The sequence below is a fragment of the Epinephelus moara genome, chromosome 11 (genome assembly GCF_006386435.1).
Source record: "Epinephelus moara isolate mb chromosome 11, YSFRI_EMoa_1.0, whole genome shotgun sequence".
NCBI lineage: Eukaryota > Metazoa > Chordata > Actinopteri > Perciformes > Serranidae > Epinephelus > Epinephelus moara.
Window position 1 is genome coordinate 28,619,421 of NC_065516.1, and position 60,948 is coordinate 28,680,368.

Sequence of the window (60,948 nt, forward strand, 5' to 3'; positions counted from 1 at the left end):
GCCCGGCCACAAAAATATGCTCGATATAGATTTTATGTGAGCACCTGGCCCCAGTATTCCCCGACTGATAAAACTCAGCTATCCCCTTCCACTTGGTGTTGCCTCCCCTCAGAGACCTCTTAGTTGTATATGGTGTTATTTTATTTCACCTATTCTATTTATGCACCTTAGCACTGTCAGCCATGAGCCTCACACGTGCCCACTTAACTATATACAAGGCCCAGAGGATTAGGAAAGCCTCACTCCTTCCGTGGCCTCACTTGTTTGTTCTTTTATTTTATTGTTACCCTGGATCAAGAATAGTTACCCTGAGAGTTGGGAATATTTACAAGGGCTTCATTTTGTCTTGACCTCCAGACACACAGAATTTCCTCACATAACGCATGCCAAGTGTAGGGGACTCTGAGGCCTCCAACAAAACATGATGACCATGAAAACAATGCCTAAACAAATAATTTATTCCTTCATGTCCTCAAAATTTTGCCACAGGAGGGAAAGGTGTATTTGCAGCCGTAATTATTTCCAACTTCCAACAACTGCTGATTTAAAAAAGAGAACTAAAGTGATTACTTCTTGTTTCTCCTGAATGAAAGTCAGCAGGGTGAGGGTCCACTGGAGCAAGGAAAGTTCTAGGAGGTGTTAGCTGCTGGGCAAGTCTCTTCAAATCCCAGTCTATTCAGACAAACCCGGTCTGTTGGACATTACCATCATGACTTTTAGCATAGGTGAAGCATCTAGATTGACAGAATGTTTTCAGACCAAACAGTTCAGGGGACTCTCTGACAGGAACTTCTCACTGAGGAGCTCCCCTGCGAACTACATCAAGCATGTGATTAGTAAAAGACAAAAACAATAGGAAAAGATACAGATTACCCCAAACTACGCACTCATAATTCTGCTGCAAACAGTCCTTGTGTTTAAGCTGTGGTTTGTGTTTGTTTACATAGCTAACAGGTTATTAAAATGCAGATGCCAGTGCTGCAGTGGCCCATGTGTTCAACCAGTCACCTAACACTTAAGTCACTCAAGATACCTCTTGTGCTGGGACTCTGAAACAAGAGCTTTAAAAAGTCCTTAAATGGGGGTTCTTAGAACTATGAAAAGTTCCTCTGGTCCGAAAACACCTAAAAATGACTTGAAGTGCACGGGTCATGAAGCAGGGATCCCACTGGAAAGGTTAGTTCTCATTAAAGTATCAATTAGACAAATGTTGAGTGTACTTACAGATCTTTTTTTCCAACACTTCATGTCTGACTTTATTATGATTCAACAATGTTAAAAACGGCTAAAAGTTACTGCTAGGTCAGGAAGATTGTCAGATACAAGCATGGTAAACGTGAGGAAAGGTCAGACGTGACTACCACTGTAAAAGTAGAGGGAAATGTCACACTGTTCCTCACACACCTATAAATGTCCAATCCAAACTAAATCACCTACACATCAGAAGCTTCAACGTTACTTACACGAAAAATGTTAAAAATGAGAAGCTATGGTATTAATACATTTATGAAGGTAATGGAAAGGTAAGAGTGTTTGTTTCTCTTTTCTATTTGATAGCATACCTGCAAATTGTCCATACATAATGTGAAAGTAGCTGGTCTATCGTGTCCTCTGGATTGTTACTCAACTCAAAAGTGGACTGCCGTCTGTGCCAGATGTCTCGGAAGTGACTATATAAGCAGTTGTAAATCAGAATTGGAAAGGTGAATAAGCTACACTGAAAAAGAATGAGAGCAGTACGGACATAGAACTGTTTATTGTGGTCATTTGACTAGTTTAAAACAAAATGGCGTTTGTTTTTGCTGTGGTGACAACACACATCAGTGGGACAGAGAAGTGTGTCACACTCACTAGTGTGAGGACTCTGTTTTGGCCTACTGTACACACTAGGCTGCCGTTTTCCTTTTGTCTGTCTCATTAATGCTCTAGAGATAAAAGACGTCTCTCTCAGGGGGGGCTGTGGCTCAGAGGGTCGTCCACTACTCAAAAAATCGGCGGTTTGATCCCCGGCTCCTCCTGTGCGCATGTCAAAGTATCCTCAGACAAGATGCTGAACTCCAAATTGCTCCCGATGGCTGTTCCATCAGTGTGTGAGAATGTGTGAATGGTTACTGAGTAGCAGGTGGCAACTTGTATTGTAGCCTTGGCTGTGAAAGTGTGTGTGAATAGGTGAATGTGCCATGTGGCGTAAGGCCCCCAAGAAGTGAGCCAGGCTTTGAAGCCAATTTTCGTAGTGGCCAAACGTAATCACATCCATCACTTGACACCATTGGGCCCAAAAGACTTATAGACATTTAAGAGACATCTGTAAACCAGTGGATATATTTTTTTGTGTGTCACAACCCCCATGAAATGATCATTTTTAACTCATAGGAATGAACAGGGCCTGCCTAGAATTTAAACTGTATTCAGTTCTCTTTATACATCCATGGCTGCAACAGTCACAGTTCTTTGCAATGGCAATGGTACACATAAAAATGGCTGCAGCAGCTCATCTCCTAAACAGCTGGAATAACTAGAAAGCACTATGAGGGCACACAATGCTGCGCAATCTAAATGTTTTAAATGGATGTTAAAGGATAAATTAGGCCAAAATTCAAGTGAGGCAATCTCTCAATATATCTATCATGTTGCTGTAGTACCACATATAAGCAGAACACCATTACATTCGCAGCATCGCTCAAAGCAGATATGTGCACCTGTGGTCTTAATTGCATCATGTTTTTAAGAGTTATAAGTAGTCTGTCAAAAAGGACCATGGCTACAATTTCGCATCCAATGCTGTTAAAAAAACAACATGGTACGCAGCGTCCTAAAGCTCACCTAGTAGAGCAGATGCCCCATGCACATAGGCTTTGTCCTTTCCAACCTACAGCTGCATGTTGTCTTCCCTCTCTCCTCCTTTAATTCTTGATCTGTCCTGTCTTATAAAGGCAAAATGACAAAAGAAATATATATAAGAAAAGCATGGCATTTAAAACCCCCCACAAATGGATTAACATCCTTAGGTCTTGTGTAGTCAAGCACATCTTTCAACACTGAGCGTGTAACTTTTTCCTGTGCTTTCCCAAATGTTGAATGTGCAGAATGAATGAAAGAGTTTTGCCAAATATTCAAGCCTAAGAACATAAGAACGATAAATAAGAACTGTTAAGGAAGGATTATCGTGGACAATACCATCTCTTTTTGAAACAACGAATCAAAAAAAAATAAGACTTTTGCAATTACACCATAAGTTTTAAGTTATCCAACAAAATGAAAGTGCCATAAAAATGTCAGTATAGTGGTGCTATGCATCTGCACTTAAAGCTGATCATTTTTCCTCGACCCATTACCTAACACTCAACTAAATTTCATTGAGAGCAACAAAATGGGCCAAAAGCATTAAATCTTTATTAGCGACAAGATATATACGGTCTCTGCTTTTCCGATCACCCATCACATCGCTGAGAGGCAACAAGACCAGAACATCTAAATGGAAAAACGTGTGAAAAGTTAGACACCTTGTAAAATCAAATCCCTGAAACATTAGGCTGTGCTTGTAAAATGGGGTTACCCCAGGGTACTATAAGTTTTTACTGCTCAAACTGTATGCACTGAGTTCCCTCTCTAAGGAAACTGCTCTTCTATTTAAGTTGTATTATCGGGGTTACAGCTGAAAAGATACTATGGTGGTAAAGAGGATTTTTGCGTGATAAGAATTTATTACATTTTAAAACCATCACACTTTTAGAGTGGGCCATACTGTAACTGTAAACTTACATCATCTCAGCACTTATCAGACCTGACAGTTTAATATACCCGAGCACAAACTACTCATACCATCTGTTTTCATTAAAACAAAGACTTTAAATGTGAGCAAACATACACGTGTATTCAATATATCATTCCATGTTTAATTGGGTGTGAATTAAAAATTTCTGTTAAACATCTCTGCTATAGCATGTGTTACAGTATCTACAGTATTCATTTCAGACCAGATTTCTCAGTGAATTATCCCTTTAAATCCAGCTCATTAATAGAGATACCAAGTGTTATTCATACAAGTCTTTCATAGTGCAACTACAGGTGTATATGTGAACTTCATATTATTCATATCATTATACAAAACCACGTCGGTTCAGTCTATTCCAAGCAACGACATACACATACGAGTGTCATTTAAAACATAATTTCCATCAGAGGAACAAAGTGGAATTGTTTCATGTTCTACACAAATCTATAAAGCTATTTAAACACATCAAAAGCAAAGTTAGGTGAAAGATGTTCAAGGCACTTAGAATTATGTGAAGTGAATATACAGAAAAAAACATTGACAAAACTCCATATATATTAATCCCATATTGACACATTAGATCCAGCTGGGAATCAAGACAGATTCAGTGGTTGAAAAGGCACGTTTCTGTCTCAAACAAAGCAGTAAAAACCAAATCCTAGCAAACATTATGGGTTGCCATTCATCCATAAAGTGCATCACGTGACCCCTTTTCAGGCCTAGTTTGAGATGATTCAACATTAGCTGTTGTTACTTTACACTTCATTAACTCATCATCACAGCGAGAAAACAACAGCTGGTCAGCGCACATGTAAAACCTCTGCCTCTGTAGTTTTATTGACGTTTAAAAATATGGCTTTAGTGGATGATGTGTAGGCCTGGTAACAGTCTGGTGAGTGTTTCAGTCACCTTTGTCACCCAGTTAATCCTGAAATACCAGTATGATGGTTCTGCTTCTTATTTTCAATGGCATTCATATCTTGAAAACAAGGCTGTGTTGTTAAAATTAAACTTTTAGAACTGTGACTCATTAATCTCTCATATCATAACCTTTGGATTTACTTCAGGTTAATTAGCACCACGGTGATATAGCGGGGGGCTTCTTTCTGCATTACTCGACTGAAGCTGAGGTTCATCTTAAAATAAATAACTAAGTTCCTTAAAAGGTCAGTTGATCTTAAGTACAAAATACATCCTCTCCTACTTTCGCGGATAGTTTTGGTTTTATGTGCAGAGATTTTTTAGATGTCTGGCTGTAAAGTGTCTGCTTCCTGTCCCAGTGTGATGGAGGTCAAGGGACGTTACCTCCAGATGGCCCTGTCGAGGGGGATTATTTTTCTGTAGATGGGGGTTCCACTGACAACTGTCGTGTCGCACCAAAAACAAAATCCCATTCACTTATATTGTATCAAGATAAAGGGATAAATCACATGGGTTGATATCTTAAAGTCCTCAGCAGGTAAAACCAAAAGTATCTGCATTGCCACACACCACTAGGGGTGAGTAGAAAAATATGATGTTCTATCAAGTGGGTGAAATGATCTTTTAATTATACCTACATCACACCATCTCTGTAGACCAGTAGTCCAGGCCCAGTCAACACTTTTACATTAACAGGCAATGTGCCAATAGAGGTTAAATGTTGTAAATATTTATGGACTTAAATTGGCATAGTAAATGTGTAAAAGCAAACTGACACATGTGACAGGGGAATGACGTGATAGTGTACATTACATTCCTCAAGTTAGGCCACATTTCCTCGTCTCTCTCTCAGTGGAGTACATTACAGATATTAAGGTCTCTCCGGGGACTTAAACAGAAATCACACATGGCACTAGAACGTGAGGGAATCTAGACTTTTAGATGCAAACCGAAAGTGCAAATACAATGAAGTTTCTCAAGGTCTGCCTGTAGCCTCAATGAGAGTCAATGGCAGTACTAAGCAATGACATGGAAGTGCCTGCAAACACGAAGTTATCAGTCCTCTGTGACACCCACCTAATCACCAATGTGAAATCTGAGACATTTAATTTATCCAGGTTCTTTCCCTTATTTCAGTATCCACATGGGGGTGTTGTTTCTCTGGTTTCAGAAGAGGGCCTGCTGTCACAAGTAGCAAATCATAAGGTGATGCACGTCTGCAGAAACTGATGAGACAATGGTTCGAGTTTTCTGTAGATTGTCACAGTTGTGAATGTCTTCAAGTTATCTTTTTTTTTTGGTCAAGTTGCCAAACTTTGGCTTTGTGTCCAAAGGATCAATCTGGCGGCTGCGGTGCGAGGGTCAAAAGTGAACGAGCAGAGCTGAGAAATCCCCACACAGTTTAAGACAACTTAAACTCTGAGGTTTAAAGGAGTGGAGCCACGTAATGCCAGAAATAATCCTTAGTTGCACAAGGTCTTCAGAATGAAGTCTTCTGTATGGGCTGGATAAAATATCCCATGACCCATTGTAAAGGGGGAATATAAATGAAACAGGCTGCTGCAGGAAAAACTGTTCCCTTTTAACTTATATACAGATCTTGAGATAAAGGCTGCTTCCAATCCAACTCCAAGACTGGAAGGTGAAACAGCGGCTACAATATGGAAGGTGAAAAGGTGAAATGGGAGTTGTGGTGGGAGCAGGGAATGATTAGGGACAGGGCAGAAAAAGCAAACATAGGGTATGGAATAGCACTCAAACACAACAGGAGGGTAGAGTGGTCTGGTAGGGGAGGAGGAGATGAAGGACAAAGGGAAAATGGAGAAGAGGAGGTCCAGTGCTCATTGTTATTGTTCCAGCTTCTGGTGGTAAAGCTGAGTGACCTGGATGACCGGAGGCGAGGTGCTGAGTGAGGGCCCACACCAACAGGCGGAGGATCGCACCGGTTGGACTTCACACCTGCCACTGGAGAGAGGGAGGTCACAGCAGATTAAATGCAATGTGAGAGCTGTACGCCTCAGAAAACATCAAGCCAGCCAGACAGAGAGGATCCAAGAGGAAATGTACAGTACAGGACAGATGCTAGTATAGCTCAACTTGTCAGCCATCCTTACGGGAGGAGAGATACTGCATGTTATTAATGCCACAACACCGGCAAGTTACAGGTACAGGTCCACTGAAAACACAGCAGGAAGACAGGTTTTACCTCTGGCTCTCTCCTATCTCACAGTGCATGACAGATAACGGAAAAGTGGATACAGTAAAAGGAAATCCACATGATTTATGACAGAATCTGGGTTCTAAATCTAGTTTTTATAAGGACAAGCTAGAAGACAAGAAACCATCATGAAACATCAGATGATTCAAATAGCCATTTGTTGAATCAATTACTTCACAGCGTTCTGTTTTGAGATTTAGTGGTTTAGAATATTATGTCAGACAAGTTTTCAAACAGATGGTATCTATTAAATCTGTTTCACACAGGCTGATTTAATAAAGGGATTTTCCCTGTGCGTCAAAACACCAGATGAGGAGAGGGAGGAGGAAGACCTGAAATCCAACAACCTACAAAGCCCACATAGTGAGCCCACATCACCATGTGACAGAGAGTTGCTAACAGCATGTGTTAATCACATACAATGCAGGGGAGCAGTGTGACACAGCCAAAAGGTTTACAGAGCACAGAACACTGCAGTACAGTAAATACACACCATGAGTTGGGGACAGGTCATTTTCAGGACAAAATGTAAATCAATACTCCATACTTTACTTGGGTTCAATCATAGTAAGTAAGTAAGTAAGTAAATTTATTTATATAGCACTTCTCACAGAGAGGACTCACAAAGTGCTTCACAAGATAAAATATAAAAAATACAATAACAGAAACAATGCAAAATACACAAAAACAAATAAAAAGTAAAGTGCAGCATAGACTGTATGTTAATGATAGAAGACATGACAGCTCCTCAAAAGTGAAGCCACAACATCTCAATCGCCCCCTGGTGGCTGGCTACAGTATAGGTCGAAAACCTGGCCCCCTCTATATTAGTGGAGGGGACATGGCCAAACTAAAAAACAAAGTGCACGTCATTTCCGGATAAGTTTGATTTTGATTAATTATCTGATGCTATAAAAAGGTATTTTGACATCATGATTCAAGCTGTGTGTGCTCATCAGTGTGCTCGTGATCAATGGCGCCACTCATGAATGGGCTAACAGGTGTATAGGCGGGAACTCAATATTGCAGAGACTGCAACTGCGAAAAACTCTGGCTCCAAATGGCATCACCAGTGCAAGATGGCAGCAGCCGTATCCAGGATGTTTTTGCTTCATCTTTTGTACAGTCAGAGTAAGTGGAGACACATTGTCCATCTTTATATACAGTCTATGGGTTCCATATGTAACCTTCAATAAACCCAGGTATCAATAAAACCTGTTGGTCAGACTTGCACTCTGTAGGTGCAAGCGACCACCTGGGCATTGGCCAAAACAGTGACGTGACATACACGAGACTGAACATGACTGACCAGCATCGTATTAATAGAATGCTGAAAAATAAACAACAATCATATTTAGAATAATGTTGCCATCTGTAATGTTTCTATATTTCATTTGGACTATTGGCTCCATGACACTAACTAGCGTGCTGCTGAGATACCATTTTGTTGCAAAATCCAGCTGACACTATGAAGCAACCAGCAGCAGGTCCATGCTGCATAGCTGTGTTACAGCTAGCTGGCTAACCTTAGCTTAGGTTACAGTTAGCTAGCTGAAGTTATGGTACAATCCGTTCACCCATTGGCAATACGAAGCAATTAAAACATGTAAAGTTACATATGGAACCTTTAAAAATAATTTTATGCTCAACACTGTTCATATAAATAAGAATCTCAAGCCTTTGGTGTTAAAACACACTTCTTTCAAGTTCACTCCAAGTATCATCACTGTTGATGCGCAACCTCCTTTTTCATCTGGACACTTCTTTCAAGGTTTGTGTCCATTAGGCCACCATAGTTTAAAGAGATGGGACTTTGTGTAAGAGAAGATAAGATCTTCCCCTGATCATGTGCACTGAAAATGAACTGACCCCAACCTTGATAAACATCCTGACTGCAAGCACATTAAAGACAGTTTTGGGGTTTTGTAGAAGCCCATTGGACTCCTCAATAAAATGATGATGTAAACTTCAAAATGAAAATGTAATTCAACAATAGTAATATAAATTTCCACATATGTAAGAGTTGAGTAAAAATTTAAATGGAAATGCTTTAATCCTACTTCCTTTTTCACACACTTATATGGTTGTTTTATGACGATATTAAAATTAATTTAACTTTCAAAATTGTATCCCGCTGTACACTGGACAATATTCAATTGTTAAAGGTCCTATTGATCAGAACAAAAGAATACCTTGCAAATCTGTTTCAAAACATGTGCATAACAGAGGGATGAGTAAGACACAATTTGCAAACAAACTCCCTCACACTGTCCAACTTGCAAAAGAAATAAATTCATTACAGTGTTTCAATAACTAGACCTCCATCAAGCAAACAGTTTTGTGACAAACAGAAGCTCTCTTAAGTAGTAGTAGTAGTAGTGCTCCACAGGCCATTTCTAAACAGTTTTTGTAGTGTGGCATGCTGCTTTTTTCAGCTGGGGGGCCACTGCCATTGGGGAGTACCGTTGCCATGAGCGGGGGTACTTGGTCTGCAATGGTGTTTGAGTGGACGGGACATCCAGGTGGTATCCACATGAATCCCAGAACGAAAGGTTTCCCAGCAAAACAATGCATTGGAACAAAGTAATCAAAGTTATTCACTTCACCTGTCAGTGGTTTAAATGTTTTGGCTGACGGGCGTATAATGATAGTGAATTAACCACTTTAAAAAATGTTGGTCTGTGTGTCAGGTGCCTGACATTTGGTTACCACCTTGAACAAGGCTGGTGTCGTCAGTGATCAAGAGTCTTAGTGGTTGCCAGTTATTGTGGAAAGAACGGAAAAATGGCTGAGTTTGACTGCAAGCACCCAGCTTCACTCTGTTATAATTCCCAAGTGCTTAACGACAAAAGGAGGAGCGAGACCAAAGCGAATACTGGTTCAGCTTGTGCTTGTTAGAGTCAGCTGGAGGAGTTTCATGGGCTGGAAAGCCATGTCATGGTGGTGTTACTCATATAAGACATATCTATGTGGAAAATGTATACAGTTATTGTGGAATTACATTTTCATGTTAAAGTTTAGATAATCATTATATCAAAGTCCCCTATGGGCTCCCATAGTTTTCAAGTAAATCTAAATACAATACTCACTCGTCATATGTACAGCCAGTATGAAAGGAGGAACAATTAAAGCACAAATTAACTGCACATACAGCACCTGAGCATTGTATTAAGAGAAGACTTGAAAATAATAGGAAGTTGTGCTTCAACATCCTGATACCACAAAACAGGACACCTCCATTACAGTACAGTAGTTAAGAGTGGGATGCATGTTACTGAGAGGAGCAATATAAAAAGACAGTATGCCACAGTGTTAGCCTGCTGAGCTGGTATATGAAGTACCTCACATGTTATGGGGCTCTTTTCAGATTGGAGCAGCACTGCTGTGAAATGTGAGGGCAAAACAAACACAAGAGGAGAAGGGAAAACACTTTTAAAAAGCAAACAGATGTGACTGTGAACAAAATAATAGTAATAATAATGATGGCAATCACCTCTTCACTTTCAAATTCCTGAAATCTTTACAGATGTACAAGCCTATGAACAATTACAAGGCTTATGTGTTTATCCAGACATGTGCTTAAGTCCGAAAGTTTGGCTATCATTTGGGCATGAAATTCATCTAAGGAAACTTTGGGTAACGCATTTAATGACATTAGAAAGCCAGCAACATAACACAACCCATTATCAAGCAAATAGGATCAATTGCTGGAAATCAACACTTGTTCAAATGCTGCGTTCACACAGAATCAGGCAGATGGCAGATGGGCAACAACTTCTAGACGACACCTTGTTTCAACCCTTTGATACCTTAGGTAATTTCTTTTAAAAACATGGGAAGAAGGTAATGAGCAATGAAATGACCCACAAAATTTGCAAGAAACTTGCAGAGAGAGAAAATAAAAAACAAGAATGTTTAACTTTATAAGTTAAAAAACAACAAAAAACAAACAAACAAGAAAATGACCTAAAAATAGTGCTTAAAATTATAATAATTATGTAACAAAATTTTAAAATGTAACAGTGTTTTTTTTTGCAAATTGTGGGACATTCCCTACCAAGTTGCTCATTGCCTTTTTTTCCATGTTTTAAAAAGAAAACCAAATTCCTCCAACATTCAGCAGTTTAAATATTTGTAAAAGGCATCTGAAAGCAGCACAAGAAAAGTGATGTCGCTCCAGGTTTCAAAGGGTTAAAGGAGCTACATCATATCAGGATGCAAGCCCCGTCATGGAGAGCAACAAAAAGTTAAAATATTTTAACTTTAAACAACAGTGCTGTCTGCTGTCACCACTGCTGATATTCACTGCCAGCCTCACCTAATTTTACCGTCCTGCTCTTGTCACTAAAATGATATACAGTTTGTCATCTACCATCTCCCTGATTCCACGTGATAACATTACTTTTATGATGTTGCTGTACTGTCTGTATAAATTAGGATTATTTTCTGATCAGAACTAATAAATCAATGTGGTGCAAAAGCGGAGGCTGACAGCTGGTGAGGACTGATGAATGTAAAGAAATGTGATTAGTTTAGCGTTATATTTTTAAGATGAGAGGTGGAACTTGCAGCCGATAGCATGAGGGTTAAATCTGAAGTCTCAACAGGAGTAATGTCAGATTAGACAGACATCAGTTTGTGATACACAGTTGGGAGATCAACAATTACACCAGCAGAGGCCATGACTCATAACAGGCCGGTGGCACTGAATGTAACCCGGTATAACTAACTTGCATTTGCGTGTTTGTCCATGCACGTATAGCATGTCAGATTTTTTAAAGAGGGACTTTAACTTATTATTTTGCATTTTTGGTGAATGGATTAGAATACCTTTCCCAATCACAGACAGAAACAGAGTACAGGGTTTAAATGCCTTACCACTGTGCCTATTTCCTCCTATTTAAATTGATTAGGTGGTTGAGACTGAGACATGAAAAGCCCACATTGCTCAAGTTCACAACCACAGATAGTTGATTAGCCATGGTCTTATTTACAACTGAAGAAAGATCCAGGCTTGTTTACATTCATACATGTGATCATATTTAGCAAGAAGCTTCCAGGTTTTTCCGTCTGCTTTTGTTTGCCATGTTAATGTCCTGTTGATGCAAACTCAACACCTCCTCCATCTGTTTCACATTAAGTGCTTCCAGCAGCTAATGGGGCTTAATCCCTTTAATTCCCTGAAAGGCTTCGTTCGGAAACATGTTATGGAATAGTGGGGGGTTTTTTTGCATGCAGAGTACGAGTGAAATGTGAGCCATGACCAGGCCTTTGAAATAGCTGTATTAGTATAAGCAAAGGTCATAATGCATGAATGCCCTTCGGGTAACTGATATGGCATTCCACATTCACCACTTAGCCTTGACCTTATCCCCCAGAGTCACCTCTTAAAAGCTTTAGAACATTTACTTTTGGTGGCGGCGTAAACATGAATGGGAAAATATCACTTTATATAATTGGCTCTGTTTAAAATAGAGTGGGAAGTTAATATTACTTGAGAATGTTAATACTTAATCAGTGCTTGTTTGCAGGGCTTGACATTAACTTTTTTTTGCTCACCAGTTACTGTAGCTAGTGGTTTTCCAGTTACCAGCCAATCAGCATTTTTACTACCAACAAATTGTTGCTGGGGAATAAGTTTTTTTTTTATTTATTAAAGTTGACAATGGTGTGCTACAATTTACTTGAAGGAAAAGATATGCAACCCTTCTAAATTGAAATGATCAGAGTAAACACCCGAATCAAGACTATATAAAATGTAACACCATAGTCATTAAATATTGTGCTGTGGTAAGGTTGTGTGTTTCCATTTGTTTTGAAAAGACAGTAGAGTGAGTGTCAAAGACAGAAAAAATCATCTTGGTGGGGACTGAGGTCTTCAGTAATTGTTTTATCCTGTTCTGCTTTTGTCTCAAAAGGCTGCTTGAAAGCAGTGGAGATTAGAAGTTCATATTCGAGTTTTTTTTGGCATGGTGTCCATCTGGATGATGGTGTCTATTGAGGATCGGCATGACGAATGTGTTTCCATACCCTACAACTGCGGAGCACCGCAGACATACTGGGCTCATCTTGTACACAGCTCTCTCTCTGTTGCTGTTGAAACTGACTGACAGCCCACAGGCAGGTCCTCAAGCTCCACTGTTTCATTTGAGCTCGCCACAGAGTAACGCACTCACACGTCCATCTATTTGTTGTGGTGGCCTCAGCACATGGTGCTAACTGTGGACAGCTACATGTGTCCGAGTTGGAACTCACGCTTGTGAACTTTGGTTTCGCATTACCTGCATCAACCTACATATCGTGATTCTGCTCTTGCCTGTGTGCACAGACTGTATCTATAACACCTGCCAAAGTGTCTAGTAAGAATTACTGTGTTGCATGCCACTGCCAAATTTTACCCCCACCTGGCAGGTGCTAATTTGAGCCCCCCTTATTTGATAGAACACGTAGTTGTGTGAACTGTGTTTGGTCTCTGCATTTGTGGCATCTGCTGGTGCATCATATTCACTACTGTGCGTAGTGTGTGTTTTTTACCCAGTGTCATCAGGCACATCTTGATCAGCCTCTGCAGCAGACGACTCCACATCTGCATCTGCATCTGCACTGCTCTCACTGCCCTGAGCTGACAGACCGCACAGAGACTCTGGGCTCAGACACTCGCCACTGGGACAGACAGACAGGGACACACACAGCCAGGTGGTTGTCATTTACTCACAAGATTTCTTGCTATTTTAGAACTTGTTTGTGGATCTTAATTACTACAGTCTTCTGCCTGAGACCCAGCACATGGTGTGAACCAGATGTGACTTACATATAAATGCATGTTGTACTTTGTAATTTGTTACACATGTGTCTAGCCCTCCTTCTGATATCTTGCATTTATGTGTGTGTGTGTGTCAGTGCATGTCTACTGACTTGATATGTTTCTCCAGTAGCAGGATGGCTTGCTCCCTCTCCTCCAGTCTCCTCTTCAGGGAGGCAATCTCCTTCTGCTTCTCTAGCAGCTCCTTCTGGAGACGATAGTTGCTCTCCTCCAGAGTCTCACAGAACGCCTGGAGGGCGGCAGCGACAGAGAAAAGAAGAACTAAAAACATTTGCCAACAGTAAAAACAAAGTTGTGTGCGGGGACAAACCCTCAGACATCAGAGAATGAGACAAGGATAACATTTCCAGATGTTGGAACAAATAAACCCAAAGCAGGCTGTGTTTATCTCAGTAAGTGTCTTTAATCTGTAATTTAATAGTAAGTGTCTGAAAACATGTCCAGGTGAAATCACACAGGTGGGCCAGTTGGGGGAGGGGGGGGGGCAACCTTTACTGGCATCAAAGAGGACTGATATTTGCCTTGTTGACTGCCATCGTTCTATCAGCAAATAAGGTCACATTCACTGATGGCAGTAGCCGATGTTTTTCTGCTTTGTCACTTAAATTTTGCGCTTTTAACGTTCTCATGATGTGTTAAATGTAAATCTTGTAAAATGTCGTTTTTGGCGAGAAACTCAAAATAAATAAATTTGTTTGAAGGAGAAATTAGTTGTTTTCAGGGCAACATAAAATAAATATTACTCCATAACTTTAAAACAGTTCCATTTTTTTCATAATTAAGATTCCTTTTTTATCTGGCACAAAAGGGAAAATAAATAACAACAAAAACAAAATAAACAACAATAAAAGACATTGGTGTCGGCTATCGGCCAAATCGTTATTTCAAATATCAGTTTCAGCCCAGGATTTCAAAATCGTTGCATCCCTAGTGAAAACATTTCCACATGCAGGAAACTTCAACAAATAAACCTACAGACCCACTGTGTTAATCTCGGTCCATGTCTTTAATCTATAATTAACTGTATTATATTTACAGCTTCCAAATGTCAGTCTGGAAACATGTCCAGGTCAAATTAGGAAGGCTATTTTACAAGCATAGCTGTAGGGGTCAAGCGAGACATGTTTATTGCCTCCTGTAATGGGAGTGAGTACATCCTTGCATCACCAAATGCCATCCAGCTATTTTATGGCCCTGTAAAATTTAAAACCCGGGGGGTCATTTTAAATGCTTAAGTACCCTATGGTACCTGAGGTTTGGCAGTGACTTGAAAATGATACTTCATACCATACTTAATTTTGAATATAAACACTTAGTAAAAGCGTCAGTGTGTAATGTGGTCTTAAGTAGGGCTGTCACGATCATGGATTTAGTTGCTAAAGTTAGTACATTACATTTTGTTTACAATTACTGTCACACAAATATTTGTAATATACGATTTCATTCTCTGTTTTTATACATTTTATGCCACACAGCGGTGCTGTTGTGTTCGATGTTGCGACTAGACCTAAATCCAGGCTAATTTCAATGCGGAGAGTTTGCTCTCTCTGCTGTTGCTAGTCAGCTTTTTAGTCAGCTTGTAATGTTATCCCCACCACTCAAGGTCACCATCTTTTTCAGCTGCCTATTCCACCTGTAGAGACTGATCTCTGCTGACCTGGCTCATCTCAAATGAGCCAATTATTCAATACCCGGTCTTACTAAAATGACAAGATCCTGTTTAAAGGTGGGCAGCACAAAAACACATTCATGTACATCAGGGTATCTGCAGGTTTCAGTAAGTTAAATTTAAGACTTTTTAAGACCTTTTTAATGCCACCTTGAATGGAATTTAAGACCGAAAAAACTATAAATATAAGCGATGGTTGGGGGATCCCGCTGTTCTATAACCAGTGCTTAATTTGTAAAATTAGAAGTGGGGGAACACTTTTTTAAGCAGCACCAGAGCCGCTTCACTGCGCAACTCCGAATGGAATAGTTGTGACATCTAGTGTTGTCACGGTACCAAAATTGGGACCCACAGTACAATACCAGTGAAAGTATCACGGTTCTGAGTAGTATCACGATACCACAGCAAAAATGAGGCAGATGTGTCTTTTGTCATTTATAAAAAGATAAATCACTTTTCTATAATACATCAATGATATTTCAATGGAATAAATTACTTATTGACTTATTCATAGAAAAACAGCATGAATAAGTGATTAACATAGGGGGGATTGAAATAAAATAAATAAATAAAATAAAAATCAACCAGCCACCCTCCTCCCCTGACAAGTAAAGAACAGTCCCTAAAGTACGGTGAGGTTTGTGGGCCGTTACCTGCCACAGAGAGAAATGTGAACGGCAGTCATGACGCCAACAAAAGAGGAAATTAGGCTACCGGATCTGGGGTCGGATTTCTCTGTCGCCGCCAGTAAGCCGTTATTTTGCGCCGCAGAGCCGCCATAGGCTATTTGACCACCGTATTCCTGTCTGTGACCCCCGTTCAACCCACAACCTGCATGATTCGCCTTTCGCTTCTGCTGCTGGTTGAAATCTGTACTCACACAGCGTGCTGAATGATTTATTTTGCTGGCACAAAACTATTTTTAGTCGCAAATGCGAGTAAAATGCTCGCAAGTAGAGCTCTGTGGAAAACAAATCACTGCCGACAAGTAAAAAGTCATAAATAATAACTTTCAAACAAACCACTACAGCAGCATATTGAGTGCCAGGTGGCCAGCGCGCACCGTTAAGCCCTTTTCACACAGCGCGCGCAAAGCGCAGACCTCCGCCGACGAACCCATTCATTGTGTATGTGCTACCGCCAGCGCGCGCCGTTATTGGACGGCGCATGGATACTCACAGAAAAGTGCCGCGAGAATAAAAAAAGAAAAGAAAGAAAGTCAGATTAAATATTCCTTCTGCAACAATTTTAAGACCTTTGAGTAATGAATTTAAAACCAATTTGAGACATTTCTCATGAATTTAAGACATTTTCAGGCCTTACTTTTAGATACATGAATTTAAGACTTTAAGACTTTTCAAGGATCTGCGGGTACCCTGTACATGAGCATGCATACTTCACACGTATATGCATACTTACTCTGCTCTCCTCCAGACTATCAAAAGGCCCAGGTGGGTCATCCAGACACAGAAACTCTCTCACTGCCAGGCTGTAAAGGAGAATAAAGAGTAGGACATGAATTTGTGCGTGTTTCTATGGTTGTTGTTTTTGAACAGGCTAATAAAAAATACTTTTTTCAGGTGATCAGGTGATGCAGGCACAAAACAAGTGAACGATATGACAGGGACAGCACTATATGGAAGACAAGACAGATGTAAAATAACAACACAAAACACAGGTATATTGGTATAATGTATGTTGACGTTGTTGAGTGGTATTCTGTGTTTGTTGGTGTGTGTGTTGATGAAGTAGTAAAGAGGGGAGTTAGAAGGAGTTCTAATAAATAATACTTAAATATAAAGTAGGAATTATCAGTTATCAGGTGGGTGCTTTCCAAAGCATAGTTTGCACAAAAAGGCTAAACGGTTCCATTTAAATATAAAAAAGTTGCACGATTATGTCACGTACCAGTTGGCAATGTCCTTGTGTGCAACCAAGTTTTGCATAAAGGCCTGCAGTCCCAACTGTCTGTCTTCCAGGAAGTCGCTGTCATAGTTGTCTTTGAACCACCGCTTGGGAGGCAGCGAGAGCCGGAAGCCTGGGAACATCTCCTTCAGCTAGAACACACACACACACACACACACACACACACACAGTACAGACTGAGTATCACATGATATCTCTCATACAGTTACAGTGAAAGAACACTATCCAGTTTTAAAGACAAAGCGTAGTGACAAAAGTGACAAAGAACAAGACAGAGTACACGCTGCTGCTCCCTGAAGCACTCACACTATGTTTCTGCATTACACGCCCAGATCAAATAAGTTGTTAAGCAAATCAGCTGTCTTACAATCTATAACCCTTACTAAAACAACCACACTGACTACTATTATTCCGAATATGACGATATTCTGAAATTGATTTGGGTGATGTAAACAGCATTTTCCATTTGGATATTCCAAGTCAGGCCTTTTCCGAATAAAACATTATCTTATTAAGACGTGGAAAATGCCAGTATTATTCAGGTTTTAGTGGCATTCTTTGGACATGTATACAGTGCTTTAAGCACAAAGCAGCTCGCCAACAGTTTGCAAGGCTGGTGTAGAAATGCATGCCCAAAAGAAAAGCCCACATTTCTGGTCGTAAGAAGAAACACACCTACTTTTAAACACCATGAAAGACTTAGATATCAACAGGGTTTTTGGATATGCGTAAATATTGCAACACCGACCCAAGTTTTTTCTTATTTTTGTTTTAAAGAGATATCTTAAAACATGTTTATGATAGATTCATGATGCGTTCTTAAACCCCAGAATAGTTTGTATGTGTGTTCTTGTAATGATGAATCCCTTTGTCTTGTAAACTGACAGCACATGCCAGTTGATCCTAATTAACACAGTCAAACGCCCCACATATCCTCATAAAAGGGCATGACTGTGTGCATTCACAGAAACCGAAAAAGCCAAAGAAAAGTTGAGAGAATTAAGTCAAGAGTGCCCAACCGCACGCAGGTCTGAAGACGGTAACGCACTGGACTCCAAACATTAAAAAAAAAAAAAAAAAAAAAATCTGTTATGAATTGGGGGACTAATGTGCAGAACGTGAACACCAAACCAGCTGTCATATTTAATAGCATCAGGAGCGGATAACAAAGTAAGATTGTATGTACTTTTTTTTTAAGATGCACGGGATGCTAAAAATCTGCGGTAATCAACCACCCGACCGGCAAACTGCAAACTGTGTGTATTACAGTAGCACAACTGTCAGGACCCAGGACAGAGACGAGTGCCACGGCATGCTTCAAAGTGTGTATGTGTGTGTTCAGAGGGAGACAATGAGGGGGCAGAGAAGGTGAAAGTGGAAAATTTCATGCAATATTTTAGTAAATTATTATTAATTTATTTCAAGCGCTACTTTGTCACTTTTTATCCTGCCTGCCCGAACAGCCTGTGATATTTTCTGGTGTGATTAATTACTAATTATCAGATGGACTCCACATCCTCTTCCATGGTCTATTAACATATAGACACATGATGTGAACTGAAGTGTTAGTGCAGCGTTTATTCTAAAAGTGCCATTGTTTCTTAAAATAATCGAAATAATTACCAAAAAATATTAAAAACTATAAAATATTATTGTAATATAAATCTTATAATATTATACAACTGTAGAATTGAAGAAAACCTAATAACCAATTATGCTGCATAAACATGTCAGCACAAAATGTATTGCTCCTGAGTGTGCGTAAACTCTGTGTTCCCTAAAAACAGACAATAATTAAGAAAGGTTAATGAATGAGGGCCCATTGTCTTTTTCAGAATAGGGGCATAAAAACAAATTATTTTGTGCACGTGAAACGTAGTCATTGTAAGGGTGTCACATATAATCACATTTTCACATCTGACATGAGCTTTAATTTTAAAGATCACAATTTAATTCATCTTTTTTTTTTTTTTTTAAAATAAAAAATACAATCATTTATTTCAGATGACACATTAGCTCAGTTTGGCTACTTGTAAGGCTCCCTCCAAAAATACTCATACAAAAACACTACAAATATAAAAGTCACGCATGTAAAAAAAATTAGAATCTAAGACAAAAAATAATGTACACGTTAAAATAGAGTGATTAAAATACAACAGATAAAATATAAAATACAGGTATCAGACACTTAATTTTTAATGCTTTTTAAAGATAATCTTTAACCAAATTTAAGGCTGACTTTTGGACAAATCCTCTTTTTATTTTTCAAGCATTGTAGGTAAGTCTAAAGGTAAGCAGTATATACGTAATCCTGTGTGTTCTACATAGGAATACAGTTATTAAAGTGAGTTAGGGCGGCACGGTGGTATGGTGGTTAGCACTGTCGCCTCACAGCAAGAGGATTGCCGGTTCGATCCCGGGTGTGGGAGCCCTTCTGTGCGGAGTTTGCATGTTCTCCCCATGTCAGCGTGGGTTCTCTCCGGGCACTCCGGCTTCCTCCCACAGTCCAAAGACATGCAGATTGGGGACTAGGTTAATTGGTAACTCTAAATTGTCCGTAGGTGTGAATGTGAGTGTGAATGGTTGTTTGTCTCTATGTGTCAGCCCTGCGATGGTCTGGTGACCAGTCCAGGGTGAACCCTGCCTCTTGCCAGATGTCAGCTGGGATAGGCTCCAGCCCCCCCATGACCCTCAAGAGGATGAAGCAGTTAGAAGATGAATGAATGAATGAGTGAGTTAGATTTGTCTACATTTTGCCAACAGGCAAGTGAAGGTATGAAGTTTAAAAAAAAAAAAACAGTATTAGTTTCGGTTTAAAGATTTGTAACTTGGACTTCATACAGAAGAACTTGACTCCACTGACAAAAAGAAATTATAAGATAAATGATGTTAGATAAAATGTTTATGGCAATTAAGACCTAAATTAAGACTATTTAAAGACTTTTAAGGCCTAATATTTATCAAATAGAATTTACAATGTTTTAAGACTTTTAAGAACCTGCAGACACCCTGTGCAAAATGAATGTAGACTTGTCGCACTGGGCTGGTACCATTCTGCTGTCAAGTAAAGCTGGACTGACGCAGAGATATATATAAAAATAATCTTAAAATCAGCTTGCCAGCTATTTTGCTGGTTCTTAACCCTTTACCCCTGAGCTCCAGCTGACACTTAGTGTGACAATACTCAACAGCAAATAAGATGTACAGAACTCTGTGTTTCAGTGTATAGCACAGAAGAAGGAGTAACATCTCTGGAAAACCTTAAAGTACATTGGTTTGGCGTTCTCTCCTCATAAACTGTTCCCAGTCATGGGAGCTGGGAAAAATAACATACGTTTCCTCTACTGATAACCCTTGTATCACCCCTAGCCTGTTTCTAAAATTTGCTTGTGCTCTTTAATAAGTACTAAAGTTGATCATTTGCTTTGTACTGTAGGTAGTGCTTTACGTTGAAGTCATTGTTGTTTTCTTTTAAAGAGGAATTACTAAATACTGCCAAATGCTTTTGTTGCTTAAATGTCCTGACGTAACTCTTCCGTCCATTATCCTGCTGACTGCCTCCACTGGAGCCTTCAAAGTCAATCATGGCTACCTCCATCGCTACCTCCATCTCTGCCTTTACATCTGATGTAAACATTGTTTTGTGATTTGATAATCCTCAAAACAGATGTATGCAAATTAAGACAAAGCAATGTTTGGCTGCATGTAGTCAGCTTTGGCAGTTTGAGAAAACTGATGTCAGTTTTCTCATCAGGAGGTCAGTTGTAAGCACACATACTCGACATGGTGGCCCAAGCCATGAGCACAAATGCTTTGTAAAGCAATGCTGGATAAGGTCCAAACTACTACACAAGCTATGTTTGGTGCCAGCCACACCGTGTGGAGGCAGCGCTGCATATTGGAAACCTGATCATGTGTTTACTATGCCTGATATCTATGCTGTTGTTTAGATTCGGCTACAAGTGAAAATAACTGTAACTGCTTAAACATTTCCAGACAGTTAAATGCTTGACCTCTGCAGTAACAGTACATGCACGGCAGAAGACCATCACGCACAGTGTGAACATTACAGTGGCCTCTGTGGAAAAGCCACAGGAATGGAGGAAACGATGTCCACACACCCCTCTCTGTCCTCTCCCTCCTTATTGAATGCATAGACTGTATAAAGGGCTGAATGTAGGGTGTTACCGTCTCCTGTCTTTCCATTTTGCTTGCCTGGGGTTACTATGTCTGAATTAGTATATGGTGCATTTCAGTAATAGGTTTTATCAATATTTTGCAGGCCTACAAAGATAACTCTCGCTTGTTTGTTACAGCTTTCAAGTGTTCTTTTTCCCCATAGATTGTCATTACACGGTTTAAACTTTTTTTTCCTTTTGTAATCTGTGACCATACTGTCCTTCCCGAAACCACGAGAGACCTGTCCCCCTAGTTGGCTCAGGCCTGTTGGATATTTGGGAACAGAGGGTTTCTTTGTGTAGCTCTAATCACTTCCACTGTGTACTCAAAAACAAAAGAATGCATGCTGAAAGCAGGATGGTCAAAAACAGTGTCTGCAAACAGATGATCACAAAAAAAGTAAAAAAAAAAAAAGCTTCAGATAAGCCTGAGATTTGGGACAGCCCATACTTTTCACACGAACATGCATAAGCAAACTTATGTACATTACACACCCAAACCCACCTTGTCATTGAGTCTGGAGAAGTCTGTGTACCTTCTAAAAACAACCCAGCTCTCATCTGGAGTCTTCTTGACCAGGACTTTAAATACCTGCAGCAGGGATAAGGCAACACACAATCGTGCAAACGTATGGTAATAAAACTCTGTGTACTGACTACATGTTGGCAGTAGACTTTACGTCTAGTATGCATTACAGTGTGCTTGTTCTCAGTGAGCATGTCTATCCCCTTTGGTAAAGTGTAGTTCTTTACCGTAACTAGGCAAACTGATAAACAGGTTGACATGCTGCCAACCTACATGTCAATTTGGGGTAAATAACATAATTTTCTAACTTTAATAAAAGTACTTAGCTGCCACAGACACACAAGTTCAAAAAGGTTGTCATGATATGCTGATTTCCTGGTTTCATACCGTGAACTTAGCCCTCTCCTCCATGACCTCATACCCGAGCACAGTCGGGGTAATAGGCCTCTCCTCTCCTTGCTGGCTCCCAGCAGGATCCGATATAGAGCGGGGACAGCTGGAGTACTCCACAGAGGTGTCCAGAGTCCCGTTTACCCTGGCCCGTACCACAGGGCTCTGGAGGGGTGGTGGTGTCCTGCTCCGGCTGCCTCTGTCCACGCAGCGAGATTGGCGCTGGGAGCCTAATCCTCCACATCCTCTTCCATGGTCCTCCCCGGCTGAGGAGGTGGAGACGCTTCCTAGTGATGAAGCTCGCTGTGGCCGTCTCAGCTTGCTGCTACCCCCTGCTCTGTCCAAGGGCACAGGGACAGGCACAAATGGTGATGCCATCTTCCTGAGCTGCGTGCTCCTGCCCCACCACCACACTAAGGTCCTTCACAGTGACACCACCTTGCTTCAGCGACGCTGTGATGATGAAATGAAGCCGTAATGCTCACCCTGAGGGGCTGACCAAGACTCTGTCGAATAAATAAAGAATAATTAGGTATGTTCATTGTATTCATCATAATCAAAACTGACTGTAAGCTTCCCTAAATACAGGCTGAACAATCAGGATCCTCAGATTTCTTTTAAACGTACACCAATGCAGCAGAATCTGTCATCAAACATTATCCTGAAGTAAGGGTACCAGACTGTGAGGGCAGATGAATTATTGACAAGAGCCACATGTCGTTCATAATTTATGGATTTGTACATTATGTGTAAAATTCATGATGGAAAAAGCCTGTGAACATTTGTAGATAATCAGTGTGTAAGATCAGCTTGTCAATTGCTTTGGTTTTATCCGCCTGTTAAAATAGGAGCCTCGCTGCTCCCAGAGAAAACTGCAAAAAGAAATGAACCATGATGTTTTACAAAAGGTAGAGAAACCTGCATGTTGGATTTCATGGCAGAGTGGCCCTGAGATTGATTCCTGCTACCTGCCTAACATGTACACATTAAGTCAGCATCAGTGGATCTTAGAGAAGTCAGCCCTGTGCCTCTGTATGACAACAAATGAAAATCCCAATTACAGGCTCGTAATACACACTTCATTGTCAAAATATAAAAGTCAATGTCATATCAAGGCCAGATGGCTAAAGACAGAAACACATGGAAACAACACAGGGAAACAGTAAGGATAAACAAGTATACACGAGGAGATAAAATGACTGTGATGATTATTCATTGCTCTTGCTGCTCACTCACTCTTGGCTGACTCGTAAAGCTATTTTGGTGCGCTTAAAAAACATGACGAAAGAGCTGGGACCTGGACCAACATGACATCAAAACACTGGCTGCCTTATATCCTGCTTTAATAAAACGTTACTAATAAATCACGTGTTTTTTTTTTACAGCCAAGCAGCTAATGATGTTGCCAGCGTTTGGTATGTGAAGTTAGCAAGCGAGCGAGCTAACCTAATTTCGATGGATGACGTCCTTTTATTGAGCAGTACGAGCTCCCTCATCAGAATGTGGCGATTTAACGTTAGTTAGTTAGTAGATCGTTGCACTGTTCTCGGTTCAGGCACAACTGCTGGCTACAATGGCTTTAATTTACAGTTAACGTAGGTAACATAGGAAATACTGTAAATGAAGCAACCACAAGGCAAACCGGTTTAAATTAAACAACATTTCAGTCACTGAAACAGCTGCTGCTATAGCTAACGTTAGCTATGCTACCTACAGTTGCACCACTGCAAACAAAGTAGGCTAACTGACATTATGTCAAAATGAGAGCGGTTTGTAATATGAGATTAAAGCCGAATTGAGTAGCAACTCCTAATAATTTCTTTGACGTCTACTTTTGTTTTCTTTTGCGTATTTTGCCAATGATACATAAGGAAACGCTAAATCCACACATTTCCGGACGGCGTTTGGCGTGTGCTCCACATCATAAGGCTATCACATTACCTTCACGTTAGCTCGTGAGCTAGGACGGGCAGCCCGTGTGGACAAAGCTAGTGTGACGCAAGATGACGATGACTTTCGCTTAACTTACCGCAGGAGGCCAGTACCCGTCTCCTTCATGAAATAATGTGATTATACTCATAAAGTCCGATTGTCCTGTAGCCGTTAATCCACTGCATTATCTCCTCCCAGGTCCGGTTCATGTTAGCGCTACTGACAGACTACGACGGGTGCAGTGCTCTCAGGTAGCCAGCTGAGGGCGCTGTATGTGGATGATATTGAGCAGCAATAATTCAGCAGCTAAATAGCAAATGTCACTTTGGGAAGAACAGGACTGGTGGTGGCTGTCACTGCTTTCCATGGTTGGTTGGAGCATCACATGCAGTGTTAGTTCTTCATCACCCTCACTCTTTACACTTTCCTTAAAGGAAATTGTCAATACATAGATACGAATTCCTCAGTTTTGATGTGTTTTATTGATGCTTCAAAAGGTTTTGACCAGGTCAATCATTTTAAGTTATTTGTCAAAATGAGTCACAGAGGGGTACCCAAATGTATTGTGAGAATTCTGTCTTACTGGTATGCCAACCAGTCAATGCAGGTTAAATGGGGTCATTGTGTCTCTGCTCCTTTGGGGGTCAGGAATGGAGTCAGACAAGGTGGACTCCTTCCACCAATTATTTTTAATTTGTATGTTGATGATCTGTCTAACAGCCTGAAAACCTGTAACACTGGGTGTATGATAGGCAATACTTTGGTGAACCATATTATGTATGTGGATGACATTGTGGTCTTTAGTCCCTGCAGTGCTGGTCTCCAGCAGCTTCTTAATGTCTTCTCTGAATATGGTGTTGTCCATGACATGAAGTTTAATGAGTGTGGTCATGATCTATAGAACAAAAGAGGACAAATGTCTAATGTTTCCTCCATTCAAATTGTCAGATAATAATTTGAAAGTAAATAGTAAAGTATCTTGGACATTTCTTCACAGATCAGTTGAAGGATGACCAAGATATTTACAGGCAATGCCGTGCTTTATATACTCAAGCAAATAGTTTGCTTCGCAAGTTTGGTGCTTGTACAGAAAGAGTGAAGGTGGCTTTGTTCAGAGCACACTGCACTCCTCTCTATACTGCCTACTTGTGGTCTAATTACAGTAAAGCGAGCCTGCGTAAACTTCAGGTAGCATACGATGATGCTATGAGAATTCTGCTGAAAAGACCTTGTTGGTGTAGCACCAGCAAAATGTTTGTGGCTGCAGGAGTTAATATGCTGTAAGCCACCTTGAGAAATTTTATGTATAAATTTATATGTCAGCTGAACAGCTCAGAAAATAGTATAATTATGGCACTGACTAGTACCAATTTTAGCACTACGCGCTATCAGTCCAAGATATGGAAGCACTGGTATATTTGTCTCCTCTGAGGGCATTGTTTTTACTTGTTTGAGTGATTTTTATATATTGCGTTGTGAATATATTGTGTAAGTTTCTTGTATTGTGTCTTTTGTCTTTTATATATTTTGTATGTATTGTCTTTTGTTCTTATCTGGACCTTTGAGTCTGTAATAAAGCTTATTATTATTATTATTATTATTGTTGTTGTTATTATTATTATTATTTATACCCTGCTGACAGTGATTTAAAAAAGTCAGTTTTACCTGAATGAATGAATGATGTCTGTCACTGATGATCTTCAGCTGTAAAAGTCCAGCTTCATCCAATAATGCAACAAGTCCCAAATGTTCATCACCCACAATTCATCCTACTTTCCCCCTAAAACAAAACACATTTTCTCAACTCACTATAGATCATAGATTTCATTAAAAGGAACTGAAAGTATAAATGACTAAAATTAGAATCTACTGTATATTGGCAGTAGAGGAAGCAGTGAATCTCAATGGTAATCGTATCATGAACCAGGGGCATAAATATAGATAGTGCAGGCCGAACAGTTGCACTGGGGCCTGTGGCAAATTGGGCAAATCAGATTGCAGCCTCAGAACTACATCTGTGTTCAAAGAAAAACTCAACCCCTATACCTCCCTGTTGAGTATAGGATCCAATTAAAAATTCTCATTCTTACTTACAGAGCATTACACAGTCAGGTTGCTCTTATGTAGCTGAACTACTTCACCCATATTCTTCAGCTAGCTGTCTTCAATCATTCATTCATTCATTTCCCATAGTCACTTATCCTGTTATGGGTGGCGGGGGTGCTGGAGCCTATCCCAGCTGACACTGGGCGAGAGGCAGGGTACACCCTGGACAGGTCGCCAGATTATCGCAGGGCTGACACATAGAGACAGACCACTCATGCTCATACTCACACCTACGGTCAATTGAGTCACCAATTAATGAGGAGAACTTGCAAAATCTACACAGAAACGCTCTCTCAGGTTTGAGCCCCCCACCCTCTTGCTGTGAGGAGACAATGCTAACCACTGCAGACCGTGCTGCCCTGTCTTCGTTCAATTATGCAAGAATTTGTATCTGTCCCTCACAATTACTTTAAGACCCATAGTGATGGAGCTTTTGCAGCCGTAGCACCTAAATGTTGGAATGCTCTGCCTGTTCTCACACGGCCTGCTGAGTCTGTGGTTTCTTGTAAAAGCCAGCTAAAGACACACCTGTTTAGACAGGCATTTGGGTAACTTGTATACAGTTAGGGTTAGTTTATTGTATATTACTGATTAGTTTGACTTTATGATCAATGCTGCTTGTTATTTGTAACTGTCTTGTAAGGTGTCCTTGAGTGCTTTTGAAAGACACCTATAAATAAAATGCATCATTATTATTATTATTATTATTATATAAACTATTACAATCTATCAACTAATCAACTGTAGACTACACCTTGTCTTCACCTCAGCATCCATGCATCCATCCATCCATACATACATACATAAATCCATTCATTATGTTGGGTGTTTGTGTTAGCAGACTCTTACAAAGCACACCCATTGTACAAGACAAAGCAAAATATGGGTGGGTGTGACTTTCACTGATGGGTGTGATTTCCAGACACTGTCTCAAGCTGCAGCCTGACTTGCACTTGGGTGTGTCATTGTAAAATAACAGAGATGTCTCAAACAGAACATATCCTCCTGTAACTGAATCATTCCAGATCACTTGTTCCCTCGAAGAAGAGTCACTGTCAGTAAGTACAGAATGTGCCTTCTTGTCATTTGATTTTGATGATAGGAGTGATGGCAAAATAAAACAGGGGTGAACCAGGCTTTATGCAGCCAGTGTCCTTCTGATTAATGTCTTTTTCATGTGGTTTCCAAAGACAACAGTGGTGGAGTACTGATGAGCAATATCTGTGTGATTTTACTGAGTTTGGTGAGATTTCACATTTGTTTAACAATCTAAATCGATTCAGATTTATCAGTGAGTAAAAAGTTAAGGGAAAAGAAGGTAAGGGGATTTGTCTTGACATGTCTGGGAGGTGATAGCATTGTTGGAAGGGACACTGCCAAGTTGTATAAAACATAAGTACGAAACAGTTAAAGGTTTGCAAAAGCTGCTTAAATTCATATTATATGTTATTAAGAGATTGATGCCTACCTATTTAAACTTTTTAAAAGCTAATTGTGTTTCACTCAGTCAGAGAAACATATCTTGTCTTATTTAACTTTTCAGGTAAAATATATGCTACAGTTTATAGTGTGATGACTAATGCTTTGCTCTGTTTCAGACAAAATGGAGACAAGAGCCCCATCCAAGATAACCAAGGCCAACACTACCTTCCTTCTGGCTTTATTCAAAAAGCTGAGCAATGAAGACAAGACCGGGAATATCTTCTTCTCCCCGTTCAGCATCTCTTCAGCCCTGGCTATGGTGATGATGGGGGCCGGGGGCAACACGGCCACACAGATGTCCAAGGTACAGTACACACACACACACACACACACACTGTGGAAGTGAACAAAGTTAGAGTTCTCATGGTATCACACCCATTTGGGTGTGTTTATACAAGCATGACATCAAATGTCTTTGAAAGATGGTTGATCTGGTTCATCAAGGTGTTGGAGGCGTGTCAGCCAAAACAGCCTCACAATGTCCAGAGCCTTTAGCGTCTCAGGGAGAAGCTCACCCACATCTGGCGCCCTGCCAGGGATATTCCCCTGAGTCTTCAGACTCTGCCCCCTCCACAGAAGATGTGGTGGTCAGGTTCAGGTTCCTCTACATGCTCTTTCTACCATTTGATAATAACCCCAGTCCGTGTCAGCAGTTCTCCTCCCCTGCTGAACACAGCCTGAGAGCAGCCCTGCTTTCCCTCCTGAGGCGTCTAACAGTTTCCCAGAACTTTCATGTAGCCAAGCAAAAGTCCTTCTCTATAGCCTCCCCAAATTCCTCCCACACCTGGGTTTTTGCTGTGGCAACCACCTCAGCTGCAGCCCTTATGGGCAAACAATACCCGTCTGCTGCTTCAGGCAACCCCTGGGTCAACCAGACCTAAAAGGCTTCCTTCACTGCCAGTGTCTACCAGCAGGTTCTTAGGTTGCCGCCACAAGAAGCACTGATAGTCTTCCGACCACAACTTTTGGCAGCAGCCTCCACAATGGAGGCTTTAAACATGGCCCACTTGGACTCCATGTCCCCCAGCATCCCCTGTGATGTACAGAAAATGCCTCTAGAGGAAGGAGTAGAAGACCTCACAGCCAGGGTCGTCAGCCAGACATTCCTAATTCACCCTCATTTCATGTTTGGGCTTACCAGGTCTGTCAGCCTCCCCCACTATCTGATCCAACTCACCACCAGGTGGTTATCAGTTGACTGAAAGGCATCTTCCAGGTAATTTTAAAAGCACTGACACACACTGGTGTTAGAGATGACAGGAGGGCTCTGATCCAAATTTCCACTGGGAAAGCTCTTACCTACATGTAACTATCTGGCAGCGTTGGTTGGGTGTGGCAGGTGAAAGTGCCTGCACATGCTTTGATTACTCATTCTATCTTCCTGCGTCAGCAGAAATGACAGGGATCTGTTCCATTCTGCTTCGGAAAATCGGAGGAGGAATGGTTCAATTCCTGATTTGTAGATCACAAAAATGATCAGCAAAGAAAGCATGAAAGCCAAAATGTGAGCGATATGATCCTTTCTTGAGTGAATTTTGTTGGTGGAATGTAACTTAGCACATTTACTGTACTGAAGTAAAATTTTAAGGTGCTTGTACTTTACATGAGTACTTCCATTTTCTCCGACTTCAAACCTTTACTCCACTTCATCTACTCCATTTGAGAGGCCAATATCATACTTGTCACTGCATTTTGTTGTAGCTTTAAGGAGAAGAAGAAGATGAAGATATACTTAATTAATTCCCGAGGGGATATTACATTTTTTTTCATTCTGTTGTCTTATTCACACAGACCCAAAATACACACACATGCACAAACAGAACCTATACATGCATTAGATAGAAAGATTTTGGTGCGAGGGGGCTGCCTTGGAATGATACACGAGCAGCTGGGGGTTCATTGCCTTGCTCAGTGGCGTGCCAGCGGTGCCCTGGAGGTGAACTGGCACCTCTCCAGCTACCAATCCCACTGCCATACTTGGTTCATACAGGGACTTGAACTGACGACCCCCCAGTTCCCAAGCCGCCCCCAAAGTTACCCTCTAGTTGCCAGTTACTTTTTCTTACTCTCATTTTGTTTTTAATACTTCTGTTCATTTACCTTTTACAGAATTGTATTGCACTTTTACTAAAGCATGTGAAAACTTCTTCCAGCACTCAAAAAGTTTGACCACTTGCAGCCACTGTCCAGATTTGAGTGACCCCAGAACAAAACTGTGCTGTTAAAGCAGCGTACTTTGCAAATTACAAAAGAAATCTGAGATTAAACAAACAAGCCATGATCATTCTGTATTCTATTACACACCCTTGCACTGAGGAGATAATAAAGGGAAATACTGTAGGAATGGGAGTTGCAGAGATGGTTGCTTCATCATTTGATTTATTTCATAATTATTTGATTTTAAACCGGATAGCCTGGTTTGAATGAACTGTGCCTTCTTTGGCTTTGTACCCAATGGTTGCACACATTGGATGCTGATGGAGCAATTATTCAGTCAGATGTGAAGCTGATGAATGAGGCCATGAATACAAACAGAGCCAAAGCAAGGGACAGCCTCACAGTTTATTGTTAATAGTGGTGATATATTGTAGTTAATGTTAACGGTTGCCCATTTACAGTTAACAAGAGGGCTTTAGCCTGCCTGAGAGGCATTAGTTGTGGTGAAGACAACGTGTCTGCACATGTATGCCTTGGTGTGTGCCTGCGATTCAACAAGAGGGCGTGGAGAGGTTTATTACACAAGTCAGTCACCAGAGAGTGCAGTTGCACACACACACACACACACACACACACACACAGAAAGTTATCTTAATAAGAGAAACTATCATTTACATCCCCAGGTCCTCTGCTTCACTGAGGAACAGCAACCAGCGTCGGAGGAGGCACAGCCAACAGATGAGCGGTCTGCGATACAGTCGCAGATGCAGACGCGGAAGCAGATGACGATGCAGTTGAGGCAGTGCAGCAAACTGCCAGACTATCTGCGCAAGGTGATAGGAAACCCAAAATAAAGGGAATGATTAATAATTAAACTCCAGGTGATGTCACCTGGTGAGGAAGTCTGAGATTTTGGTTCCAGAGTATTTTACACTTCATTTCCCACTGCTTCGCTTGCTAATTCTGATACCTTGCTGCAGCTTTGATTTAGGAATATGAAGTGTAATGTGAAGCTTAAAACAACAAAACAATCAGATTTATGCAGCAGATGGGAAATTCAGTGTTTTGGCACGGTAACAAAAGCATTCCATCCTAACTTTTCTTTGGTCCATGATAAAGTAAAACAACAAAATGGTGGGTAAATGAGTGAATTCTAAAAAAAAAACTCCCCACAGGTTATTTTATATGAATGTTATAGCTGTTAAAGCTTGTTAAAGTTTGGTCTGGTTTTGCCTTCTTCCACTTTCTTTTCAAAAGGTGCCGAAAGTCTCATAAAGAAAAATTAAAAGTCATGGGAGGTTTTGCAGAAAGTCATTCTATCTACAGTAAATGATGAGAACAATGTCTCCAAAATCATCCATTTTATGTCATTATCACTGGGCAGCATGTAGCACATACACAACTTTATAAATAATGGCCACTATGGTAGCATTATTCAAAAAGAAAAGACTGACCCTGTAATAAAAGTGCAAAAAGTTTAATTTTCTCTCTCGGAGCACCGGCATTAACAATGATTATGGTGTCTATTCTCATCATTTAACAGTCACACAATCCCAATGACCCATATTAATGTTGTCTTTTCTCTGGCTCAGTGTGTCTTTGTAACACTCAGGTCTTTTCTGGCTGTTTGCAGCACCTGAAACCCCAGGATGATGAAGAAAATGTCCACAGCAGCTTTGCCAAGCTGCTGACTGCCGTCAACAAGCCAGATGACGCCTATGCTCTCAGCACTGCTAACAGGCTGTATGGGGAGAAGACCTATGAGTTTAAAGAGGTATGTGTATGTGAGCCTGTTGTGCTCAGACACCAATGAAGCAAAGCTGTTTTAGTTTTAAGGCCCAGACAAGAGTTTTTAGTATCTTAGTACTGTAGTAACACTTCTTACATATATATATATATTTGAATATTTTGCCAGATATTTAATACTTTATTGTTTTTAAAACTGGGTCCAGTAAGCGACCCTGTCCCTAGGAACCCACTGGCTGCTCTGGTTGGTACAGGTTGTGAATGTTAAATTGTTGTTACTGTACTTAGTGTTACTATAATTTGAAGCATTTTCTGGCACAAGAATTTCCTTTGGGATAAATAAAGTTCCATTGAATTGAATTGGCATACCAAACCAACATCAAAGAACTCGTGGCAAGAAGGCTGACTGTTACGTCGCATCATGTTGCCTGTGCCTCGGCCAGAGTTTCACTGAATACACTGCAAAGACTACAGTCAGTGGCCAACTAGCACGAACGTTGTGAGCCTGCGTGAGAGGAAATAACTCTCCATAGCAGCAGGAAGTTATAACAAAAAGGGTGACTGGAAAACTGATGGATTCGAGAGGCTAGTTAGCCTGTTGGCTCATTAACAACACAACCGGATTTTGAAAGAACAAAGGATATTTGCAAAAAAATAACACAAACAATTATAAACCATTTCTGCCAAAGAGCTCAATAGCTTAAAAAAGTAATTGTACCTCATAGAGCATGTTGGTTGACTTTAGCTTTTTACATTTCTCATTTATTTTCCTGCGCACTGAGCTGAAGTCAGAGTGACTTCATTCACCGACAGGCTCTGCCCGAATCTACCACTGCCCGGGTAACAGACGCTTACCCACAGCTCGGCAGCTGACCATCAAAGTAGGCTATAAGAAGAGAGATACTTACTTGTATACAATATAAAGCATATAGATTGGATAAATGCTAGGTAAACCATCTGTATCTACATAACATATTACTTGACTGAGTTTTTTTTAAACTGTTCATACGATTTCATTTCTGGTTATAGTGGTGAAACTGTTGGATTTTTCAGATTTTAGAGTTTCAATTCAGCCTTAAAGTTTGCACAGTATACCTTTTACTTGTGTAAACTCCTGCCATACAGTTGCAGTAAAAAAGTGGCGCCTGTGTTGCTCAAACAGCTAACTCTATGATTATGTGATCATTCAACAACCAGAAACCATTAAACCGTAAAATTAAAATACAAAAGTTGAAGGAACTGAATGCGACTAATGATTGATTGACCAGCCCTGTTCTCTGGGATTAACAAATCCATCCTGTGTTCAAAGAACTAAAAACTGTCAACATTCAACTGAAATTCATGCCAATAAAATAGTCGTCTATTTCTTGACATCTCTCGTGTTTGTTAATGGATTAATGTGAGTATTTCACTGTGCTTTTTATGATTCCAGGAGTTCTTAACAGAAACCCAAAAACACTACCAAGCCGAGCTGGAGCCTGTGGACTTTATAAAAGAGTATGAGGCAGCCAGGGTCCACATCAATGAGTGGGTTGAGGAGCAGACAAAAGGTAGATCTCATATTGACACACTCATCACATAGACTGAGAACTAAATCGTTGGCCCCCACCCAAGCCTTTTCCACCTCAAATTTGACCGAACTTTGGATGAAAACGGCAGCTAGAGCTGCCTGTGTCTCCTTCTTAAAGATGTACTTTGCAAGATTTTCCATAAAAATCAATTTCTAGACTCATAATGAAATAATCCCTCTCTGCCCTCTGCCTGTATTTCCTTTTTATTTTCTGTGTTCAGGATGTTTTTGGGTGTGTAGCCACACAGCATTAGGGTGAGGTCGTGGCTTTATAAAAAGGTAGCTACCAGGTGACACTATAAGCAGCAGGCATCCAAGAGACACAGCGCCAAAAAAACAAAAATATAGCGAGGCGAAAGGCCAAACAGGAGTGAATCTGGGGTTGGTGGTAAGGTTGGCTGGCTAGCATGTTTATAAAAAAATTACTGACAATCCTGCATAGTACCTTCAATGATGATGTCTTTGCTCATTACTCTTCACAAGGTAAAATCAAGGACTTGCTGGCAGAGGGCGTGTTGGACGACAAGACCAAGCTTGTACTGGTCAATGCCATCTACTTCAAAGGCTTCTGGAACCAAAAGTTCAACAAGGATGAGACTGTTGATGCTCAGTTTAGAATTAACAAGGTAACCCTGCACAAAAACAGCTCAAGGTGGAGAAACACTGAGGAACAAAAGCAGCACTCCGCGCACAGTTAACCTGAGCTCTGTAATGCTGTAGCTGGCATGTGCAGGGTACTCTGAACATAGACCGTTACAGAGCTGTGTTTATTTTTCTGGATGGGAATTTTCAGCTTGAAAGTGATTTGTCTTTAAGTTTTAAAAAGTTTGTGGTTTGATCTGCCGTAGCTCAGTGAAACCACTGGTGTGCAAACTGCAGCAGACTAGAAAAGATTTTATCCAAGTTCTTCCCCAAATAAGAAATAGTTTGGGAACAATGCCAGCGTTCTCGTTGGTCATAGAATTTCAGGGATATCCTAGAATTACATCCTGGAGCTGTGTTGATATGACACCCCATCCCCGCTGCGATTACACTCTTGATGCCAGAGCATTTCGGGAGTTTTCATCTGAGAAAACGACTTAAGCCCCTTTCCAAAACCCACTAACACCTGCCTTTTGTATTTAATGGGAAAGATTACAGTCGGCTTTCTCTCCCACGACAAATGACTCCGCAGAAGTGATGGGTATTTATCAGCTCAGGCTGTTCTCAAGCACCATGCATACATTTTCCTATGAAAAGGAATCCACCGAATATCGCACACATCCCTCGTAATCATGAGCCAGTAATTTGTGTATAACCCACGTGCTGGGGAAGGCTGCAATCATGTGACCAATCCGCTGTAGGGAGCAAAGAATAAAGAGGGAGGCAGTTTGGGGAGGTGGATGTGTCAGATAAAACAACTTTCCCCGGGAGACTGGGGTTTGTAACTATATGAAGTTTGAATCATCTTAACGCACATCCTCACCATGTTTCTTTCCTAAATCTAACATAGTCTATTGCCTATTTTTAGCTGTTTTTTTGGGATTTAAATAAACAACACTGATCTTGTGAAAAGTTTTACCAGACTGAAAAATGCGAAGACATCAGGCATCCACTATAGAAATGAAATGTTTTGAGTCTGTCTAGTGATAGAAAACCAGAGATATGCTCATAAACTCAGGTCAGAACTATGATATACACATCATTATTTTGATGCATGATGTGATGATAACTCACTTTAAAAAAAAAAGTGCTTGTTCTGTTTGCCTGTCTTTAGAATGACACTAAGCCAGTGAAGATGATGAGCCAGAAAAGTGAATTCCTTTTCACCATGGTTCCTGATCCCAGTTTCAAGGTAAAGTCCATGTTTTACATCAGTATGGTTTTGCCCATTCTATTAAATACAGTGGACAGATTGACCATGATACAAAGAACAATTGGTTTCATTTTGATAATGACTGAAACCATCAGACATATGTAACTAATAGAGACGGGGGCTTTTTTTCTCCAAATACCAACCTGTTTCTCAGGATGAAGAAATCAGATTATTTTAAAATGAAATGAAAACTGCAATGTGTTTGGACAGATCCTGGAGATGCGCTATAAAGGAGAAGAGCTCAGCATGCTCATCTTCCTGCCCAATGACATAGAAGATGACACAACAGGCTTGGAGAAGGTAGGACACATATGCACATACAGTGAACAAATGCACCATTATAAACAGACAGACTAATAATCCATACTGTATTCACACTAGCTGGAGGCGCAGCTGACCTATGAGAAATTTGTGGAGTGGACTCGTTCAGACCTGATGCGTAAAACTGATGTTAAAGTGGGTCTGCCTCGATTCAAGCTGGAGGAGACCTACGACATGAAAAATATCCTGGTCAGCATGGGCATGGTGGACGCATTTGATGTCGGAAAGAGTGACTTTTCTGGTGAGACACAAACTGCATTCCTATTTTAGGAGCACAACATAAGTGACCAAAAAAATAAATCCAAACATCATAGAAAACCCACACCCAAACAAAAATGTTGTTAAATGCACTTGAAAATTAAACAAGCACAATGAAAAACAAGAGCCAGTAATGCAAAACACAAGGTAGCCTGCATCTCTCATTTAGTGTGCATGATAAAGCAATGGACTCTCTCTGCTCTGCTAACAGGCCTTTCCACAGCCACCAACCTGGTGCTGTCAAAAGTCGTCCACAAGAGTTTCGTGGATGTCAATGAGGAGGGAACTGAGGCTGCTGCTGCCACTGCTGCCTCTATATCAGTTCGCTCTCTTCCCCCCATGTTCGTCGCAGACCACCCCTTCCTCTTCTTCATCCGACATAACCCCACCAACAGCATTCTCTTTGCTGGCCGATACTGCTGTCCGGAGTAAGCACTGTTGTGTGTGCTGCAGACATGGATTGATTATGAGACAAAGGCACCCGGGGCACAGACATGTAAAGGGCCTCCATCTCTCCTTCATAAAATTAAGAGACACATATTTAAAGAGACATTTTTTGGTCACTCTGTCTCTTTTTGGTTGTTTTGTGTCTCTTTTTGGTCATTTTGCATTTGTTTGTGTCTTTGCAGATGTTTTACATCTCTTTTTGGTTATTTTCTCTCCCTTTATGATCTTATGTGGTTTTTTTGTGCCTCTTTGTAGTCAATATACATCTGTAAGGGGGGTGAAGGGATCAGTGTATTTTGAATAAAAAGGATTCTTTGGATCAGGTGGAGAGCAAACTGGATAACCAATGTGCACAAAAATGTACTGATAAATGACAATAAAACCCAGGCTAAAAAGAACTGAGACTTACAAGAAATTAAAATGTCCTAATAAGAGCAAGTTTGAAAAAAGTCATTTAAAATGGTCACAAATGATATGTAATTTCAAATGTCTTAATTTGGGGGAGCAGATTCACCGGTGCTGGGGAACGCTGTCCTTGTGGCAGGACCATGCCAACTTGTCTCTCTGCCACCATGCCCTGAGGCCCTCATAAAGAAAAAAAAAAATTAAAAAAAAAAACAGGAGAGATGAGCTGCAATAACAACTCCAACAAGCCTGGGCCGACTTTGTTTCTTTTCCACAGAACTTTCAATAATGGGCAGTTATGGTACTCACGCTCAAGTCATTTTACGATGCTGGAGCACCGCTCTGTCCTGCCCCAGGTTGGCATCTCCTCTTCGCCCCCTTGTTAGCCTCGCTGCTTTACACAGTTCTTTTGCTTCTCCCAACATGGCTTCCCTGGCACCTCTGTATAGCAGCTGTTTTGTCTTCTCCTCCCTAGCGCACCATTTGCTGCTCCTCCTGCATCCTTGTGCTTCACTGGTTAAAACAAAGGGTTTATACAAAAAGGTAAAAGCTCACAGATGCAGGTATTTACGCTAATCAGGTCACTTCTGCTGGCCTGGAGTAAAAACACATTAAAAAGTAGCAGATGCAAAAAAAAAAAGCATGCAAATAAAACTGAACACTGGAATAAAATAATTTAAAACAATATGTAAAACAACTAAATAGAAGATAACCACTGCAAAAAATATGAAAAGCACAACATGCATGAAATATAAATATAATATACAATATAAGTAAATATAATGATAATATATTAAAGTATAATATAATAAACAATAAAAACATTACTTCTGGCATGTGACAATGCCAAGTAAGGTCCTACAGTTGTAGCCTTAGTTGCCAGTTACTTTTTCTTACTCTCATTTTGCTGTTAAAAATCACTTATTTGCAAACTGGCTGTTTAACAACCTGTCATGCAAATCATGAGTGTTTAAGTGTTTACTAAAGAAATCATATGTTATTGTGTCTCTCTCTACCATAGATTTTAATCTTTACACTTGTTTAACTGATACCTGGCAGAGCAATGGAATCCTATCTATATACTGCCATCTAGTGGTGACACTGTGTTACTACACCTCTGTGCTTGTGTCGTCATTGTTAAAGTCTATGGTGTGGACACAATTACACAAGGACACTTCCGGTAAGTATTTTCAAAATAAAAATAAAAACAATAGCATAAGATGTTGCGGATTATGGCCACTGGAGGGCAGTATTTATATGTGCTTGTATTACATCGGATTATTAAACGCTTTGTGTAACCATAAACTCTACCAAGCTTCAAGGCAAGCATAATAGCATATAAAAACTATTAAAGATGTCCCCTCTTTCTGTTTCCTTTTCAACTATTTATTCAATCTAAACCCATTTCCATTTTTGTTATGTTTTGCAACTTGTGAATAGATTTTTTCTTTTCATATTTTTAAGTTTTTGATGTACCCACTTAATAAAATATACAAAGAAACAGTTAAAAGAAAAATAATATAACAAAAGATTGATGAACACAAAATACAAAAGCTTTGTTTTAGCCAATTATTATATTATTATGTAAGAATACCAGTTCTGTAACTTATAACAATAACAGTATATTAAGACTATCATGCACCTTAAATGCGCTTTTGTTTTTATTTTGTTTGTTTATATAACCTAACCCTCTGGCATGTTTGTTAGAATTTTGCATTGTGGTTATTCTTACTGGTTTAATGAGCGACATGTGCAATTTGTTTGATAAATTAAAAAATAAATTAATCAATTTAAAAATTAAAATAATAACAATTATCATCGTATTAAGACTAATGGTGAACAGAATTAATCATTTTCTTTCTATGTTATAAATATGGAGGAATATGGTGGTTAGAAATTACTTTAAAAATCACTGATTTGCAAACTGGCTGTTAGTTTAACAGCCTGTCATGCAAATCATGAGTGTTTATGCCCTCTTGTGCTCACAATGAGTAACTGCAACAGCACTCTACTATCAAGTTAGACACAATTCTACAGCGATACTTCCGGTCAAGACTGTCAAAATAAAACATATAGCGGTTGAGAGGTGTAGTTGCGCGCCGTGACCACTGGAGGGCAGATAACGCGTACAGGAGGGCGTATCAATAATTTACCAGGATCTACCTGGCCAAATTATTTAATTATTTGGGAACTCAACCTCACAGAGCCCAAATAAATATTGTATGAGAATATATTTCACTGCTCTGTCATTATTAGCTAGTTTCTGGCCCTGATTCTTTGCTGCAATGTGATGCAGTAACAGCTAACATTAGCTAACATCGATAAAATGTGTATTGTGATCTGTTAAATTATCATAATTTATACAAATCTCATAAATCGCCCACTGTATCATAAAAAGTGTAAACTGCTCCCTTACTGTTTTCAGTCTTCATTGCATTGTCATATGGAGGTATACTAGCTTCGCCCTGTAAGAAGGTAATCAGTGGATAAGTGCACAACACAGCTGTCACCAAGGATAAAACATACTCATGACATGTAAAAACACTGTCAGGTTTGTAGATCAACACTCAGATCTACCTCTAGAACACAACAACAACCTGTCAAGCAAATCATGAGTGTTTATGCCCTCTTGTGGTCACAATGAGTAACTGCAACAGCACTCTACTATCAAGTTAGACACAATTCTACAGCGATACTTCCGGTCAACACTATCAAAATAAAACCTGTACCGGTTGAGAGGTGTAGTTGCGCACTGTGACCACTGGAGGGCAGATAACGTGTACAGGAGGGCTTGTTAATAATTTACCAGGATCTAACTGGCTAAATTATTTAATTATTTGGGAACTCAACCTCACGGAGCCCAAATAAAGTTAGTTAGTTGTATAAGTTAGGGTTTTTTTTCATTATGTTAGCCCAAGTATTGATGAACTTGAAAAAAATAATTTATACAACCATAATATTTTTTGTATTTGTTTTAAAATTTTATAATAGATGCAGCCTTGTTGTTTGAACACGGGGTGGCGCCTAGAGCAGGAAAACGCAGGTAATAGCGGTCAGGCGCAGTTGATGACTAGCAGGTGTGTGACAGGCCGTGAAGTGTGGCAGCACGAGGAGTCTGTAGCGTGGAAAGTAAAACTGATGAATGGAAACCTGGACACTTAACTGCTCTGAAACTGTTTGGTGGAAACCTACCTGAGATTAATTATGGACAGACAATGTTGTACTTGTGTGGGGTGAGCACGTGAAAATAAATGGGTAACCACACTCAAAGAAACTTTAGGAATAGCTCTGACTTGTGATGGCATAATGCATAATTAAATTCACAAGTTATTACATGGCTGACTGGTAAAACAAACTTAAAACAACACAGATTAAATGGAAAAGTACTTACATTAGTAGACTGGGCTACAATCGTGCTGCTCTGTCTGCCAGTGTAGTGACTTTTTAACAACACAAAATGTCTAAAGTCACTGAGGGGCGAACAGGTGAACTTCTTTGGATTTGGCGATCCATTTATTCTCAATACAATATATACACGCTCACCATAACACAGAAGGGCGACAGCATTGTCCATATGTTATTATTATTATCATTATATTCAGCAATTCAGTTTTAAGCCCATACTTAACGCTTCTCAATGTGCTTCCACAACACGGTCAAAAACTGTCTGCTTTCCCATTCCAAAAGTTAGTAAAGATAATTTTGATCCCTTCGGCTTCCGTATAATGACATGTGAGAATGCGGAAGCTCCTTTGACAGCTGGGCGTGCCAGTTTGTAACAAAATAATAAAAGTGATGCTTCCAACAGAAGTCTTCCTGTGACGGAGATACTCCTGACCACTCGAGGACCATCTGGAAATTGTCTGTCAGTAAGCAGAGGGTGAGTCTCACGGCTGAGTTTTATTATGTGGTTTGTGGACAGTTGGTGTTACAGAATAAAGCTGATTCAGTCTGTAGGCACATAGATTCTTACAATCTGTTTTACCTGACAGGTTAAGCGGGATAGCTGGCTTTGTGTTAGAGGGGAAAAGACAGAGTTCAACCTGGCTGACTCATGGTCTGGCCTTATGAGCAGAGTATATTTAAATACTAGTGTAGGTAATTGTAAGTATAATATAATATATCCACATTACGCAACGTAATATGAAAGTTAGTTTCCTTGTACTAAGACTAATATTGAGTATTTCCGCTTTTTTTTACTAAATCTGGAAGTTTATTATTGTCTTGAATGTGTGACATTTTGTAAATACATTTGGTATGCACACACTATCAACGATGCAGCCACGTTTAACAAAACCCTGATTACTAACAGTGTTGGGAAGGTTACTTTTAATATGCAATAGGTGACAGATTACTAGTTACCCTGTTAAAATGTTATAAGTAATGAAACTATTTTAAGAAATTCAAATTGTAGTAACCTAAGTTTCAATTTCAATTCAGTTTATTTACAAAAAAAAAACCCCAGATAATTTAATACAAGTGCAACTCATGAGAAATAATGGAGATGTGAAATGGAACACCCTAATAAGATATTGAAAGCTTGAGAAGAGGAGCCCAGACATGTGTCAACTTTTTTCCCCACCTAACTTTAGTGATCAGTCTCTTCTGTAGTGGAATTAGCATTATAATATGCACGCATACTCATATCGAGTCATGAAATACAATAATTTTCAATGTATGTAATGTTCATTCATCACGCTAATTAAGAAAAAGCATATTAGCCGGTCTGATATTTCATTTTAAAGCCGATATGGGCCAATACCAATGGTGTGCTGATATTATTGTGCAATAAAGACGCAGAATTTCATAATAAGTTAGGCTATGCGAAAAGAAAGAAAAGATTAATGTCACATTCTACATAAAAAATATAATCAGATGTACCCCCCTTGTAATCACCGGTATTTTTATTAGTAACTGTATTTTTTTCTTAGCAATTGTAACTGATTACACTTACAATTATTCTGTAATTAGTTACTTCCCAACTCTGATTACTAATGATAACAACCACTGCTTTGCATTGATATAACTAATATATTTAGGTGGGTAGAGGTTAGGGTAGTTGAACCAATTGTTAAAAAATGAATTTAATTAAATCTTTCTAGTCTGTTAAATGTTTGCTGAACTAAAGACTGAGTCTTACTGGTTTGGAAATGGCCTTAATATATCGTCCAATAAGAGAGTGAGATACAGATAAAGATATGAAAGCATTATTTTAAGTTTGCAGTGTAATGATTCATGCTCTGCCTTCCTGTTTTTGTAGAAACAATGGCATCAGAAACCCCCCTATCCAAAGCCAACACCACCTTCTCCCTGGCTTTGCTCAAAAAGCTGGGCGATGATGACAACACCAAGAATATCTTCTTCTCCCCTTTCAGCATCTCCTCAGCCCTGGCTATGGTGATGCTGGGGTCTGGGGGCAACACAGCCGCACAGATGTCAGAGGTACATCACACACACACACACACATCCACCAAATGTGTTTGTGAAAAGTAACAGACTAGCATTAATGGCATTGCAGGGTAGTGCACCAGGTCCTGCGTGATTTCGTGAGGCTTATAATCAATGTTATTATTGCTTTTTCTACCTGCTGGACAAAATGATGCAGATTTCACACTATTAAAACACCACCACAAACTCTGTCTTCTCACATAACATTAACCCAGCACTTCTCTAAGACAATTACAAGCAACACTGAAGATAGTGGGATAAATTTCATAGGAATAAAGGGCATAGTGGTAGGCGTGCATGCTCTCATTCAGCATGAATCACCAGCTTTTTCTTTCAGCGTCAGCTACAAAAGATAACAAATATCTCTTCTGTTCAGGCTCTGACTAGATTTTATGGGGGGGTGGCGCTCTGTTACTATAGAAACATGAAACATAATATGGAAGTGTAAGGGCTGTAAAGATATAGGTGAAGTAGTCTGTACACCTTATCAGTTCCCTTTATGTTGCAGCCTGGGTGTCATAAAAGAGCAGTTTTTAAAGTTGAGTTGCTGCCAGATGGAAGACAAGTTGCAGTCCTCTTTAATGCAACTCAGTTAATCCAGACTAGACAATAAATAGTAATGACTATTATTAACATTACAATCACAGCTTTCAGTTTTACTGTGCTCCTGTGCACAATGCAGATACAACAAGTGTAGAATAAATTCCTAATTTGTGGTTCCTTTGGAAAAAGCATTGTCAGAGCTTAATCTGTGTCTATTCTGTGGTTTTGGGATATGGAGATAATCATGCATGTAAAGTAATATACTTTGTTCAGTAGGATAATGACTGATTTATACTCTTACATCTTGAGGAGAATAAAACCCATCACATAGTGGCAGTTTGTGCACCAATAGAAACAGCAGAAGGGCCTTGGCAATAACCAGTACAGTGAGATATTGAGTAAAGGTAGTTTGAAAGTTTAGGTGGAAGTTAACATGATGTAAAACAAAAACAGTTGATGACATTTTTCTAAAGAATTTCTAAAGCAAAGCCACACCAAGGTTACTCCGGGCTGGTGGAAGTGTGAGTATGTGGGAGCGGCAGGGCTCCACCCAAAATGCGCCATGTTTCCTCCAGAAATTACAATATTGTGGAAAATTACACAGTGTTACAGAAGTAAGTGATTACAGCATATCAGAGCTGCACCAAGAATGAAGGCAGGGGAGGGTCATGAGTTGAGGTGATAAAACTGTGTCTGCACTGAAAGACTTGGTCAGTGAGAGAGAGTGGGTGTGTGATTGCATATGCATGAAAGGGAGCAGAGGTGACTGCAACATGTGGTTGCTTGGGGTTTTTTAGCAGGCAGTTACCAGAAAGCCCTGTTGTGTGAAATAGTAACTTGGATATTAGCCAGCTGGCCAACATTTTCTCTACAGATGCTGCAGTCCGTTGAGAGGAATATACACCCTAACCCAACCCTAACCCACACCAACAACTTGGCTTGAACATGTTGCCTACTATAATTGCTGTACATAACAAGAACATGAGAATCAATAAAACATATTGGTAAGCTAAATAAACCTGTCATACTTAAAGCTACAGTTGGTAACTTTTATAAAGATAGCTTTTTGTCATATCTGCTGAAACTATCACTATGTCTTGACAGTACATGGGACGGATAAGTGAAAAAAAATCATGTTCCTCCCCCTCCTCCTCCTGCTTCTCCTGCTCTGCGGCTGAGCAAAAACAAACAATCAGAGCCGAGGAGTCTCTGACGCAGCTGTCAATCATGTCAATCGCTGCTCATGAACTGCGGTCAAACTGTCAAACTAGGCAGTGCTAGTCAAATAAGAATCAAGATTCTGTTACTGCATTGCCTGTTTCTCACTTCAGATGTTTTCGGAAACATATTTTAGTGCACTGTTTAACTGAAATCACTCCACTACTACTGCCTGGATATAATGATAGTAAGCATAATTTTATTAAATATGATAAAAACGTACTTTAACAAATGGTTATCTAAAAATATTTCTGGAAGCATAACTTCAGCTCTACAACCGAGATGTCTTGTTGAATTGTTCTAAGCGAGTGGTTTCTACTTTTTCTGTCTGTTTATGCCCCGCTGCCCTGTCTGTTGCATCAAAGTACCCCTTCATCAACACCACCCATCATGTTCCAAATGTGTTCATTAAAATCAATTTTAAACTCATGTATTTAACAGTAGTAATGATATACAAGTGGATTAAGCAGTCAATGATTGGGTTACTTTGGTCCAGTTTCCATGCATTCTACTACCACTTGCAGTCAAGATAACTCAACAGATTTGTGTAGGAAAGTGATGTACATTCACAGGTTTGAAGATGGTCTTTGCACTGTGAACAGTGTGTATTTTGATGAAATAAGTAGCCACAATTGTCATCTCCTTATTTCCTTTTGCGGGAGAGAGATAACGGCATCAAAGTGTTTTGTACTCACTTCTCTTTGATCTCCTGTTTGACTTGGCATCATTTCTGATCCATCTTCCCAATTTAAGGCTAATGTACTGTGCAAGGCCTGAGGGATAGGACTTAACCCACAGATCACTGCTGGAAAAATATTACAACTTCCTATACGCAACCAGAGACACATGCCGTCTAACTTTACAGTTCCGGTTGCACCCCTAGGTCCTTTGCTTCACTGAGGCAGAGAAGCCACAGCACGCAGGAGCCCAGCAGATGCAAATGCTGCAGCAGCAGCAGGTCCAGACCAAAGTGCCACTGCATCTGCTGAAGGCGGTAACAAAGTCAACAGCAGAGGGATGATGAACTAACTCAGGGGAATTTTACTAACGGTGTGGTGTCATCTGGTGAGGGGATCCTTGGAGACAAAGAGATGGTGGCTCCAGAGAGAATTTCATGCTTTCACCCTGCTTTGCTTGCTGATGTCTTGAACGGAATTGGGAGGAGAAAAAAACAGTAATGCAGAGGAGCGGCCCTCGTGGTATGCTGTTTACTGAAGGTTAAGTGTGTGTGTCCAACAGCTAGAAGCCCCATAGTATTACATAATACGCAGGAATGTAGTCCTGGCTTTTCTATTTGTTTTTTTTCCTGGTGTGCTTTTTATCTCTTATAAGCAGCTGCTGGAAACCACAGTGTGATTAGACTGAACCCTCACTTACAGAAATGATGACAGCAAAACGCATTTTGAAAATAGAGCTGTTTTCTTTTGTATATATCTCTCATCCCATTGTCTTACTCTGATAATGCTCTTATGTGGTTAACACCAAATTTAGTCAACATGACTTCCTACTGAAATGACAGTTTATGTCTTGCTGATGGACGCACACCAGCTAAACATACCATCCTGAGTTCAGCTAAATAAAAACATGGGTATTTGTTTTTTAAGCTAACAATATAAATAAAAACATGGTGGCGGGATGGCATGTCTTCACATGAGTGTTTCTGTAAAGGCTTGTCAAAGCTTGGGCAGACATTTTCTATGGGTTCTTTAAAGGCAGTGTTGAAGGGTAACTTTGGCAATTTTCAACCGTAGCCTTATTGTCCCACCTTTTTCGTCTAAGCAACTAACTGTAACAACTGCTTTTGAAATCTGTCCAGTATTGAACGAGAGGGTTACAGTCGGCAGCGGCAAAACAGGCTGCAATAGAACCACTAGGGGCATTCGTGCACTGTCAGTCTAGGTCCACTAGAAGTGCTTGTTTTTACCACTAACAGGCTCAGATTATGATAAATGTCTGACAACATTATGGAAAGAATCTTCACAGAGATAGACAACTTTTTTTTGTTTAACCATAAACAGCCCTGAAATTGCTATTGCCAAAACCTCCAGACTGGATTTAAATAATCGGTGAGTTTCGCATGTGTCGAGCCAGCATGGTTAGCAAGGTGGTTTTAGTGAGGTTTATTTTCTTACTGCCGACTTTGAATGAAGAGTTTTACAATGATAGAATTAGTATTTGTTTAGACCAGTGGTTCCCAGCTGGTCCAGCCAGGGGGTCCAGATTTCTCCTTGGTCATTAGTTCAAGGTCCAAACACTTTGATATATTCAACGTCATACTTGCGTTTGGCCATGTCGTCGAGCTAGTTTCCTGTCTTTGTCAAGTAGCTGTCCATTAGTCACTCACTCTACACACTTTAAAATAAAAGCTATGTGCCAGAAATTCACTGTAATTAAAAATAAAGTGTTTTTTTGTTTTGTTTTGGGGTTGTTGTTTTTTACAATCGTGACACATTTGCGAGTCACTTTTGGTCCATTCAGAATCAATGACCTACCAGCTGGGAACTACTGGTTTAGACTGAGTCTGGAGGGTGTGGCGACGGCGATTTCTGCGACTGTTTTTGGATAAACAAAAAGGATCTTATTCTTTAACAAAACAAAAGTCTTTCTTTGTATGGATCCTTTACATTATGTTGTCAGACACTCAGAATATTAATATGAGCCTGAGCACTTTTAATAGACGTGAATAAATGGTGCGCATCTACCCCGCCCCAAGTGTTTACTTTGCAGCCTGTTTCGCTGGCTGCAGTCCTCTTGCTCAATACTGTACCAGCTATAAAACAATGTGGTTCCCATTAGTCACTTAGACACAAAACCATGGGAAAATATGGTTCAGGTTGAAAAATACTGAAGTGATCCCTTTACCTTTTCCATGTCAGACTTTTATTGTATTTTTTCCCCCATATTTTAGTCCATGTTGGGATGTCGTGCAGAAACATTGACATGTCAGTGATATGGGTGTTCTCAGATACAATATACTGTATGGAGCACACTGCAAAAAAATGTATCTAATATACCACCTTACCCATTAAGTGATGAGAAAGTCCATCTGTTTCTTCCCAGTATTACATTATAGAACAGTCTATGTCTGATATACATTGTTGTATGCTGATTCTATGTACACATCCAAATGTTACATACCTGATGAAAAAAAGAGGAATGGCTTTACAAGAGAGAGCTTAACACCCAAATCTACTCAGTATGTACTCAGTTACCCATCGTTGTTTAACATAATGTATACAATTGTGCAGCATGGAGTACTAAACCCAACAATCTATAAGGCAACCTTGATTATTTTGACTAGTCTCATCACTTAATAGGCAAGATGACCAGTCTAATATACACTTTATAATAGACTGGTCTGTCACATGCTCACTGCATCTCTGTAACACTTGTCTACTTTGTCCACAGTGCCTGAAAACCAAGGATTGTAAGGATGATGTCCATGCTGGCTTTGCAAATCTGCTGAGTGCAGTCAACAAGGCTGATGCTCCGTATGCCCTCAGTGTTGCCAACAGGCTGTACGGGGAGCAGTCCTACAAGTTTGTTGAGGTGCGTGTTTCATCATGTATATGTGTGTATATGTCTTAGTGGGTAGGTGTAGTTTTGTTTACATATTATTAGGCTGGAGGAACAGATAAGAATCTTTTTAGGTTTTGTTAGAAGGAATGATGAATGAGGGGGTGGACAGCAGGCCAGCATACAAGCAAGTTAAGCCGTGACTGTGAGAATACTTTTGTGGCTGTAATGACTTTTAATTCCGCAAACTAAAGTTCAGCAAAAATTTTGTTGTTTGGATGATCACAAACTGTAAATGTGATGTCGATGGTTCCAGGATTTTCTGGAAAAAACCAGGAAGCACTACAACGCAGAGCTGGAGTCTGTGGACTTCATAAGCAGCTCAGAGGAAGCCAGGGTGAACATCAACAGCTGGGTGCTCGAGAAGACACAAGGTAGATCACACACTAACATACACACATCAAACATGGACATATGACAACTGAGCTTGCCATTTCTCAGACATGCTTTCAGTTGTGTGATACTTCACTAATGGGTCAATTTTGTCTACCAGGTAAAATTAAGGACGTGCTGGCCAAGGGTGTGGTGGACAACATGACCAGGCTGGTGCTGGTCAATGCCATCTACTTCAAGGGCCACTGGAACAAACAGTTTAAGGTGGACTTCACACGGGACGCTCAGTTTAGACTCAACAAGGTAACACTGCTCAAATGAATAACACTGATTTAAAAACCCAGACTTTCTGACTGTAGCTGACTTTTGTTAAACTGTACATTTAGGCCATGTACACTAATTCTGACTTTGTCACTGAAAGTGTGGAATGAAAGAGTGAATGAAAAGATTTCGACATCAGGGTCATGACAGGAAATGTGATCATATCAAATGGTGAAAACCAGGGTCAAAGAGTGTGAAATCTGATTACGTAATAAAAGTTAATTTGTCGAACACTTCTGTATTGCATGCTAGTTAGGACTAATAGGGAGTGTTTCCCAATGGCTGTTTTAAACATCTGAGTGTTTTCCAGTGAAAAGGAATGACGCATTTTTTGTAGGATGATTGCTCTTCTTAGACCACATGTTGTTGGTAAGAATGTAGACTCCTGCATATTCTCATTTACAAGGCAATCTTAGGTTTTCTTCCTTCTTACCTTTTGTCCTACATTAACCGAAGTAATACTGGGACTCACAGTCTTCGGTCTCAGGATTTGTTCTTGCTGTCTGTCCCAAAAGTCAGAACTGAACTGGGAAAGAAAGCATTTAGGTTTGCTGCTCCCTCTGCCTGGAACATGTTACAGAAAACTTTGAAACAAAATGAGTTGGTCTCATTGAACACTTTTAAGGGGAAATTGGATGACCTGGAGGCAGAAACATCTGGTTGTAGATGTTTTGCCTGAGGCTTTTATTATTGTAGCTGACCTTGAATTGTTGCTGTTTTGGATGCTAAGTGTTTTTAATGTTTGTGTCCACCTTGTGTTTGTGTGTATGTATGATTATGCTGCTGCCTGTCTTGGCCAGGACACTCTTGTAAAAGAGATTTTTAATCTCAGTGAGTCTTTTCCTGGTTAAATAAAGGTTAAAAAAAAAAAAAAAGTTTGCTGCTCAAGTAAACACAGAGTTTGGGTCAGTAGACATCCCCATGCAGTAGTACAATCAATTTGATCAGATACTGTGTAATTTATTGATAAATGGTTCACCAACAAAAAAGAGGTTAAGACATTTGTCTTTCCCCCGAGTGATAAAAAGTGATTTAGCTGTGATCTGGTGGATAAAATCTTTCCTTCTTACTGTAACAACTTTTCAAGCAGGGATTAGCAATCCTGTTATTACCAAGGAAATCGCTGTGATTCATTTTAGCATCCAAAATATACTGTAGCTTTATGCAGCTTTAGTATTGTGTATTGAAGAGTAAAGGCCATTGCACACCAAGTTTGTATTTTTCTCTGAAATTTTTGCACATTCAAAAATAAATACGGCCTTACGTTATGTCAATCAGGTTTGCAAACCGACCCCAAATTTTTGTCCATCAGCACAGGTTCGATTTTCTGTGATTTTTCTCAGCCATATATAGCCTTTGGAGAGTTGTTTGACCAAGAAGCAGTGGAGAAAATGTGGCGTGACCTGCGGGACACATACACCTGCAACACAAGTGGGGGACAGGGTGCATAATATAATTTCATAACTCCGATAGCCTGCTTTCAACAGGTCAGATAGTGATATTCAGGTTGATGATGGTGACGAGGAGGAAGATGCGGACTCCACACAAACAATGAGTGACAGTGTCGAGACAGAGAGGGAGGACAGCTCAGCCCTTTCAGGTAGCTGTGGTGCCAAATGCAGCAGGGTGAGAGTGGCGACAGGTGGGAGATACCTCCAGTAGAGGGAAGCAAGGCAGCAAAAGTATTTTTCGATTTTGTCTCGTATTGCAAATTTTTGCAAAAAATAGAACAATCAAACGCATCAGACTCAGTGTGCAAGGTTTCTGTGTGTAACTTTTTGTTTTCTTTTCCTTTTTTTTTCTCTGAAAGACAGATTAAAAGAACGCATACGGGGGGAAAAAGGGGGCTTGGTGTGCAAAGGTCTTAAATTGTCTTTAATTGGATACTTTTGTTGTTCACTTGCAGATAGTACACTTGTACACTTGCACTTTGATAGGGTAGTGTTGCCTCAAATCAAACATAGCCACTTTCCGGAGGTGATGATTCTTCTTCTACTCAGTGAATTGCAGCCGAACATACATAAACACCAAACAGAACATATGGCCATAGATCGTATAGCTTACACCAAAACATGTAAAAAACAATGCCCGATGATAAAAATGTGTCATCCTTAGCTAGCTAGCAAGCTAACGGTAACATGTATGCTATTGTTCGCGGTACAGAATTACAGCAGAATTAACCTAATAAAACTAATGGCTTCTATCTGACAACAGTGTAGTGGTGGTGAAAGAAAACAGGTTTGAAATGTGTGTATGGTCCCGCCCATTCTGCCACGTTGGCAACATGACCACCATTGAGGGTGTGAAGTGTTAAACGTTCCCTACTCAACTTTTTGACTGTTATGAGTGCACCATTGTGTTACCATAGTGCACTGTATTTTGCCATACTTCTCAGTGTAAATGCACTCAAGCATTTAAAATGGCAAGTGTAAGTACAGGAGTATCTGATTTGAGACACAGTTTAACTTAATACCAGGCTGAAGAGCAGTGTTTTGCTGCCCCCTCTGGTTAGAAGTTTCAAGTATGTTGCACCTCTGGCCACACCTGACAGCTAATGCCACTGTGCACTGACCACACCCTGCCATACACATCAGCATCACTGTAATAAGGTGATGTGTACAAGACGTCAGGTCTTTAAGCTCACATATTTTTCCGTTTGCTGTTTTCAGAATGACACCAAGCCAGTGAAGATGATGCACCAGAAATCCAAGTTCCCTTTGACCTACATCCCTGAAGCCAACTGCCAGGTAATGAAGCAATTCACTTAATCAATCAATACAGCATTTCAGTCAATACATCTGTCAGTCCCTCAACCAGATGTTTACTGATAAGGCAGCAATCAAACCAATCATGTATAACCTTTGTTGATGAGGTTAGGCAGTACATATATTTTTCATATAATGTTTGAAACCATCTGTTGTACAGGTCTTAGAGATGCCTTACAAAGGAAAGGAGCTCAGCATGCTCATCTTTTTACCCAATGTGATGGAGGACAGTTCAACAGGTCTGGAGAAGGTAGGACACACATACACACACACACACACACACACACACACACACACTTGCACATGCATACATAAGGAACCCCACAAGACAAAGAAAAACTTTTTTTGTGTCCACCACCAGCTGGAGAAGGAGCTGACATATGAGAACTTTGTGGAGTGGTCTCGTCCAGATATGATGGATGAAATTGAGGTCACGGTTGAGCTGCCCCGGTTCAAGATGGAGGAGAATTATGACTTGAAGAATGTCCTGGTCAGCATGGGCATGGTGGATGCCTTTGACATGGCAATGAGTGATTTCTCTGGTAGGACTTGTGCCTGGATCATATCGCATATATTCATAATCTGAACTTGTTCCTGTCAATGTGCTCAACATTAGTGTCATGAAGGGTAGGGTTGGCATTATATATTTTCTTTAAATAATCTATTTCCTTTTTTCTTTGACAGGCATGTCTCCCGCCAATGACCTGGTGCTGTCAAAAGTCGTCCACAAGGCTTTTGTGGAGGTCAACGAGGAGGGAACTGAGGCAGCTGCTGCCACTGCTGCTATCATGATGCTGCGCTGTGCCATTATGCCAGCCACCTTCATCGCAGACCACCCCTTCCTCTTCTTCATCCGACACAACCCCTCCATGAGCGTCCTCTTTGCTGGTCGATACTGCTCTCCTGAGTGAGCACAGAGAGGTGTTTCTCAACTGGAAGGGGGGGTTACAATACATCAATTAATGCAATAGTATAACATTTTCTTAGATAATACTGGAAGAATGTTGAGACTCACCACTCTGGGGTTTCCTGTAGCTAATCACATCCTGAGTTCCCGTCCTATATTTTCAACACCGGTATAATGATTAATAGCTGTGGTGTTGTTTTTTTTCTGAACTGTGGCTTCTTGTCTGCCTCACTTCTTACTTCTTGAGTGATTCTGTGTTTATCCTGATCATTAAATTCTTGCACTGTTTATCTTTTGCACCCAATCTCATCCTTAGAATCTGGTTCACTTTATGTCTGTAATACATGCATTGCCCTATTCGCTTCACCCTCACACCCCACCCTAGTTAATCTGTACCATTACCATTATGTTAAACTTGTCTTAAACTTAACACCCTTTTAAAAAAAAATTGCCTTAATCGCAATTTCTATCATGCCTCTTTTTTCAGCTGCCAGCAGACATGAACGTTTATACATAAAATGCTGAAATTGCATGTTCTGTATATAAAGTGCAGAGAATCTTGCAACTGTCATATCTTCATATATTCAGTTAACCAAAGAGAATAATGTGATGAAATCGCATTGCCAGATAGATGTCTTCAAGCAAAGTGCAGTTATTTGTATAGGCTGCAGACTAAAGTATAGACTATAAAGAACAAGAGCTTACATGAAAGTTGGAACTGGCATTGAGTCCAGATGATTTTTATTCTTATCTTTATGCTTTAACATGTGGAATAAAAGTGTGTGGCTCAAAAACATTATTTGTCACTTATTTGTTTTCTTGACATTTACTCAGATCTGGTTCAGCCACGTGTGATAGGATAGATAACCTGAAGTCTGATCATTCACTGAAAGCGTTAATACTACACTGGCTGTCTGAGATGAGAAGTCTTTAACATATTACTCACTGTTAATGTTTAACCTGAACTACAGTACAGTAATGCTTTGATCAATGCTATATGAGAAGAATAAGTTGAGCTTATAGCACTTGTTGTTACAATTACTAAGAGTATTCAGCAATTGCCTGGTGTCTTGTGTCTTGAGTAGGACAGGGGTAATCACTTCACAAGGGTCTTCAGGTGGCCACCCTCCTTAGTTGGTGTTTCGTTGGTAGGCCCACAACATCTCAAGAGTGTTCAGCAGCAACACCTGGCATTCCAGGTGTGCCCCCCTCCGCTTTTACCTCTCAGGTTATTTTGCAGACCAGTTGTGGTCCTTCCTTTTCATCCAAAGCCAATTGCTGCTTTGCTCAGCAGCGTCTGACAGTGACTTGATGGCATGTCAGAAAGCCTGTCCTCAAACCCCCATACTCGTCAGAAGACTGGTTGATGATGTAGCTACAAATCCTCTCCACCCAACCTCTACAGGGAGCACCTGGGGTGAGGACCTGCAGGATTGTTCAAGACAGCACTCACCCTTTTCACCACCTGTTCACACTGCTGCCATACGGAAGATGCTATAGGGCCCTGAAATGCCGCACCCCCAGACTGAGTGACAGTTTTTACCCCACAGCCATGCACAAACTGAACACTCTCCCCCAAATCACCCTCCCTTCCTCCCCCACCACCATAACAATTTTAAATTGCACTACCATGGACAGATGTACAATAACTGTATATGCACTTAATGTTGTTTTTATAGCACCTTATTTATCATATCTATCTTATCTTAGCCTTATCCTATTTTAATGTGTGGGTATGTGAGTGTGTGTTGAGTGAATTGAGGAGTTTTTCTCTTATGAGAGACAGCAAATTTCGTTGCATGTGAACATGTAATGACAATAAAGGCATTCATTCAAGACAATAATTGTCAGACAACTATTGTTGTTATAACAAAATAACTAAACAAGTACATTCTTTTAAAAATGGTGGTTTGTTACACCATTTATTTAAGCATGAAGGTTTAAAAATATTTTATTATTATTAAGGCGATTAAATGTGCCTGCAAGTGACTTGTCTGACCAGTGAAGAACCTGTGTGCAGAATATTTTTCATGTAGAAACTGGGGAAGAAATGTGTAAGCTAGCTGTTTTGGACAGTCCAGTCAGGTTTAAATTCTACATAACAGATCATTAGAAATACATGTTGCATAACAGAGCAGTGAGATTTGTATGGTGTGTTAAAAATAACTCAGAGGGAGGGGTGTTATTTGTTGTCAATAGACAAATGTACTGTATGTCAGTAAACGCATCCTGCTCCAGCACAGTAGGTGGCGCTAATGCGTCGCTATGTTTTAGTGCCGGAAGTCCGGAACGAAAAAAAGTGTTAGGAAATGCACTTCCGGATTACTTCCTAGTTGTCAAGTTTCAAAAACGAATAGCTTATTAAGAAAACATGCCGACAGTGTTACCATAAACCTTTTTAAAGTCAAGCTAAGATGAGAGAAATCGACATTTTGACTACGCATTTCAGCACAAAGACAACAAGCTAACGCTAACAAACTTAGCTCCCAGTGCTGCCTGTTAATCTGGTTATACCTCATTGGTTTGTGATGGAGAGGCTAATAACGAAGCTCACGGAAAAACATGTCCTTTTCACGGCTTCCTTTGCTATAAGACTGGCTTTGGTCGCTTATGGAGACTACCAGGATAGGACTATGGTGGTGAAGTACACTGACATCGACTACCACGTCTTCACAGATGCTGCGAGATTCATAACTGAGGTAATAGCAGTGTCATAACTTCTGTGACAGGAGTAAAGCAGCCAGATAAAAGTTGTTTGATGCCTGAATATGTGTCCTGATGTAACACTGGCTAATATTAAAGGGATAGTTATAATCTTATGAGGTGGGTTGTATGAGGAACTTATCCAAAGACAGTATTTTACATACAATAGATATCAGTCAGCATGCCCCCAGTTTGGAGAAGCAGGCAAGAGTCTGACATGGAAGCAAAGCGGTCCACTGCTGTGAAGGGGTCAGCGACTAAAATGGGTGTCAGCCACCTAAAAATAGTCCAACGCGTTTCCACTGAAAATTCTTCATCAGGGTGTGAAATGCACTGGAAACAGGTGTGCAATTTAACAACTCATGTGAGGGTCTTGTGCCACAGGTCACATGATATATTGGTAAAGCCCTACTAGACAAAAAACCCCACATAGACAGAAATTGAAAATGAAAATTGACAAAAATGTAAACTATAAATAACTACCACATTTAGTAACAGGAAAAGAGGTTCAATTCCAAATTAATACAAAGGAAACAACAGTGAAATAAAATAAGAATTTTAATATACCATAACAAACCTGCACATAAAGTGTCAGAAACTTAACAATATAAGATATGTATGACAAGGACAAAAAACAACATGTGTGAACAGACAACAAACTCATAATGTGTAGGCTATAAAATTGAAACATTTATAATGTGTAAAACTCAAAACAGAAGGATTTGACAGTAGGGATAAAGTTAAACCTGAATAGTAAAAGGCAGGAAAAAGTCCATATGGCTTACAAAGGATCACCCCCAGTAATATTTGTATGAAAGTATATTTTAGTATATCTGACTCTCAATCATTGAAGACCACCTGATGTTTTTACGACTAACTACACAGAATCTTAACCTGGTGCAGCACTCCCTATTTTTTCCTCATTATCGGTGATTTAACATTGTTAAACACAGGAGCTGCCAGTCTTTCACTGCCTTCAACAATTATTTTGTTAGTGTAATTGTGTGACTTTGGCGTTACAAGGGTGAGTTTGAATTCACTTAAGTCACACCAGATACTAAATAACTGATTGAAACAGCGGTAGAGCAGCAGCTCCTGTGTTCAGCAAGCCAAAACTGCTGTTTTTGTGTGTTCTGGTGACTTTGACGAGAACATAGATGGGGAACTGAAGCAATTAACCACTTCCCCGTCAGAACAGGCTGTCTGACGAAAAAGGTAAAGCAGTGGAAATACTTTCAGTATAGCATACACTTAAACTGTTTTTTTTAGGTGGGACTGTTTTGTAGATGGCTAAAATACATTCTAGTTGCTGACCCCCATCCAAAACAGTACATTTGCTTCTGTGTCAGACTTTAGCCTGCTTCTCCAAACTGGGGGTGTGCTGACTGTCATCTACTGTATGTAATACACTGACTATGGACAAGTACCCCATAAAACCCCAATTCATAAATTCCGCATTATCCCTTTAAGCTATGTAACTTTTACTTCACTAACATTTTTTTTTTTTTTTTTAACTTTATTTTTTCAAAATGTGAACCACCACTGTGACATATGATCATATCCTCACAACAGAGGAAGAAAAACAACTTCACTTCACTAACATTACCGGCAGTTAAAATTAGCTCCAGCTCGACCAGCTACAACATTAAAGTAGTGCTTATTGCATGGCAATGCATCAATAATAATGATCCAATAAAAGGATAATATATCACTGGCTGGGGCCACTCTACATGAGTATTTATTATACTTTAAGTATACCTTGTTGCTAATACTTGTGTTCTTTACTACATCATTTCAATGTGGGAAACTTCTCCACAGGGGAAGTCCCCGTACAACCGATCAACCTACCGCTACACTCCTCTCCTCGCCTGGCTGCTCACCCCTAACATCTACCTCAGCATGGTATTTGGCAAGATCCTCTTCATAGTGTGTGATGTGCTGTCAGGACTGCTCATTTACAGAATCCTCCGCCTGAGGGGTCTGAGCTCTGAGGTGTGTTTTCAAACTTTTTTATCAATCTGTTTCTCATTGAGTAGAAATCTTTGGATAGTTTATTTAAAATTGCTGACTGCAGTTGTAAATACCTCATTCATTTTGTCCAGTAAAACAACAGTTTAGTGGCTTCTTGAAAATGCACAGTGCAGATTAAGTTGTGTTTTTGTGGGGGATTTATGTTCAGACTGCACGTCGTGTTTGTTCTCTGTGGCTCCTCAACCCACTGCCCATGGGAGTGTCCAGCCGAGGGAATGCTGAGTCAATCCTGGCAGCCCTGGTGCTGGGGACAATACTCTGTATGGAAGGTAAGGGTGTGTGTGTGTGTGTGTGTGTGTGTGTGTGTGTGTGTGTGTGTGTGTGTGTGTGTGTGTGTGTGGAGCTTCAGCAAGACATTTTAGTTCTGCAGAATAATGTAGCATTTTTTATCTTTTTTCTTCTAGCCCGGCATCTGATGTGGGCAGCCATACTCTATGGTCTGTCAGTCCATATGAAGATCTACCCTGTTACATATGCTCTGCCCATTGCTTTGACCCTGCGCACCCCAGAGACCACATCAGAGGAGGGCAAAAAGAGGTGGAAGAGGTTCACTGGGTTTATAAGAAGTTTCTTTAACCGTGAGCTGTTCCTCTTTGCAAGTGTGGCCGGAGGAGTTTTCTGTATGTTCACAGTGCTCTTCTATTACACGTGAGATCAACAACGAAATGACACACAAGCACACACAGTAACATGTCTTCACTGTGGCTGTGATTTTGGTTCCGTTGTGCAAGTAGAAAAAGTTCAGGGAACTTATTTTTTATTTAGCTGGTAACACAAGTTGTGGATATTCATCACTGATATAAATTGCTGGAAAAAAAAAACAAATGTCCAAATGTCATTTTAAATGATTGACTGTCATTTTGAAACATTTTAATCTGATTCTAAAGTTAAGTATTTTGTCAGTCTGGCTAGATATATTAAAATTCACTGTAAAGTCATCACTTATCTGACGTAATATATAAAAAATATATACTTTAATAACTTTGTATGGAAACGCTCAAATCATGTGACTCCTCTCCTGTATTTTCAGGTATGGATGGGAGTTCCTTCATGAGACCTACTTGTACCATCTGACCAGACGAGACATCAGACACAACTTCTCTCCATACTTCTACATGCTCTACCTGACATCAGGTATTCACTACTAGAGACATTTATAGCCTCCTAATGTGGCACCTTGCTGCAGACAGAACAAAGACCAGCATAAAGTTCAAGCTCATGTGCAGAGGTGCATGGTCAGCAGTGATAGTCCTTGTTTGTTAAATCAGTTATAAAGTTTGAAGTTTATTAGGTATTTTCCTGGTGCCCCTGTGTTGATAAGGAGTGTAAACTTACAGGAGATGATGCAGCGTTCTAAGCCTGGTCAAATTCTTTTGTCTTTTGTTGATGCAGACAGCAGGTGGAGCCAGTGGCTCGGCTTGGCGGCATTCCTGCCACAGCTTGTCCTGCTGTTGGTAGCATCATGGGCCTTTCACTCTGACCTGGCCTTCTGCTGTTTCCTGCACACCGCCATCTTTGTGTCTTTCAACAAAGTCTGCACTTCACAGGTACATAAACCACCACTAAGCAAGTAGCTAAGTAGAGATCAGATGATGAATTGTCTTGCAGTCATTGTCAGATAAAGTTATACTCAAGATAGTATAAGGCCTATCTTTAAAGCACAGGATTATTATATACTATATAGATATTATTATAGTCTAAAATATCATGTATATAATCTTATTATCTAGCCGTAGTTTATACCATTCACAGAGCCTTTAACAATGTTGTTTGTTATCCTTTTATAGTACTTCCTGTGGTACCTTTGTCTACTCCCTCTGGTGATTCCTCACCTGAGTCTGTCACTAAAACAGGGAGTGGGACTGCTGCTCCTCTGGTTTGCTGGACAGGTAATTCAATATACCGTGTTCTGGATTACAATTAAATACAACATCAGATTTGCACTTTGTTAAAGGAATGCTTCACCCACAAAATGATCGTTTATCAGTAACTCAGCCTATGTTACATTAAATTCTTCATGATGTTTAACAACTGCAAAACGATATCAACCATCAGTTAACAAACTCTCACACAACCCGAGCAGTATAAACCAAGTCTCATTCATTGAGTCGTATGCTCAGTACATCCTAAACGTATTTTTGCTAAAACATTACTATTTGAAACACTTCCACAGCCAGAGAGTGCTTGCCCAGGCACACTTCTTGTCTGTGCCTGATACTGTTCATGCAGAAGTTTTTTAAATAGGAATATTTAAGATGAAATGCATGTGATTAGGAGGTACTGAGCATACGACTGCATAAATGAGACTTGGATTATATTGCACGAATTGTGTGAGAGTTTCTAAACAGATGTTTTGATATAGGTTTACTGTTAAAGATGGCCCCCCTTTTACTAAAATTCATCAAGAATTTTCTCTGTTTTTGGTTCTTTGCTCACTGTGAAAACATGCTTAACCTGCTGATTGATGCACTAATAAACATTTTGTGGGTGAAGTATCCCTCTAACAAGGTCTTCCTATCATAATAAAGTAGCATTATTTATACTGGCTTTAAAATTGTGCATTTTAAGTGGTAGCTGCACTGATAACTTAAAGTCACAGTTGCTTTTTGGCATCACTCAGTATTCTCTTGTTCTCCTTTACAGAAAACTTAGGCCCCAATCACACAGAAAGCATTTTGCAGGTTGCAAAATTTTAATTGAATGCCACTTGTAAAAAAACTTGCTAGCTCTGGTTGAGGGTGAGAAGCTGTCAGCAAATAGTTTGTTAGGCACAGGGAAACGGAGATCAGTGTGGGTATATGAGACCCTAAAAAAGAAGGTGGATCACAGGGAGTACCACCAGTCAGTCCAGGAGCTTCGCCATTTCCAGGCATATTTTAGGATGACTCAGGGGCAGTTTGACAACCTGGTGTCTGTTGTCAGGCTGTATAGCTCTGGGTATCCCCCAACCGCTCCCACCAGTTTCTCTTCCATAGTTTACCAACTGTAAACTTGTTGTCATGACCACCACAGAAGGCCTGCCTCTCAAATCATACAGTTGGACAATGGGAAAACAGCGGTGATGATATGGGGCACTTTTCAGCTCTGAGTTGGAAGTTTTTTCAACTCAAGGAGTTCAGAGTGCTCTGGCAAAAATGCCAGGCACTTAGAGCGCAGAAACTCGAGGTGCATAGCAACAGCGAGCAAAAAGCTTCATTCTCATTAAAAACAATTACAAAAAGCCACCTCCAGCTGCTAAAATGCTTTCTGTGTGATCAGGGCCTAACTGGGCTTATTTTGCCATGTTTTAAATGAAGCAAATAAAATTCACCTTGGTATGAGGAAAACATTCTATTTTCTCTCCACTTTCAGGGTATCTGGTTGGGCCCAGCCTACTTCCTGGAGTTTGAAGGCTACAACACCTTCCTGTTGATCTGGCTTGCTGGCCTGCTCTTCTTGATAATCAACTCTTCAATCTTGATTCAGATCGTTGCCCATTACAAACCAACGCAAACTCCACAGAGACTGAAGGTTGAATGACATTCCAGTAATTTAACTGAAGATGGACTACTGTATGGATGCATGTTAAAAAATAAAGTGTGTATTTTGTTAATGCGTAGTCCCTTCGAGTAATCAATTACTTTATAACCTAAACAATTTTAACACAGAATAGATTCATACAGTGGCATTTCCTGAGTGACGAACTCCACTGTTTAATTTTCAGTCATTCTGAGGTAAACCCATGAATTAAATGTTTGCCACTATACTCAAAAACACTTAAATCCACAGTGACTCACACAGGGCAGAAATCTGTTGTTGTACTGCTTTCTCTAGGTTGAAGCTTTGAAGTCCATTCCACCTGTGGCCATGCCACATAAAAAAGCAGATGTTTGCCATTTCCTCTCAAAAGCAAAATACCAGCTGTAGATCAGACATCACCCACAGCCCCTCCACAGTGAAAGACTCATGATGTTAAACAGCTCTGGACCAAAATATGTACACACCCTTTTGAGTTTTCTGGCTGGCATTGTCACTGCTTGAGGATGGGAAGCATTTTCTCATGCCAGTGGGAGAGAAATAGTCTAAGCAACTCACATCCATGTTGATGCTCACTTCTCTCCTTTAAAGAAGTGATTTGGATGCACCATTCAGATTTCATATTACACAATCCAAGGAGGAAGTAATCTAATCTAAATGTTAGGGTGGGCGATATGACATTAAAAGAATTGTACAATATTTCAGGATATTTTTGTGATAACGATATTCTTGACGATATAACAAATTACTTAATCAAAATATTTTCTTATTAATTTAAGAACATATCATTGAAACAAAATAACAACAACAGTAACTCAGAGTCAGATTCAGATTCTGTTACAATATTAATAATACAACAAAATAAAATGACCAAAAATTACA

The 60,948-nt window shown here is 40.1% G+C and overlaps 4 protein-coding genes and 1 long non-coding RNA gene across 12 annotated transcripts; 3 read left to right on the forward strand and 2 right to left on the reverse strand.

Annotated features, from left to right (window-relative positions):
- Nucleotides 1–3,875: 3,875 nt before the first annotated feature.
- snx16 (sorting nexin 16) lies at nt 3,876–24,599 on the reverse strand. Of its 5 annotated transcripts, none has more exons than XM_050057326.1 (9): nt 24,456–24,599; nt 22,424–22,932; nt 22,016–22,102; nt 17,315–17,463; nt 16,826–16,895; nt 13,830–13,966; nt 13,449–13,577; nt 10,256–10,293; nt 6,524–6,661 (listed from the first exon to the last, which is right to left on the reverse strand). In XM_050057326.1, the coding sequence occupies exons 2-8, from the start codon at nt 22,802–22,804 to the stop codon at nt 10,278–10,280; spliced, it is 969 nt and encodes a 322-aa protein (XP_049913283.1). In that variant the 5' UTR covers nt 22,805–22,932; nt 24,456–24,599; the 3' UTR covers nt 6,524–6,661; nt 10,256–10,277. The 5 variants fall into 5 exon arrangements, with proteins under 5 accessions (XP_049913280.1, XP_049913283.1, XP_049913281.1 ...); XM_050057324.1 differs by having other exon boundaries at nt 10,256–10,296; XM_050057327.1 differs by having other exon boundaries at nt 6,525–6,661; nt 10,261–10,293.
- Nucleotides 24,600–27,424: 2,825 nt separating this feature from the next.
- Nucleotides 27,425–36,285, forward strand: LOC126398107 (leukocyte elastase inhibitor-like). Its single transcript, XM_050057317.1, has 10 exons — nt 27,425–27,522; nt 28,063–28,250; nt 30,787–30,936; nt 31,737–31,877; nt 33,282–33,399; nt 33,903–34,045; nt 35,176–35,253; nt 35,485–35,574; nt 35,656–35,836; nt 36,065–36,285. The coding sequence occupies exons 2-10, from the start codon at nt 28,068–28,070 to the stop codon at nt 36,283–36,285; spliced, it is 1,305 nt and encodes a 434-aa protein (XP_049913274.1). The 5' UTR covers nt 27,425–27,522; nt 28,063–28,067.
- Nucleotides 36,286–36,755: 470 nt separating this feature from the next.
- LOC126398113 (uncharacterized) lies at nt 36,756–40,428 on the reverse strand. Its single transcript, XR_007570738.1, has 3 exons — nt 40,097–40,428; nt 37,015–37,218; nt 36,756–36,877 (listed from the first exon to the last, which is right to left on the reverse strand). It is a non-coding gene; the product is annotated as an uncharacterized LOC126398113 (long non-coding RNA).
- A 10-nt stretch (nt 40,429–40,438) lies between these two features.
- On the forward strand, nt 40,439–52,612 carry LOC126398108 (leukocyte elastase inhibitor-like). 3 transcript variants are annotated; one of them, XM_050057318.1, is made up of 10 exons: nt 40,439–40,585; nt 41,966–42,147; nt 44,798–44,908; nt 47,323–47,463; nt 47,747–47,864; nt 47,984–48,126; nt 50,814–50,891; nt 51,070–51,159; nt 51,271–51,451; nt 51,594–52,612. In XM_050057318.1, the coding sequence occupies exons 2-10, from the start codon at nt 41,971–41,973 to the stop codon at nt 51,818–51,820; spliced, it is 1,266 nt and encodes a 421-aa protein (XP_049913275.1). In that variant the 5' UTR covers nt 40,439–40,585; nt 41,966–41,970; the 3' UTR covers nt 51,821–52,612. The 3 variants fall into 3 exon arrangements, with proteins under 3 accessions (XP_049913275.1, XP_049913276.1, XP_049913277.1); XM_050057319.1 differs by having other exon boundaries at nt 44,798–44,872; XM_050057320.1 differs by lacking the exon at nt 44,798–44,908.
- Nucleotides 52,613–54,123: 1,511 nt separating this feature from the next.
- On the forward strand, nt 54,124–60,133 carry pigm (phosphatidylinositol glycan anchor biosynthesis, class M). Of its 2 annotated transcripts, none has more exons than XM_050057321.1 (8): nt 54,124–54,515; nt 56,338–56,511; nt 56,699–56,819; nt 56,955–57,198; nt 57,581–57,684; nt 57,943–58,097; nt 58,338–58,439; nt 59,902–60,133. In XM_050057321.1, exons 1-8 carry the CDS (start codon nt 54,345–54,347, stop codon nt 60,067–60,069), a joined length of 1,239 nt encoding a protein of 412 aa, XP_049913278.1. In that variant the 5' UTR covers nt 54,124–54,344; the 3' UTR covers nt 60,070–60,133. The 2 variants fall into 2 exon arrangements, with proteins under 2 accessions (XP_049913278.1, XP_049913279.1); XM_050057322.1 differs by having other exon boundaries at nt 56,955–57,087.
- The last annotated feature ends 815 nt before the right edge of the window (nt 60,134–60,948 follow it).

What these genes read in the sequence shown, in the direction of transcription:
- LOC126398108 (XM_050057318.1), top strand. Translation starts at nt 41,971, where the DNA reads ATGGCATCAGAAACCCCCCTATCCAAAGCCAACACCACCTTCTCCCTG. An exon ending in GGTGCTCGAGAAGACACAAG is followed by an intron (nt 47,865 to 47,983) that starts GTAGATCACACA and finishes TTTGTCTACCAG; the next exon opens with GTAAAATTAAGGACGTGCTG. An exon ending in GGCAATGAGTGATTTCTCTG is followed by an intron (nt 51,452 to 51,593) that starts GTAGGACTTGTG and finishes TTTCTTTGACAG; the next exon opens with GCATGTCTCCCGCCAATGAC.
- pigm (XM_050057321.1), top strand. Translation starts at nt 54,345, where the DNA reads ATGGAGAGGCTAATAACGAAGCTCACGGAAAAACATGTCCTTTTCACG. An exon ending in CTGCGAGATTCATAACTGAG is followed by an intron (nt 54,516 to 56,337) that starts GTAATAGCAGTG and finishes ACTTCTCCACAG; the next exon opens with GGGAAGTCCCCGTACAACCG. An exon ending in CATGCTCTACCTGACATCAG is followed by an intron (nt 57,685 to 57,942) that starts GTATTCACTACT and finishes TTGTTGATGCAG; the next exon opens with ACAGCAGGTGGAGCCAGTGG.
- LOC126398107 (XM_050057317.1), top strand. Translation starts at nt 28,068, where the DNA reads ATGGAGACAAGAGCCCCATCCAAGATAACCAAGGCCAACACTACCTTC. An exon ending in CGGCCACACAGATGTCCAAG is followed by an intron (nt 28,251 to 30,786) that starts GTACAGTACACA and finishes TTACATCCCCAG; the next exon opens with GTCCTCTGCTTCACTGAGGA. An exon ending in ACACAACAGGCTTGGAGAAG is followed by an intron (nt 35,575 to 35,655) that starts GTAGGACACATA and finishes TATTCACACTAG; the next exon opens with CTGGAGGCGCAGCTGACCTA.
- snx16 (XM_050057323.1), bottom strand. Translation starts at nt 22,804, where the DNA reads ATGGCATCACCATTTGTGCCTGTCCCTGTGCCCTTGGACAGAGCAGGG. An exon ending in CACAAGGACATTGCCAACTG is followed by an intron (nt 16,896 to 17,314) that starts GTACGTGACATA and finishes TCTCCTTTACAG; the next exon opens with CCTGGCAGTGAGAGAGTTTC. An exon ending in GATGTGCCTGATGACACTGG is followed by an intron (nt 6,662 to 13,448) that starts GTAAAAAACACA and finishes CCCTCTCTCCAG; the next exon opens with TGGCAGGTGTGAAGTCCAAC.